The 72,089-nt window shown below is 38.0% G+C and overlaps 2 protein-coding genes and 1 pseudogene across 6 annotated transcripts; 2 read left to right on the forward strand and 1 right to left on the reverse strand.

The window, feature by feature from the left end:
- Window positions 1-2,204: 2,204 nt before the first annotated feature.
- Window positions 2,205-31,513, reverse strand: LOC110161873 (protein phosphatase 1H-like). Of its 2 annotated transcripts, none has more exons than XM_055153466.1 (10): window positions 31,013-31,513; window positions 23,233-23,422; window positions 20,498-20,872; window positions 17,881-17,993; window positions 16,723-16,807; window positions 15,683-15,801; window positions 12,573-12,636; window positions 9,958-10,065; window positions 7,992-8,143; window positions 2,205-7,289 (listed from the first exon to the last, which is right to left on the reverse strand). In XM_055153466.1, the coding sequence occupies exons 1-10, from the start codon at window positions 31,246-31,248 to the stop codon at window positions 7,142-7,144; spliced, it is 1,590 nt and encodes a 529-aa protein (XP_055009441.1). In that variant the 5' UTR covers window positions 31,249-31,513; the 3' UTR covers window positions 2,205-7,141. The 2 variants fall into 2 exon arrangements, with proteins under 2 accessions (XP_055009441.1, XP_055009442.1); XM_055153467.1 differs by lacking the exon at window positions 31,013-31,513 and adding an exon at window positions 23,492-23,756.
- On the forward strand, window positions 19,941-20,058 carry LOC129409079 (5S ribosomal RNA; annotated as a pseudogene).
- A 1,303-nt stretch (window positions 31,514-32,816) lies between the features above and the next one.
- Window positions 32,817-44,662, forward strand: il17rel (interleukin 17 receptor E-like). Of its 4 annotated transcripts, none has more exons than XM_020926669.2 (18): window positions 32,817-33,312; window positions 34,709-34,733; window positions 35,675-35,824; window positions 36,361-36,470; window positions 36,973-37,087; window positions 37,197-37,241; window positions 37,313-37,488; window positions 38,146-38,217; window positions 38,287-38,341; window positions 38,415-38,575; window positions 40,057-40,101; window positions 40,589-40,643; window positions 40,985-41,127; window positions 41,588-41,653; window positions 41,733-41,787; window positions 42,861-42,974; window positions 43,314-43,373; window positions 44,050-44,662. In XM_020926669.2, exons 1-18 carry the CDS (start codon window positions 33,172-33,174, stop codon window positions 44,169-44,171), a joined length of 1,710 nt encoding a protein of 569 aa, XP_020782328.2. In that variant the 5' UTR covers window positions 32,817-33,171; the 3' UTR covers window positions 44,172-44,662. The 4 variants fall into 4 exon arrangements, with proteins under 4 accessions (XP_020782328.2, XP_055009437.1, XP_055009439.1 ...); XM_055153462.1 differs by having other exon boundaries at window positions 33,020-33,312; window positions 37,331-37,488; XM_055153464.1 differs by having other exon boundaries at window positions 33,020-33,312; window positions 37,346-37,488.
- Window positions 44,663-72,089: the final 27,427 nt, after the last annotated feature.

Here is a 72,089-nt window from a genome sequence, read left to right on the forward strand (position 1 = left end):
AGAATTAATGTTAATTTGTTTCTGGTTCCTGTTTATAAGTGGAGTTTTTATGAGGATTTCAGTGAATTCAAATATATAAATATTTTGTTTTTAATTGTTAATTGATATAGCAACAGGGCTGGATGTTCGTCATTCTGAAACCCATGGGTTATAATCATGATCGTGTGTGAAGCTGTGATATTTATTTTCAAAACTGACCACCTGATGGCGTACGTCTACCGCACATTACGTTTGCGCTTTTCCTACTTCAGAGTGGTGCATCTTCATTTTTCCCCCATCTCTGGTGCTACCCACCCCCGTCCTGACGTTCCCCGCGAATTTTATCCACGCTGCTCCGCCACATCCACTCATTCTCCACACCTTCCTGGCTGTCTTTACTCGCGCAGAGAACTGGACTGGAATGTTTACGCATACGTGTCTCCGCACTGGATATTTTTGGTTCGGTCTGGGTCGTCCTGATGGCACCAATTTGGAAAAGGCAGAAGTTTGAACCAGTCGGCGCAGAGCGGGGCAGAGACAACAATAGATTATAAAATAGTCTGCTGCAGTTGAGCTGCAAGGTGAACGCTGCACGAGGGGCGCGTGGAATCCAGGTCCATACGTTACGTTTAGGGGTAAAAAAATATATATCTATATATTATATATATAGATATATATAGTCGATTTGTCGAGTGATCATCTTGATCGATTGTTTAGCATTTTTGTATTTGTAAATCAAAGTATATGCGATGGGCATATGGATATGTAAACCTCATCAGTGTCACCTTAGGGCATAGCATATTTTCTTGTATGTGCATGTTCAAATTCTTGTTTTGGGGCTTCGAGTTAACCTATACTTTTTAACTGTACCCGTATTGGATTCCTCCAAAGTCTGGCTGTCAAACCATTGTGTCTGGGGTCATTTGAGGAAACGATCTTCTGTGGGGATGATCGTGCCATAGGTGGATTCCACGAGGTGTTTTCTTCCTCATTCACATGCTTTGGGTGGGGTTTTGTCTCGTCTTGCAGCGGCCACGTTTTACGCGCACGCCATTCCCGTGCGCTTTTACGCACGGGTGGACCTGCATGATCCAGAAGGACTCGTGTGTACTTTACGGGACCGAAGAGCCAGGCGCGGGCTGAGGTAGTAGTTTGTGCTGTTGATCGGGTTGTCATATTACCCCTCGTGGAGATGACTGCGCAATCTACTGCCTTGCCTGCGCTGCTCACTCACGACGCTCAAGAAAACAGGAGCACGCGCATGTCGGTGGTCAATGTGGTTTGTGGAAGAAAGGACTCTCAACGTATAGGTTAAATGGGAACAAGCCTGTCCTGTGTTTCTGTGCATCAACATAATATTGGATTTTTTATTTTTCTTTCAATAAATTTGCTCTGCCCATTACTTTGTGTATTGTGTTGTCTTTATGTTGCCTAAATAGGTCAAATGTGATTTGGATCTCAGGTATCTGATTATGCAGAGGAAGACTGCATTTTTTTTTTTTTTTTTTTTTCAGGTCAGGTAGCAGTGTTACTGGAGATACTAACTTATGGAGAATATCTGATAAACCATTGTGTTGACACTAAAGGAAATAAAGTAATCACTAAAGTGATAAACTCAAGATTAGTAGCAATGAGCTTAACTTATGTTGTGTTTAAAGTTTCACTTCACAAAGTGTTCCGTGAAAACATCTTTTAACAATTCATATATTGGAGAATTATACTTGTTAAAACACAAATTAAAACTATTTTCAAGTTATGAACTTAATCTGACTTCTTGTGAGAATTTGAAAACATTTTGTTGGGCAACTGCAGATACATGAGTGAAATATGCATCTATAAATGATCTGTCTTCTGCATTTCCTGTGTTTATGTGATTACAAGACAGGAAACCAGTTTTGATATAATGACTATAGCTACAGTCTTGAAGTCCATTTGAAGCACTCTGGTTTATTTTTCTTTGGATTTGTTTAGATCTTGAGTTCCTTTAATGAATCCCTTTGCTGTATCCAGCCAGAGCACACTTGACCCTGTATGTTGCTTAGCTGCTCCACAGGGGGAAAAACAACAGCGGTTTATTGATTATTCACACATCTATTCTTTTGTTTTTTGTGCTTTTACATTGATTTGGTCTGTTTACTGATTTACACAGTAAGCGGAAACTATCGACCCTATGACACCTAGTGCTTTCTATTTTAATGACATACACAAAGACTTCACCATCTCAGCCAATATTTATTTCTTCATGTTTGAAAAAAAAAGCTAAGGGTAAACATGTCTTTGCACACTGAAACATTAAAAATATCAGTTCGGACCTCTGGCCTTACAAAAAGTACAGTTCACATTCACAAACCAAGGAGAGGGCAAGACAAGCTTCTTAGCAGTCCCATATGTTACAATAGAAAACAATACATTACAGTCAGTTTAAAAATGGATAAGTCGGGAGGACTAGGTAAACAGTTACTTGTATTTACATAGTATAGACCTGGTACCTTCTTCTTGTCCTTCCAAGAGATACGAAATGAGAGCTGAACCTGAGTCTATATGAGCAGCAGTCATGTGGCACAAGAGGATGAGAAAAAATATATTCTGTATACTATAATAATATTTCAACATTCATGAACGGGAGAAGAAAGGCTTATGAGAGAATTATAAGTAACATTCAAAAGATGGGGCCAGTTTCACAAGAGTGCTTAATTAATTAGTGTATCACTTTTTACTACATGTGCTTGAGGCAGTCTGAGCTTTTATGGTATAGAGTGGGACAAGCACTGGACAATAGTCAGTTAATTGCATAGATAGCACCATGGCAGACTCAGTGTTTCACTATTTCATCTGCACAGGCATGATGAAATAGTGTCCATAAATGGCCCACATAATCACAAGGAGACTTCACTGATTGTTCCCATTGCCTTCAGTGTGTGAGGAGGAAGTCTGCCACTCTGCCTGGTGTTAATTTAGATCCATGCCCAAGAAGTTAAGCTAAAGATGAAGGCTGCATGATCATGGAAAATAATCTTTTTTTCTGCCAATTATTGTAATTGAGATAAGAATCGAGATTCTTGTTCAGAAATCAGAATTCAGTTCATAGAGTTTATTTCAAAAGACAGGTCTGAAGAAACCTGTGTAGAGACCTTCTGTAGAGGTCTGAACTACAATGTTAGCATTTTCTTTCTTCTCCATAAGAAATGGTATGTTGTTCTGCTTTTGTGGTTCTATATTATAGTGCAATTTCAAATTTTTATACAATCGCTATATATTTTGCTACCCTATTAATGGTTTCTCAAATCTCTCTACTGTCAACTTTGCAGAACTTTGACCTAATTTTAGTTCTTTTTTCCACTTGAATGTGTCATCCCATATGGCTTCCTCCCATTGTACAAAGACATGTGTTTATAGGTGAGAATAATTCAATCGCCACATTTGCGAACCCACTTTGTACCATGTCAGCTGCAGCCACTTTTATGGCTCCAGACTGAGCGATGAGTCTCTAAAACCAGACAAGACAGAGGTCCAGTCCAGCACTACAAATTGGTCAAAGACACTGTTGTGAAAATGGTCCTCAAAGAAAGATCTTTTTCTTAGTGGCCGCAGTGCAAAACATTCACTTTTTATACCAGCCTTTTTACTGCCCTGGTTTACTGCGCCTTAAGACAAAAAGGAAAAAGAGCAACATTTTAACAAAAAGGTATGTTTGACAAGAAAATCTAATAATCAACAAAAATTGTCTTTTTGACAGTACAGCACATTGAAAAGCATGAGAATGGAAACTGAATTAATTAATGGAATGTACATGAGGAAAATGCACCATTTGAATGTAAGAATATCAGTGCTGCTGCTTTGAGGAATGTCAAGTCATTGAACTCAAAGTTAACAGAGACGATTGAAGCCCATGTGACCCAATGGCACATTTGTGATTGACTTTTTAATGGCTTCTCAATCTGGCACAAGCTGTATCCATTGTCTTGTCCTTTAGGCATTTCTATATACTTTATAAACAAGTGCTACTTCAGAATCCACTTACAGACTTCGCTATGCATTGTGCACATTTCCGCACAGCTTAAAATCTAGTGGAGAGTTTAGTGTTTTGCCTTACACATTTCTTTCAAACGCTACATTACTGAATCTTCTACTATAACAATATAGTAATAATAAAAAAACACTAGCCTGGCCAGCCAAATCCATTTGCTTCACTAGAATAACACATTGACTTTACAACTGTTGTTGACAAGCCAGTCACATATTTAAATCAGATACACATGACGTACGACCATAGAGAGAGAGAAATATTACAGATTCAGGCAAAAATATGTATCCTTTCTTTTTAGATAAAGATACTGTGTATGTTTTCTGACAGAGAGTCTGCCACCTGCTTGTCTCTATGGAGATGTTACTGCTTTGCCTGGAATGTGTGGTATTATTCATCCAATACTGTGGAGCATTCTAGGCAGAGCAATTACATTTCCATGGACACAAGCAGGTGACATAGCCTACTACCACAAAAGTTACACCTCATGCTTGACTTGTCAAACAGATACCTACACTTAATAATTTAATGCCAATTTAATGCACTGGGCAATCAGAAAGTTTATCTGCATGCAAAGCATAATTAATAATAGCTAAATATGAACTTGATTCGCAAGAGGAAGATTTTGAGTCAGGATGGCTGACCAGGCTAATAAATAAAAAAATAAATAAATATATGCACTGCCCCTACACATTCACAAAGAAATAACATTACTACAGCAATGACTATTAGGTTTGTATAAAAAACAAAACAAAACAAAAAAACAGATAATAGTGTAAGCCTCAATTCACTGGGCTCACAACAGATGCATGCACCCACTTCAAAAGTACTATACGTCAAACCAACATGTTCCTCTTCACCACAAGTACTTCTGGTTCAGGATACATGCAAAACAGCTATAAGCAAAAACAGCTTAAAACAACATCTGATTGCTCCTTCACAAAGTTACAACTATCATCAGATCGGCCCTGCTACTATCCATGCCTCCTGTTGTGCGTCAAGGACAATGGAATTTATGTTCAGTAACAACAGAGAGTATAAATAAATATGTTCATGATTAACAACACAACTGTGAAATTGTGGGACTTTTTCCAGTACTCGATCAATCTGGTCTTCCACTAATAAAATGTAAAATATCAATGTAAGCTAGTGATATGACATCCACGGTGCTGTTTTGGTTGTTTTATCTGTGTATCTACTGGGCCGTGTACTGCAAAGCTAATTAAACTGCAGAAGATGGGCCTCTAGACTTGCTAACATTGGCAATCTGAGTGGTGTCTTCAAGCATGTTAGCAATTCATTCAGGTCAAACTGAATAAATTGGTGCCAAAGGACCAATTATCCTGACAGGTTGAAGATGTTGGACAGGAATGTTAAAAACTACTTCTGCAACAGGACCAGCCCCAAATATGCATTCAAATATGTGCCCCAGGTGAGAGTGATACATTTTTATTTTTATTTTATTTTTAATGAGGGCTGCATTATAAAACTAAATATTGGAAGCGGATGACCACAGACCGAGATATTCAGATAGATGCACTGATGGAGCCAGCATACCTTTACTGAAGATTAATCTGATCTTTGTATAAGATATGTTTTTGTGGTTATATTTGCTGAATTACTTTATGTAAATGTACTGTCATCAATCATTTAGGCTAATTCAGCAGGAGGCTTAAGAGCCAACAAAAAACTGTCTGAGGGCCTCGTTTGGTCCCCAGGCCATAGTTTGGACACCCCTGATTTATAACATGTACAATTTTCCAGTGTAGTTACTATCTTTGTAATACCAAAATCCAAGATAGTAACTACACAGAATCCAAAACCATTGCACCTTGCCTTAGCACCGAAGACCAATGTATAATATTATTATTAATATTAACTTCCAAGTTACCAAATTAAGCAGTTATCTCTTTGTAATACATGGCCCGAATGTATATATAGCTTGATGTGTATTTTTAATGTGTAAAAGTTAAATTGAAATTAAAATTTACTTTAAAAGTCTCTATTTGTACAGAACATTTAACTTACATAAAGCAAGAAAGTCCTGTGTTTCCTTGCTTTTTAAATGTTGTAAACTTTTGGTGTCTCTACTTTGGCCTTACAGAACTATGCCATACTTAACTGTCTATTGGTTATCCTAAAATGTAAAATGTCTCTTCTTACAAAGCTACGGTATAATGAGTGAATGACAAATATGAAATATATATATAAAAAAAATAATAATAAGTACATGGAAATTCAATAATATCTTTCTGGGAGCAGCTCTCCACTCACTAGCCACTAGCATATACAAATGAATCATTGTATGAGCTTGTTCCTGACCCATGCCCTTTCAAATGCCATGCAGATCAGTGCAGTATTTTTTTGCCTTTAGAGGAACAGATATACGATAAGTAACACATTGTCACTGTTGGAGGTACAAAGCTTTTCCTTCTTTGTAACATTAGGAGGTATAACAGTATATAAACAGGGCTGCTGTACATTAAGGACAATTAGGGAAAAGAGGCTCAGTATTTTACAGCATTTTCTCTTCATCCTTATTTATTTCTCTGCAGATGTTCAGGTAAAGTCAATAGTGTTTATGATACTGCTGCCATTAAATGTTTTACTAAAGCCATAGGCCAAAGAGGAAATGCTAAAAGGTTCTCAAACAGTGGCCCGAGTACACTTCTGATGGGGCATTTACAGTGTAAGTTAGTGTCATGTAAATTCTTCTTTTAGTATAGATAAGTTTTGATTTAGCGATAATGTGCCACTGAATCTGGTGGCACGATATCTAGCTAACTACAGGCTAGTCCTCTCACCTCACAGCAAGAAGGTTCTGGGTTCAACTGCCGAAGCCTTTCTGTGTTGGGGTTTCACACTTCTCTCCCTGTTTGGGTGGGTTTCTTCCAGGCACTCCCCACAACCAAAAACATACACCATAGTTAAAATCTTCAGCTAAGATAGTGATGATAGTGATAGTGAAGGTTTTGTCTCCCAAATGTGTTTTCTGACCTTCTCAACTTCTGCAGAGAAATAGCCAAAAAAAAAAACTTAAGTGGAAGAGGGGAGACTGCAAGAAGTCTCTGACACCAGATTTGACCTGTCAGTGTGGTCGGGGGCAGTTAGGGGCGCACGAGGGTGGTTGAGAGTGGTTCAGTGCTGGCGGTTGCCGTACATGAGGGGGATAATGAAGACCGAGATGTCGTCTCCAGAGCCCAGCCTCTCGTTGGTGATCCTCCATCCTCGATCCCGCAGCACCCCTCGGGCACGCATCACCAGGTCCTGGGCTGCCATGGTGTATCTGACAAGAAGAGACAGAACTATCATGCTGCTCAACTGTCTTAAAACAATGCAGTAAAAGTTTAAGACCGATTTTTCACAATGAATATGGAACAACATGGATCAATATTAGTCAGAATTTAGTGTAAAAAGTCAAATAGTGGATGATGCAGTGTATGTGCTTGGGTAATTCAATATACTGTATTTACTTATTTTCACAACCTTATTCTTTCACATGAGTACATTTTGTTTTTCTCCCCAGAAAGTGTATCATTACAGAAACAAAATCAGACCACTGCTCGCTATCTTCATCTAATTATAAAACATTTTATAGATGTCAAACTTGTAAGACAGAGCCATATGAGTCACTATATGACGCTTTAGAATAAGAGCTGATTGACTGTCATGAATTCACATGCATGAATGTGAATTCATGTGCCAAAAGGTCTGTGAGAACTAGGAACTGCTTCGACAGATGAATCTCTGTAGCTACTTTCTCCTTTTCCACCTTCTCTCCTCAAAATCAGATACTTGCTTTGCAATCCCTGTCATGCAGAAGAATGCTCAAAACTGACAAAGCCTCTTGGGTTAGTGGCAAAAGGCCTTCAAGTTAGAAATAAGCATTTCAAAAAGTGGTCCTGTAGGTTTGTGGTTTGTTTGAACAACACAATGTAAATAAACTAGTGACAAATAGGCCTGATGAAAAGTAACATGTTTATCTCACCTGTGCAGATCATCAGGGTCACAGTTGGCCAGAAATGTGGTGACAGACTCGGCCACCTCCTGGTTCGTCAGGACGTCCCAGAGACCATCAGTCCCCATCACCAGAACATCGTCTGCTCCATGCTCATACTGCATCAGGTTATACACCCTCACCTGGAACCAACCAGGCCAAATCATAAACATGTGCCACTGTCCAGGTTACAACAGTAAGGGACTAATAGTGAAATAATCAGGTACCAGCATCAAACGCTCTCAGTAGTTCTCAATACGTTTCTCTCGATCTCAGTTTCCCAAACTTACCATAGTGTCATTGCTGTCTTATGAGTTTTGTCACTACTACTTTTATAATTCAAATTACTATTCTCTTTGCTCTTTGTTATTAAAAGCTGATCTTACATTATAATTAGTGAGCTACAGTATATAAGTAATTGTGGATCAATAAGGTTGTCTAAGTCAAATTTATTTAATTTCTTTGTTTTAAGCACTTTAATTTTGACATGCCCATAGACATTCATGATGAAATTATATTTTTATTCACTTCTAATCAATGTGGTGATCCATTTTGATGTCTTTGTTCGTAGCAAATACATTTTCTTTTTTAACAGATTTTCATTGCTGCATGTTCAGTACTTTATATTCGTGAAGGCACACTGCATCACATTTTTTTTATACAGAAACATGAAGCTACAGGGAGCTATGGCACACTATATCACCTCCCCAATAAAAATATATTCTACTATCCTGTGTGGGAGGAGGCAAAAGTTCAGTACAGGATTGTTCTCACAGCAACAATGTCTCTTGTTCAGTATTTTAAACAACTCAAATATTCTGCAATCTGTAGCTACATCGAATATGTTTTTGAAAACCCAAGGTATATCCTCACATTCCCTCCACTTGAAGAATGAAGTTAACATGAACCCAGTGTGAACTACGAATGAATTAAAGATCAAGCTCAAAGCTCTTGAGAGAAAATGCAAAGCTATAAGATGAAACTACAGGAGGAGATGAAAGCGTGGCAGACAGACAGACAGACAGGTGCACGCAGGGTCTGAGCCACGCAGGGACCAGCTTCAGACAAAAGGCAGCAAAATACTCCTTTAGCAAAGGTTCAGAGAGGATGAGGTTGTTAAGGTGAAGAGTATAGAAAGAATGAGTAAAAAACATATGCCCCTTTTATAGAGATCAACAAATATGTTTTGGACGATTGTGATATCGACTGTTTAGAATCCAGAGCAACCGATAAGCTCTGCCGATATTTTTGAGCCGATATATAGGGCTGATTTTGATTATTTTAATCAAATTATGAAATTTAAATTTACTACAACCCACAGCCATTATTATAATTTTTTTGTTGCAACAAATCTTTAAGAGAGCTGTGTGGTCACGTTTAGTGCAGTTATCTCAATGTATTAAAGTGTTAGAATAAAGCTTTGTGTGTATGTTCTAGGCAAATCTCTGTGCTGGAGATTTTAGGCTGATAGTTGATATGCTAAAAAGTACAAATATCGGCCCAATATATCAGCCAATAGATATATCCGGTCTTTCTCTACTCTCTTAGCTTGCATTGTAAAATCTGGTAAATATCTGAGAAATTATAATATTTGTGTACTAGATTAACTGTTTTGTCTTGTTTCCAAACTCCAGAAACTACTTATTTACAAATCGTCTAATTATCTATTGAAGGATAGTGTTAGTGAGAGTGACCCTTTTCCAGGCCTTGGTCAAGAGGGAACGGCTTTATTGTGCGTGTCCAAGATTGAAACCCACCCAGTCATATGGAGAACATGCAAATTTGACAAGTTCAAATTAGGGACCTTATTGCAGTCAAGTTGTCTACATATACAAAACTATTCAACAATTTATGACAAAAAAAAAAAAAAAAAACTGTAAAAGTCAAGAGAAAAGAAGTACAGAGAACCACATGTAAAGCATGTCTATTAGCATGTGTGTCATAACAAAAGTCTTACCTCAGGTATACATGAGAGGAAGGGTTTAATGAAGATATTTGAGTCGTGAACTTTAAGATCATGGTCCCCTAGTCCTCGAGTTACTCCAATTGTTGCCAGCACTCGAGCCTGCAAAAGATGAAAAATAAACTACTTTTTGTTTCTAGGAACTTTATAGATCATATCACACATCATAATATCCACAGAATTATCATAATATTCACAGTATGGTATACATTCAAAGCCATACTGTGGATATTATAATAATGCTATCATAATACAATAACATTATCAACATAGTTCTCGGAATGTTACACAATATGGTATTAAACTAGTATATCTCCTTGAAAACAAGCACCAGGTCAAGTTACATGTCAGCTCTGCAGAGAGGCCACATATAGCAAGAAACCATGTTCTTCAAAATATTTTTGAGCAATAAAAAATACCATCACGTTCAATGCCATACTGTGGAACATTCCAGGCAAATCAATGACACCTCTATGGAGACACAGTGAAGTTAGTGTGTAGTGTATAAAATATCAGAATCATTTAGTATACATATATTCCTGAAAGCGTATTATGAGAAAGTGACGTGCCTGTTAACAGTTAGTGAGCATATGGACACCATCTTGATCCCATATAACCACACTGCCTGCTCTGTGTCAGCCCTGTGTCAGATAGCTCTCATACACACTGGCACTGAACCAGGCTCTGCTTAGTGTCTATCAATGGGCTTCACAGTCAACACGCATGTTCAATATCAGATTGCAAATATATGTACGAGCAGTTTGATTTAAAAGAGCACTGAATGTCATGCTCTGCAATCCATCGAAGGAGTCAGTAAAATAGTCTTAGGGCCCATATTACGCAATTTTCTCATCGATGTTATAAAGATGTTTCCTCATCACAAACATACCTGGATTTGTGTTTTGTTTTCTTCACACATGTTTAGCGCAAAGGCTGCATATTTAGTTCTTCTCTTAAACAACAACAACAACAACAACAAAAATCTGTTTCACCTTGATGTTATGTGGTAATACAGGAAGTGCTCCACTGCTTTTAAACTCCATATTCTTTGATTGATGGTGATTTCATCCCTGGTATTGCCTGTCTCTATTGAACTAAAAAGGTAAACGGTAGCTGTTAACCTGAAAACTACCACTACATGACATCACAAGCCTGAACAGGACATTTTGAGCTTTGGAGAAGTAGACAGACTAAAATGCTAGATTACTCAAACATGTGTGAATGAAACAAAACATACACTAAGTCCAGGTAAGTTTTTGAAGTGGTAAAAACATTCTACCATGACGAAAAGCTTCCTAAAGTCAATTTTGTGTAATACTGGACCTTTAATAATGCTCCTGGATAGGTAAACATGTGAACAGTAAAGACAAATGATCCAAATGATAAATTATAGATCGAATGCTTGTCAGACAAATCAAAATTAGATCAATCATAAAACGACCATCAATAAGCAGAAATAGTCTATTGGTTGTAATACACACCGAGGGCTCACACTCATCAGCTAAAGGTCACACGCCTCTGGTCCCAGCAGTATTCCTTCACCTTTTCTTTTTCATTATCAAATTCTTTCACTTCTCCTTTCACTGAGCACAGTCGTTGAATTATTGCACCATTCACAGAGACAACAATGGCGCAGTGTGTGGGCAGAAGCGACTTCTTTGTGTCTTTTTGGAGCATCAAACGCAAAATTACGAAACAAAAGCAATCACCGCAGAGAGGCAGAAGAATTGGTGTCATTTATTTCAAGTGGTTTGAGATTGAGTCTTCCACCTGCATATGGAAGCCAATGGAGGATTCGAGCAAAAGTATGTGATTTCTGTAGTTGTATTTGGACAATGTGCTTTTATAGAGGATAATAGGGCATTATATAGGTTATATTTTATAAGGTGTAGCAAACAATAGTAGGGATGCTCCAATGTGGATTTTTTTCAGCTAAAACCGATGCCAGATTTTTTTTCTGGCTGTGTGTGTTGGCCATATTCGTCATTATCAATATTTTTAAATCTATACCAAACTGAAGTGTAGTTGCAGTTAAGTTCACAAATTACCTCTTCCCTTTTGTAAAATTCATAACAAAATGTATTTTCTATAATACATTTGTTGCATTGTTTTTTAATAAATACGTACCTGATTTCCCTTAGAAAGACAGAAATAAATAATGGCCCAATAAATGTGGAAAAGTAGCTTACAGCAAATTGAAAAATGCTGGATTGTAAAACAAATTTGAGCACGATGGAAACATGTATTACAAAAACAAATTAAGAAAAATGTATCTAGTCCAATTTCTTTTTACAAACTAGGTAAAAAAAATCTCTTGTTAATAACGGAGACTGTGGTTTTGGGCGATGTACCTTTAGCCCAGATTTGACAGTGTTGGAGCCTGTTATGCATTTGTGCTGGAGGAGGGAAGCAGATGGGATTTTTCTTTAGATTCTGACACTGAACACACAAAGGCAGCATGTATCTCAGAGCAAGCCTTCGCCCACTCTCTCTGGAGCTTGGCAGACATGCACCATATATGTACACGTCAAACTGAACCACATAAAGGCAGTGAAGGTTGTCTCTGGATTGTACAAGATGAGGAAAAGATGTAGCTGACTCAAACCTACCTTTTTCCCTTCACCAAATATCAGAGGGAACTTGAGATCTTCATCCTCTATGGTCTTGTATGCCCTGTGTTCAGAAAAAGAGGGGGTGAATATATCTTTTGACGTTTATAGCTGTCACAGAAGAATCTCACAAGTACAAAACTGCTTTTTCTAAGGATTATGGTCACTTTCTTTTCTTGTATCTCCAAAGATAAATGCAAAACTTTGGGAATGTAGAGTAAAACACTAACACACATTTAAAAGTACACTATGTATCATTTCTGATGGAGGGTCTGACACCAGTTTGCCTCCATGGAGATGTTATTGCTTTCCCTAGAATGTTCCACAGCATGGCGTTATTCACCTGGTCAAGTTACAGGTCAAGTCTGGGGAAGCAACTCTACTCACAGTAAGAATACGTGCTCTTAAGCGTATTTTTGAGCAATAACAAAACATGTATAATAGAAAAAATGCCATACCGTGGAATATCTCAGGTAAAGAAATAACATCATGAATAGAAGCCAGTGGTCTAGCTCCAACCAAATAGGTTACACAGAGCACCTTAAACACCATTTCCAAAAGGTTGTCCTCTCTCAAAGTGTGATGAGAAAGGGCATAACTAATGATGAGGCATTTGAGTCAACAGCTGCCAATTTCTCCACTTTGAGATTAATTACGTTTTATTTTACCTTAAGCATAGCAGCGTTGGCAAGATAGCTGCTGGAGTCGTAAACTCATATCATAATCAGAAAAAAAAGAATTTTTTGCTCAATTCTGTATTTTTTTTCAACCCCTCTAATAAGGAAGCCATATATTTTCAGCAATGACTGTCATCATAGGGCAAAACAATAAAGCTAGCAGTAAGTCATTTATCTTATCTGGGCCCACAAATATTATTTACTGTGAGAAGGAAGTTGCATAAGAAAAAATCCAAAATATGAAGAGAAGTTCACAATCGGGAGTCTGAGATCTGAAAACACAGTGCTTTGAAGTGACAGAGAGCCTCGCCGTCTGCTGCAGATGTATGGAGACAGGCTAGATTAGCATTAGCGTTAGGAGTCAGTTCATCCATATCTACACACACTTCAAACACTTCTCTCTGACCACTCTCTCCTCTGTAAAGAGTGAGGCATGAACTTTCTGTGACCTAAAGCATCATGCACTTTCATTTCTTTTGACTTTTCAGACTGGTTGGATGATGGAGAAGCAGTGCGTGAATGTGATGTGTTATTCTTTTAGGGCTCTTGTTTTTCATAATCATAATTTATTCAAACTGTCACCATTCTGTTTAAGACTGATGGATGTATGCTCTTTTTGGCAGTTCGAATAGATGTAGCCTACAGCAAGTGTTTGCTTTAAATCATGAATTAACATTACTGAAACAAGTTATTCAAAAAGAGAATTGTGTGATAAAAATTCCAGTTTTATTTGCCTGGAGATCCGATCCCTCCTACTTTCTGTTCAAATGCAGGAGGCTCTGTGACCAGCCCCTGCAACACATCAGACAACTGTTCAATCTTCAGATGCTTGTAAAAATGGTCAAGCAGAAAGTTATTATAAGGCTATTAAATGTATTTCTTATTGCTGTTCAATCAAGAGTTTTTTTTTGTTTTGTTTGTTTTTTTGTAATCTAAAATGGCTCGTTACTTGGTCCGGTTGAGCAATTTTAAACCTAAATTTGAACCTTAAACCAATTAGCCTAAACTGTTTAAAGGTCCTGTTTTATGCTAAATTGACTCTTGTGAACTTTAAGCTATTTCAGAATGTTGTTACTTTATCAAAAACATAAAAGTAGTTTGTTTCATTCACACACTTTTGAGTAATCCTGCCATCTACATCTCCAAAGCTCAAAATGCTTTGTTCCACCTGATGTGATGATATGATGTATCATGTAGAGGTAGAAGCAAAATCACCCAAATTATTCTTTTGAAGGTGTGTGGAGTTTAAAAACACAGTGGAGCACTTCCTAATTTACCATATGACACCACAAGATAAGCGTTTTCTGTCTGAGAGAAGATTACAACCTAAATATGCATGATTGGTGTATTAAACTATGTGAATGAAACAAAACACAACTCTGGATATGTTTTTGATGAGAAAACAATATTATACATAGATCAGAATGTACCGTAATATAGGCCCTTTGAAACATTATGATTCCCAGAACAACCTTTATGAAGGGATAACAATGACAATTTTACTTATACTTATTTATTTGCTCAAGTATGTGTTGATTTCAAAGAGTAAAGAAACTCCAAAATACAAGTGAGATTGATTATGTCCAGACAGAAAACAAAAGCAACCATTTGTTTGTACTTGGTAGTAAAAGCAGTTCCTGGAAAGTTTGCTCACGGAAATCGTAAGCAACTGTAGTTTGAGGTCATAAATCTGCAGTCCCTGTAATTAATGGGGTCATTTGAGGAGTCTGGATCCTATTCCACAGCATTGGGTTACTCACTCATCTTCCCCAGACTGTCTAGCTGCATTTACTATTCTGTGTCCAATACAATTGTACAGGTATGGACACTGATCGTGCAAGTCTGACAGAGGGGGTAGTGATTTTCCTTGCATTAAGTGTTCTGTTTGAATGAGTATTTATCAACAAATTAAAATTTTCTAATAAAAATCTTTATATATTGCTTAAGTGCCCATAGTATTTTACACTGCCTCCAAATAACTCCAAATAACTACAGTCCCATACAGGCTAGTGAAAACTGCTGCAGTAGCACACGTAGCCTGCGCCCCTCTCCTCTCGGGACACCTGTCTTATGCTGAAATATATATCACAAATCACAAAGAGAAGCCAGTACACCGTGTGCTGTGTCTGTGTGTGTGCGTGTGTGCGTGTGTGAGTCTCATTACTGGCTCCTACTGCAACTCCAGACAAACAGCATGGAGCCTGGCTAACCCACATAACATCCCTGCATCCACCACCATTCACTCTCTATCATCATATCACATCAACTTCTGCCTTCTCCCCAATTATTTTGCTGCTGGGCTTTCCACCGCATATAGAGCTGAATATTTCATGGATAGGATTATGATGTTGTGCTGCAGTTTGACAGGTGTAATTTATAGCATAGAGAGCAGTGCGCAGGTAAAAGAAGGGGTTACTTAAGGTCGTGTCTTACCAGCCGTTCATGGTAAAGTCGCGGTACAGCATCCTCTTGCCCACCTCTTTCCTCTGCACTCTCCGGGGAAATTCCAGATGTGTGAACTCGTTTCCCAACAGGTGAGGCTGCATGAAGCCCTGCACAGAATTAAACTGGTGTGAAGGAGGGAGACTGGATTGTTGACAGGAATGTGACTTTTACAGAGCAATTTAGGAGGATGTGGTGTTTGTTTACAATAATAACAGTTCAAACTGATTTTGATACTAAAGGAAAGGTTTAATGCTCAATGCAAAGTTTAAGGATTCAAGGATTTATTGTCAATGTCAGAAGTAACAACGAAATTACATTTAGAGTGTTAAACAGTAGTGTGGCGATAATATCACATTTTAAAAAATTAAAATATAATTTTCAACAAACATAATTTTAGTTTTTTATACATATTCATACTCATTAACACATATATCAAGACAAATTTTAGTTCCAATCACTATCAGTGTATTTTGAAAACCCTACTTGTTTGTCTGTTTCTGTTTCCAAGTTATAGGCAATATTTTGAGGACTGATTTTCATTATGGCTATGCTAATGGTGCTACATTTTCATAATTCTGAAATCCATAGCATCATAGCTGATTCTTTTAAATCTATTATACATCTTACATTTGTTCATTGATCATTGAGGGATTCCTAAATCGATGGTTACAAGGTGATCTCATATAAAATAGTATAGTGTATACATATGTAAGTGAATATAGTTGAAATAGTGAAATAAGCATTTTATTGTTTTTGTTTTTTTCCCCTAACCTTAACCTTAACCCTAACACCTTATATCAATTTGAGAAATTTAGCTCTTGTACAAGTGCTAAAATACCAGAGCCAGCCTCAGAGCCAGCATCCCTCACATTAATTGATTTCACTTTGCAGCACTGCTCTTTAGAAAGCAGCTGCATATAAAGTGCCTGATTGAGCAGCTTGCTTTGTAAACACACAATAAAAAGCCACAGTTGGGATATTGCTTTGTGAAACTACAACAAAATTTAAAAAAGCATTATCCTTCTCACCAGGAACTGCAGCCGCTGCCGTTCTGTCTCAGGGGTGAACTCTGTTGACATGGGAATGATCTCGTTGTTTCTCACGATGATTGCTCTGGGAAAGGAACAAATTAAAGATGTATAATTTCAAACTCTATTCTGATACTAAGGAATATAATTGATACTCAATACTCAAAATTGATTCCAAAAAGATAATGATAATAAAAAAACACTCTTAATTTAGACAATAAAATGTGATTTTCAACATTAAACCATAGAACATTCTTTAGTATTATCATGTGGCCTATCTGTGCAATCCCTCAGTCATCCAGGTAGGTCCTATAGTGGTCCATAGGTGTATACTAGTCTATGTGGTTTTATACTAGTTCAAAATCGTATAATCTTGCTTGGTATTCCAATAATTTAAGATATGCTCTTTACCTCTGTAAAATGAGTAAGTTACCAAACATCAATGCACAACTAATCCTCAATACTTTACTCGATACTTTTGCCCACATCAATAAAAACAAACAGACAAAATATTTACTCAAAATTTAAAGGTCCTATATTAGACAAAACTGATTCTTATGTGCTTTAAACCATGTTATATTGTTGTTACCTCCTCAAAAACATACACAGAGTTGTGTCTTGTTTTATTCGCACGTGTTTGCTTAACCCTTAATTAATAGTCTGTCTATATCTCCAAAGCTTACAATGCTCCGTTCCACCTTGTGATGTCATTTAGTGGTAATTTTAGCAGCTACCTTTTACCGTTAGTTCAACAGAGATGGGCAATTCCAGGGCTGAAATGACCTAAATGATTCTAGTGAAGGTGTATGGAGTTCAAAAACAAAGTGGAGCACTTCCTGTATTACCACATGACATCACAAGGTGGAACGGAGTGTTTTAAAGAGAAGAACTGTTAAAGAGACGAACTAGGTAGCCTAAATATGCATGTGTGAATGAAGCAAAACACAACTCCAGGTATGTTTGTATATAATTAAGAAAACAGCATTATAACTTAGGGGCCATTTAGGGCAAGATTGTGTTGTCTAACTTGTTGAACTTAAAAGAACCTGCTCTATTACCTCAAATAGTGGCTTATTATGGATGTATAGATGCACTCTGAAATTCCCTGCAGTGTAATTAGACTTTGGTTTCATAGATAAAACAGAAGAAAGAGCTCACCTGCTGTCTCCTGCATTCCCCACATAGAGTTTTCCGAGGAGGTAGACCACGGTGAGAGCAGTGCAGCCTCCTGTGATGTTAAACACGTGTCTCTCTCTTTCAATCTGTGCATCCTGAAAACATAAACACAAAACATTACAGAAAGCCTAAGGTAAGAACAAGCTTTATTCTACGCAATCCAATTGTACAGTTATTAAAATTGGAGTGGAGCTGTCCCTTGTCCACTTAAAACTAGGGGTGGTCGATTATCTCAAATTGATTAACTTCCAAAATTTGAACTCTGCTCCAAATCACAGACTCTGTTTTACTGACAGAGAATTGGTTGCGGACTTTTCAATTATAAAAACCCAAACATATCATTGACAATTAGATATAATTAAAGATTGACCAATATATGTTTTTTTGTTTTCATGGCCAATATTGATACAGATACTATGTAATTTAAATTTATTATAAACTCATCCACACCCTGTTTTAATGAAGACATTGTGCTTGTGTCTGTTATGTAGTCATAATCATAAACTCCCGTGGATCCTTATGTTATAATTTTGCACATCAATCTCAATATTAATCTAAAACAGCTTAATAAAAGAAACAAGTCCACTGACTACCATGTTGGAAAATTGAGGTGCCCTATTGGAGCAGACGTCGCCATAAACGTCATTACAACAACCATTACATCTCCATGGAGCATGTATAGCTGCACTTCACGTCAGCAAGTAGCAGATTGTTTTGTTTTTTTTCATTTGTATCACAGATTAAAAAAATAAAATTAGAGAACGAAGTAAGTACAAAGCAGAAGGTGCATTCTGGTTGTGGTGAAAACAGGGGTTGATGTGCCATATGATCTGCACATCAACCCCAACCAGAAACTGTTTTCAGTTTCTCTAGACATGATTGAATCCAGCCAGCCCTACTTGAAACAAAGAACTGCTGAATGAGAAAGATTATTTGTACATGCTCTTTAATGGTCGTCATCTGTGGCGATTCAAAATTTGACCTCAAATCATTCTCCTTGTTAGTTTGAAAGATAAATTAGTATAACATTGTTTCCTGGTGTTGCCACTGTATTATACATAAAACACGTTAAAACTATGGGGCAAAAACATTTCTAGCGAGCCAAATCAAGATGCCTTTGAAAGATGTTGGTCTCCTATAGGTCCAGATGTGACAAATTAAACCTATATTTTTTCTAAAATGTAATAAACCAAACTAATTTCCTTAAGTCTTCTACTGTATTACAATGATTACTGTCCAATTATTTTTAATTGCTCAATTGTGAATAAAAAGAAAAAGGTTCTTTTTTTTTTTTTCTTTTCAAAACTAAATGAAATTGCCTGTTGATACATCTAGTTAGCTAGTCCAGGTAGTTATCTGTGGCACCCGCATAAGAAATCCAATTATTGTTTTTTTTTTACATGTTGTTTAGCCACAGAACAACTGTTTTAAGCACTGCAGGGCATCTGGTGTACCACACTGCTCACCATTATGCCTGATGACATTGTGTTTCTGATGAGACCCTGAGGGAGACTGAAGGGAGCAGAAAGGCATTCTAAGGAAAATCTTTGTTAGCTATTGCCATCTAGTGGTAATTGTATTACTTACCACTGAGGCTTTGGTGTTTGATGATACATTTTGCACATATATTTCTGCTATGGATAATCAGTGATCTGGTAACTAATGACATATTGTGGCTAGTTGAATATTTTTAAACTTGAAGGCATATTTGGATAATGTAATCATTAACTGGACTCTGCAGATTCTACAACACATAGAGAAAGATCTTCTGATAACATTTCTCAAATGGTCACATCATAATGTATTTAAAAAGCCTCAAAGTACAATAGAAATAATCGTTTGACTAATCGATTATCAACTCATATATTACATGTTGAATGTACACTAAAACATTTCGAAAATGCAATTATTTATTTAGTGTATGGAGTAAAGTGACTTAGTAGTTCACTAAGAGCATGGCATGATGAGCATGATGACTGCTATAATGGTATTGTAAAAGGGGGTGGGAACAAATAAGCATTTGCTTCTCCACACTCCCAACCTTTTGTGGCCATACCAGCTTGTCAAAGCCTGATCCCGTCAGATCTCAGAAGCTAAGCAAGGCCGGGCCAGGTTTGTACTTGGATGGGAGACCACTGGGAAAATCAGGTGTCACAGTGGGGCTCCAGTTACAAAAACTGTTGTTGTGTCCTTAGGCAATACACTCCACCCTCATTGCCTAGTATGAAAGTGATATGTGCGTGAGTGGTGGTGGTGGTTGGAGGGTCCGAAGGCACCGATTGGGATGGCAGCTGCGCTTCCGTCAGTGTGCCCTAGGGCAGCTGTGGCTACAATAGTAGCATACCACCACCGGGTATAGAGAAAAAGAATAATGAATCTATGAAAAATGATCTGTAAAGTGTCTTTGTGACATACTGTATGTCTGTGAAAAGTGCTATATAAATAAAGACTTACTTACTTTCCCTTTTGAAAATATTGATTTGAAAACTATGTTCTTGATTTTAAATTTAAAAAATCCCTTCATGTATATCTTTTGGTTGTTATTTGAACATGATTTCATTTATCAGATATCTCAATAATGCAGTTTTTATGTCCTCACCATCTCTTTGAAGGCATTCTCAATAGCTCCTACGACCAGACTTTCATGCAGGACTCTCTTCTCGGTGAAGAACCTTGGTGGAGGGGGGGTGTTGGAGGGGGACCCTGGTGCTCCCGCTGCCCCCCGAAGTGAAGCGGCCCGGGTCAGGGTGGGCCGGTGGGGTCCCGGGGTGGTGCCCTGGAGGTAGGGGTTGTTCTCGGGCTCCTCCCCCAGAATGGTGGGGGGTGGGGAGGCTACATTTCGGAGGATTTCGATGACCGCCTGGAGCTGACAGGCGATGTGGTGTTGTAGAAGTCTGGACGCTACCACTGCTGCTCCTGAACCTGCGTGACCATCAAACAGGGCCCAGTAGTGGTACACCAGCCCCTCATTGTCCTGCACAAACATATATTCAGAAACATTAAATTAAGTAATACATTTCTGTATTGTTCAAGTGTGTGTAGTTTTAATATTTTTTTCCTACTGTTATAAAAGTAGTGCAGGCCAAACTTCTCTGATCAACAAACAAAGCTTTACAACTAAACTAATCACTATTGCTAAAAATAATATACCATCTAAAACTATTCATATCTTTTGCACTGTTTTAAACCAACTGTAATGAAATTAGTTGAAAATAATTTGACAGGTGAATCAAAAACAGATTAAAGGGAATGACAAATCCTCCTAATATAACAGCGTGACTCACCTCAGAGGAGAGACCTGGGAGAAGCCATGACTCACTCACATAATAGGATCTATATCATGTTTTTGATCTTGGTAGTTCAAGTTCACATCATTTTATCTTTTAAGCATTCGAATGACTTCTACTGCAGTTTACCCAGACCAAAGCTTGTACTGTGTGACATTCTTGAATGAAGACACAAACATTTTAAAAGGATTTCAACTGTGTAATTTTCAGTACATAGTCTGTTGGTCCTTGTAGTGCTGAACTATAACTAACTGCATTACCTTATATACTACAAGTCAAAAGTTTGGACCCACCTTTAATTTTGCTTCTTTATTTCCATGACTATTTGTATTTATATTGTATTTGTCACTGAAAGCTTACTCTGCTTTCAGTGACAAATACAATATAAATACAAATAGTATAAAACTATAGAATGCAGCAAACAAAAAATAAACTCAATATAGCTAAATTAAAATTAGACACACTGGTTTGTATTTTTGTCATTTTTTGCCCCTGACAAGTCATACCGATGAAGTGAAAATTCCAGTTTCCCAATTTTAGCCTGTCCTCCTCAAAATGTCACGACATTTTTAGCAACAAAAATAAACTTCTTTGGTTCTTTTAAAAGACAATACAGTAAAGTGTGTTTACCTTGCTGACATGTTTCGGCTCCTAGCTGCAAGCCATCTTCAGAACTGTCCCTGGTGTTGGTGATGACGTGTCGTATATCAGCTGTTGTTACTTCCTGTAGTTGTGGTCAACCTGATGGACCTGGCAGGTTGCTCAGACTGACCATGCCTCCCGTCGCCTTTTGTTCTCTGGAGGAGGGTGTCCCAGGTGTGTGAAAGGAGGAACGCTCCGTCATCACGGTTAATGCTGTCTGTGCCTCCTGATTTCAATGGCCTCCCTGATCCAGCGTTTGAAATTGTTGTTTTCCGATCCAATGACCCGAGCCCCGTCCCAATCCATAATGTGGTTATTTCTTTTACAGTGATCTGATATGGTGGATTTTAGGTTTTCCTGTTCTGCTTTGTCTTTTTGTGTTCTGGTGAGTCTCCCTGATGTTTCCTTTTCGCATTCCTTTTGGTGTTCCTTTTTTAGAATGTGGAATCCCCGGCTTGTTTCCCATATGTATGATTTATTGCATGATTTGCATTGGATTTTGTATACGGTGTTGCATTTTTGTTCTTGTGGGATTTTATCTTTGGGGTGTACGAGCTGTTGGCGGAGTTTTGTGTATGGTTTTACTACAGTGCTTATGTTGTGTCTTTTCATGACTCTCTGGATGGGTTCAGTTATACCTCTAATGTACGGTAGTGTGACTGTGTTCTTATGGTCCTGCTGCCTCTGTTGGTTTGTTGTTTTTTTTTCCTGGGTTTGTTGGTTTTATTGAACTTGTCATCTGCCTTTGTTTATGGCTCAGCTGGGATATTGGCATTGTTTGAGTGCTTGTATGATGTGTCTCTCCTCTTCCTCCCTGTCGGTCTGTGATGAGTGTGGCCCGTTCGAATAGTGTTCTTACTACTGAAAGTTTGTGTGCAGTGGGATGTTTGGACGTCCAGAGTAGATATTGGTCAGTGTGTGTGGGTTTCCGTCATACTGTAATTTTGATACTGTCGTATCCGATGTGGTGGATTTTAATGTCCAGAAAAGATATGGCTCCGGGAGGCATGGTCAGTCTGAGTGACCTGCCAGGGCCATCAGGCTGACCACGCCTACAGGAAGTAACAACAGCTGATATGCGACACGTCACCACCAACACCAGGGACAGTTCTGAAGACGGCTTGCAGCAGCAGTCAAAACATGTCAGCAAGGTAAATACACTTTACTGTATTGTCTTTAAAAAGAACCCAAGAAGTTAACGTACATAAGAAGACAAAATGAACATCTTTGGCTTAACAAAAATAAACATCTGTAACAGAATAATACACAACGCAAATACTATAATATGAAACTTTCCAGACAAAACAATAATCTCTTCATTGAGACAAGCACATAAACTAAATGAGCCAAATTACACACAAAATCCAACTAACTACATAAATGATTGATTCCTATATTCTGGTACCTCTCCCATTCTGCCATAGTCCACACGGAGTGCAAGGCTCTCTCCGTTAGGGAGGGAGTTGCGCCTCTTGGCTGTGGGGGTCCGACTGGGGGTGGAGGGGGGGCAGTAGCTCATGGGACGTCTCCGGGCAACCACCACCTCACAGCAAGCCTGGTCCTCATTCAGAGCACTTTTACCAGCATTTATCACCCTGCAGGAACAGTAAAGAGTTATGAGAGCATGCTATATAACACAGGAAATCTGAGCTATTTAATCTGACCTCATCTCCAAAGATCAAAATGCTCTGTTCCACCGTATGAGGTCAGGAAGTGGTAGTTTACAAGTTAACAGCTACCTTTTACCTTTTTTACCTTTTGTTCACTAGACATGGGTAATTCAAGGCTGCAAGGCTGAAATGATCCAAATGATTCTAGTGAAGTATATAGAGCTTAAAAATACAATGGAGCACTTCCTGTATTACCACATGACATCACAAGACAGAACTGAGTGTTTTCTTTTTGACAGAAGAACTCATATATCAAATATCACTAGTATTCATACTTTTCACTTCCTGTACAGTCACACAGGGCAGATGTATCTCACAGTGCTCTGAAATCTTTCATACAGCCCCCTGCAACATAATTTAGTTCAATGAAACCATACTCCAAAGTCCATTATGGTTATTTGGGTTCAAGATTGCTACCATCCAGCTGCCTCAGAAAATATCATGGGTATATTATGGGTATGTTTTGTTGGGTACATGGCAATGCATTTTTTCAGGCTTTATTATATTTTGTACATTTGGTTTGTGTGGCCAAAACAATAAATTTTGCATATATCATCAAAAATCAACAGAAATTAAGCAGGTAAACTAATAGAAGACTCATACATTTCAGAACATGACTAGAGGTCTAAATGACACATTTTCTATAAAAAGACAGGATACTTTTGTTCTTTGCAGATAGCATTCTGGTATCTAAATAACTGCAGTCTTTGCAGTGTGATAATTGTGCCAACTTAATTCTCGATTCAATTGTCCACCCTACTGCTGTCTGTGTGAGAGAGAGAAAGAGAGAGAGGGAGAGAGACAAGAGGGGGAAGTGAGAAAGGGGGCAGAAAGAGAGAGAGAGAGAAAGAGACAAGAGACTGGCAGGTTTATTTATAGCCTCAGACTGTGGGCTGTGTCCTGGGCACCTTCTCTGTCTGCTGCAGAAGCTCATTAGACTCAGTTACAGATAAGAAAAAACACACAGGCATAAATAGGGGTTGGCGATATATATATATATATATATATATATATATATATATATATATATATATATATATATATATATATATATATATATATATATATATATATATATTTATTTATTTATTTTTTTTTTAATATATGGAGATTTTTAAAAACTTGATATGAATTCTGACATATCGTATATATCGATATAATGCTTATATTCAATTTTGATTTCGCTGCTTTGCTTGTTTGTCTTCTCTGTCGCCCCCGCCTCCCTGATTTTGTTCGCTCGTGTCTCCTTCACTCGTCACTATCGCCGTGAACGCCGAAAGTTGCTGCCAGTGAAAAGCTTCTAGCGCCACGAATCTTTTACACCATTTACAGACAAAACCATCAGCAGCACATCCTCGTGTTCCACCGAGTCATGTCCTTTAGTCCAAAAGAAGTTGAACCGCAAGAGCACGTGGTGTGCGCTGGTTATGCAAATTAGCCATGCGCTTTTAAAGTTTCGTTTCTGTAAAACGTAAACAAGTCTGCGCAAAGCTGCAAAAAAAAAAAAAAAAAAAAAAAAAAAAAAAAAAAATAAAAAAAAAAAAAAAAAAAAAAAACAAAAAAAAAAACATAAAATAAAATAATTAACACTATAATCTCAAACTGGCTGATGTGGCTCTTGAGTCGTTATGCTATATATCTTGTAAAGTTTAGTAATATAAATTCTATTTATGCAGAAGATTTTAATTAATAATCTGTTGCAGTGTCACTTGTACAAAAGTGTTTGGAAACGTTGGGTTTGATCTGCAGTGGATTGTGGGAAACCTCATAGCTCCTTACTGCTGGAACATGGATCTGTTAAAATAAGGAACATCCTGAGCTTCTTCTGTTAAAAGAGTTCATGGTTATGATTATGGTCTGGATAACAGAGTTAATGCAAAGATGAGCTTGAGTTGAGTTGTTTTATTTATGAATGAAACAAAGGAAATGTGTTTCATTTCTTTTATTTGACAGTTAAATTATTATTTATGTAATTAGGGTTTTTTGTAATCTTAAATGTTCCTATATGAACTGCCGACCTCTTACACTTTAATTTTTTTAAAAAAGGAACTTGTGGAATTTGGCATATTTGTTTTTGCAGTTTTCCGTTTTAGGGGGTTATTTTTTCCTGTACAGATATCGAGATATATATCGTATATCGAGATATAGCAAAATATATCGAGATATATTTTTTGATCCATATCGCCCAGCCCTAGGCATAAAGACAGCAACGCTGTGTGCACCTTCATATAAACTTCCTGACACCTCAGAGATACACCTGTTAAATGCTGATTTGCAAAAACAACTAAGTGTAACAAATAATAATAATACTCATCAGAGCCTTGTGTATTTGTAAAGGCTTTTTCAAAAGTCTGTAAAATTATTTTACTGCAATGAAAAGTGTTTACACCCTTCCTTGATCAAATCCACACCAGAGTTTTCACTGATAATATCTGTCGTAGATAGTAATAAAAAGAAATAAAACATTTAAATGGAGGAGTTGCAAATTAACTCTTTTTATAATAATGTGCAGAGAGGTTTTATGAGCTGTAATTAAACTAAAATTACACAGGAAACATATCATTTTAGTGTTACATGCGAAACATGCAAATATATCAAAAACTCCAGCAAGATGTCCACAAAACTACTAAAACATGTGAATGGGGTATTTGATTTTACTGAAGACATTAAGGAAAACCTGTTAGCTTAGCTTGTCTTTTGCACCTGTCCAGATTCAGAGCAGTAGGAGAGACAAGAAAGCCTGAGAGATCGTGCCACAGTCAGACTATAATATTAGTTCAGTAGATCACAGCATTATGTCACATTCATGTGATAACCTAAGAGGTTCTGTCATTCACACATGTTTTAAAATGTGTGATATGATTTGAGCACAACCAGCGATGCTGGAACTATATATTTTGGGGTTCAATATTTATAGAGGGTACATATTGTTTGTACTAAGGAGAAATATTATTTTTTTCTGTACTATGTTAATATTTGAGCTGTAGAAGGTAGAATAACTATCTTCTATTATCATTCCGCTATTTATTTGTTGCACCTCAGGCCTTTTGAATGATACTGTCTATTTAAAAATGGTTTACTGGGATTATTTTATTATTGTTATGATATCAGTGCCACTAAGTAGTTTAAGTATTATTGTTTATCACAATATATATCTGCAGCAATATCATGCTTTAAAATGTGCTATCGTGACATGCCTAACCCAGTAAAGCTATAGCAGTTTCAGCGGTGTCCAGCTTCAAAACATTTGACATGGCTCAGAAGGGGACAACCCTCAGAGACAAACTCAGAAGAAAACACCTGACAGACTGGTCCCTGGTCTCATTGACACAGCAGAAATGTAGCACGAGTGACAACATGTTTAGAGATGGTTGAAAAGACTGCTTGAGGTAGAAATATGCTGTTCACTCAGCAAACCCCAAGCCCTGCCTGCAAGGGATTTCAGGGACAAGAAAGACAGGACTCTCTCTTTGAAGAGTTGGAGGAAGTTCATGCTTTGTTCATAAGCACACTTTCAGTCATAAATCTATATTTTTAAAGGGCTCATATTACGGTATTTTCTCATCTCATCATATTGTTTCCTCATCAAAAAACATACATGAAGTTGTGTTTTGTTACATTCATCCATGTTTAAGACACAAACCCTGCATATTTAAAATGATTTTCACCTTGTAATGTTATGTGGTAATACCAAAAGTGCCCCTCTGTATTGTTAAACTCCATACACCTTCACTAGAATCATTTGGACTATTTCACTCCGGGAACTGCCAATCTCTGCTGAACAAAAGGCATTGTGAGCTTTAGAGATGTAAACAGATTAATAATGCAAGATTACACAAACATGGGTCAATGAAACAAACCACAACTCTGGGGATATTATTAAAGAGATAATAACATTCTAACATGGCTTAAAGCTCACAAAAATCAATCTTGTATAATACAAGACCTTTAGGTTTTTAAATGAGACCCCTGCTCAGTTCTTGAAAATACTGGGAGTGGCTTGAAAATTTCATAGTCAAAAAGTCAAGCATTCTGGCAAGCTCCTGGTTGGCTAAAACGGAATAAATAAATAATAATAATAAAATGGAGATATTTTTAACAGTGTGCAGTTCAAATGATTGTTATGACGCATTAGAGGGGCAAGATTAATTGCAATCAAAGTGTAATTTGAATGGTAACATTTAGCAAAGGCTGTAATTATTTGGCTAATTAAATTTTCTCTGAAGCCAACAACTGTCTCCATGGGGTCTTATTATGCATTGCCAACCCCGTAGTTTACACGGTTTCAAAATACATAACTTGTAAAAGTTTAGTTATCCATATTTATATTACCTAATCTCTATGCTCATTGATACCATACATTGTAAACTTTAAAATTTAACTTGATAATAATAATAATAATACAAGTTAACCAAGCTGCTTTACATGAGGAGACAAACAAAGACAAACAGAAGAAACAAAAACGTTGATCAAAGACTAACTTAACAATTAAACATTCTCCAAAAAAAAAAAAAAGTAGTGAGCATATCGCAAACAAACACCAGCCTTTTGGGGCAGCTGATCCCATTGTATTATTTAGAAACCTGACTCCTGGTCCCACCCTTCTCTGGGCATCTTATCCTCCCTCTGCAGCACTGATCCAGCCCAGTGCTCTGCCAGTGCCCCATTACCGCTGCCCAAAATGCCCTCTGTCATAAAGCACTCTGACACAGCAGCCCACAGTGATATAGGAAAAGCTTTGTCCTGCTGAACAACTAGCTATTTAATGCGTGAATAAAAATCTCCATTTGCCTCCTTAAAGGCCTTATTCTCAACATTTGGATTTTATGGGCTGCACTGGATAAAAGGTGCAGCTGCTGCTCCTGTGTGTATCCTTATTTCACCATTTACACAAAGAATGATGACAATTTGAGTTGCTGGCAATCAAATTTGTACTTCATTTACACAATTAGCTTTCTTCCCATTAGGAACAAAACCCAATTTTCTCATCCATTGTCACACGTCTAATGCCCCCTTTGTCTGTCTGTCCTCCACAGCACATACGGGCCCAGAGGACGTGATCATTACTTGGCATGGTACAATAGTGAAACTGAGAGCAAAGGCAGTGAAGGCAGCAGATAAAAACAGCAGGTTCAAAAATGTAGTGTCTTAACAGAAATGTGACTTCTCAGTGACTTAAACCAGGAATTAGTATGGTAAATTATCATGCATTTTTGACTATTTTGAAAGACTCGTATATGAAACAGTGTCCATCAAGCAACATATGTAGTGATTACTTCCATTAAAAGAGCCCATATCATTGTTGTAAATTGTGTGTATGTGTTTTCAGCTGGGTGCCCTTCCTCTCACAAGCAACCACACTGTTACTACGACTGCAGTGAGCAATGAGGTAATGTTTGTGTTTCCTCAAAAAACCTTAAAACTCTGCCCCCGCTGATACATGGTACATTTATTTTATGATGATTGATCTGATCAGAGATTTACATGTAAAATACTGCTTTATCAAAAAAGACATCAGGGCTTTCAGTTACAAAACTCATTATCCACACCAGTCCCAAACAGACTGCTATAACCGAGCCAAAACAATACTTCAGGTTCGGGTACATCTGCCACGAGAACACATTTTAAAGTATGATATATTGAGATATACTGTGATAAACGATAATATTGAAACTACCATAAAGCAGTACTGTCCCAGTAAACCATTTTTAAATAGACAGAATCCTTGAAGGCAGCAACAAATAAATAACAAAATGATAACTACTATTAGCCACAGAAATTACTTTTTCTAGCTTTTCATTTTTAGCTTTCATGTACTGAATGAACTGAAGTTGACATAGTGATTATCGTGACAGGCCTACCAGACAGTACAGTAAAAATATTACACAGGGAGGATGTGCAAACCCCGCACCACCTCTTTCGGGACTCGGGAGATAAAACCGGGACCTTTTTGCTGTGAGGTTAAACAATAGCTGCTCTGTGACCATAATGCCATGTGAGATCTAAGATAAACTGTGAAAATTAGAATAAAATAAATAAAATCATTAAATAAACTCAACTGAAGAAGACCGAAGATCAAACATTGTGCTTTTAAAGACTGAGTAACATGACTTATTCCTTCACTGTTCTACAATTCAATTTAAAGACAGATAATGGCCAAAATACTGAATCTACAAAATGCTGAGCCTGAGCCCTAATCTTTTCTTTCACCCCTTCCTCCTCCTCAAAATGGGATGGGCCATATGATCAGTTGAAATGGCTCTTTGGAGTCATGAGAATGTGTAAGGCCACATAGTGCACTCTCTGGCAAGTAAGGGCTCCGTTTATCCTACTCTGCTTTAATATCATTGCTACCTATGAGTTGCTTGGTGTTAAAGTATAAGTGTTACAAGTCCAAATCAAAATAGAGTAAGTGATCCAAATGTAAATCCCTAAATGAAGCAATCACATCGCCAGAAGTCCAAAACCTTTAAATGCTCATTTCTGCACAGACCTGCAGGATCTTTAACAGGATGTAGTTTGTGTAACATAAACAGCCTGTCTATGATAATTCAACATTATAATTATGTGTGGCATCAACAGCAAACAGAACTTATGGATGCACAAGAAATCTGCTTCTGTCTGGGTAAATACAAGGGGAGCACAGTGACAATAAATTGAGTTCTCAATGGGAAATAAACTATACAGTCATTGGCATTTAAAGTGACTGTGGGGCAGTGTTAAATATCATGTGTGCATCTGGCTGATGAGTTTACTATAAACACTTTATATCTACTTGAAAGTATATCAAAATTACCATCAAACTAGTAATTAGATTTCTTAGGTTTACCTCAAGAATACTGATAGAGCCTTAAAATATAGTACAGAGGAAGCAGACATTCTCTTTACAAAGTGTGATGAAGGAGACACAATTGTCACAGCACATCACATATTCAGTGCTGAGGTGGACAGGGTGTTGCAGATGACACAGTGGAGCTGGAGTAGTAGGCTAATACCCCACAGTGGCCCGCCTCTGCACGTGCAGCAGGCTCAGCCTTTGAGACTGAGCTGGCAATAAATGCATGTCATCCATCTGAAAACATACCATCAGCATCAAGTTATTTGTCCAAAGTACTGAACAGGTTTGAAAAACAGCAATGTATGCAATGGTGACTGGGTGCAGGCTTAGCAATAAAGCGTGTTTTTGCAATCCATGGGTGTTAGGGCTGGGTGATTTTGCCTGGAAAAAAATAATAATAATAACAATAATAAAAATAAAACTTTCCAATCCAAGAAAATAGGGAAAATAAAAATACATTTTCTTCAAAACAATTGGATGTGAACTTCAAATTTGATTCATCGATTTCATTGTTGTTGTTGTTTTTTTTTTTTTTTTTCCTAGACCTAGTGGTTTTCAGGGGCCTTGCATTACCCTAATCAGCAGGATACTCACTCAGCATTACCCTGTTATTACACCTGTCCCACAGTATAATACATTACCCTGTTATTACACCTGTCCCACAGTGGGATACTCACTCGGCATATCCTGTAGCCCATGGTAATCTCCGGGTCTCCTTCAAAATGAGGATGGGACGAGCGACATGATCCGCCGAACACTCAATCTCATCCGGGGACAGCCCCAGGAATTCAGGTCTCATATAAGGGAATTTGAGGGGTAGCTCGGAGCCGCCGTTGCTCCCTCCTCCGGACCCTCCACTTGACATGATTCCGCCCATGAAGCCGGCCACAGCGGACTTGACCCGGGTGAGCATGTTGTTGGCGCGGCGTGGCGGAGGCTCCGTGGGCCGATTAGCGGCGCCGCGGCTGCCCTTCCCCGGATTGCCCCCCAGCTCGGCTCGGCCGCACAGGACGACGACAGGCTCGACAAAGGGGCGGCGGAGGAGCACACTTCAGCGGGCTAGCTCTTCATTCATTGAGCATGGTCCATCCCGGGGTGGATGTGAGGGGAAGGGCGGGTGCATGCAGAGGATGCTTTAGCCAAGGCGCTGCACATCTTCATTGACGGTCATTGATAACAGCCCGAGCTTTGTCAACGCGGAAATACACGCGATTAACGGGTCACGTGACACACTGGCGGATGAGCGCTGCAAAATGCTGTGGCTTTTCTTTGTACGGCCAGTGTCAAGAGCAGAAAATACTGATCAATATTGTAGTCTGTGTACTAAGCCAATGGGCATATCAACAACACAGAAAAGTCTATATAATCTAGCCTCATTTATCGTCCAACCAAGCATATGTAATAACCTAATAACCTAATTTCTCTCCCGCCTTTGTCAATTAAGCAGTAGGCCTGAAACATTACCACATCACCAGGTAGGTTCACAGTAGCACTATGAAATTGTTATTTTTGTAGTATTCGTTAAAATGAATGCATATAATATTACAAATAAATATCTAGGCCTATAGCTATATGATGCTGTAGATAGTATTATCCTGCAGCCAGGTTTATTGCTACACCTGTAGTACTAACCAGTCCCAGTAGATAGAGCTATTTTACAAATAATGTTTTTATCTGGTCTTGGATGTGAAACAAATAAAACACCTGTACCCAGGGTTTGAAGGAAACTTCCAACCACAAGCTAGGTCAAAACAAGATGTGTTATTGTAATTGTTGTAACTGTAATTGTGTGATGATTAATCTTTTTTCAGTGTCTTTTCAGTGTTCTTATTTTATGATGTCACTACACATTTCAGTTTTGCTTTCAGATTAGATAAGGGACTGTTGAGTCACCTTTTCATCAGTTTCAGTTTTCCTATGGCATTTGGTCTTATATTTTATAGACAAATTTCCATTTGCAACTCTGTTATTTTTAAAATTTCTTCATCTTTCCATGTGACCTCTCATTGCCTGAAAGATAAGGGGAGGAACTGTCCTCCTGTTTCCCAGAAGCTGAACACATTGGAGACATTTATCATTTTCTTGATTTTTTTCTTAATAGAAGCAGTCCATTTAGTTTTTACTTTACTTTCTTTTCTTTTCTTTTTTTAATGGCATTTTGACAAAAGGTTATACTGGTTCTCCCTGGGGCAACACAATAGGTTCACAGCCCGTGGATGGTTTGCTCTTTAGTTGTTCACAATTTGTTTGATTCTCATCTGTACCATTGTGAGGTAGAAGATTAACTTTCGTGTGATCCTTTTCACCCTTATTATTATTATTATTTTATATTATTTTATCTTTGCAGGAAATACAAAAGTTTCCTAGAAAAATGGGTGGTACAACAGAACAACTGCAAATCAAGAAAACGTAAGTTGAGTCAGTTTTCTTGCATTATTTAGCTTAAATATGACTTCAAAAACAAAATGGGTATTAGTTGTAAATCACTATTGCAAATTTCTGGGTGTCCTTTTTTGGGAAATAACGGGATCTGTACATTTTTATTGTCTTACTGCCAGTAATTTGACCTCCATAAGCAGGATGACAACATGACTAGCACCTGGTATGACTAACATGTTTGCTTAAATTATACAATTATAATAGTCCCGCCCCCTTTTTCTGACATTTACGTCCTCCCATTACAGTACAGCTCTTAGTCTGGCTCTGACCCAGCACAGTTGCAACACTCTCCATCATTTACTGAAGGCATGCTCATAGAAAACAAAAAATAATCTAGCTCTCTATCTTTCCTGCACGACTCAGAAAACGAAGACAAGGAGGAAAGGCCGCTGGGGACATGGAGGAAGTTGTCACCTGTTTTTTGAAATGTTTACCTCTAGTTTCCTTGATGATATGTTGCTGCATAAGTTTGACAGGAGCTGCAGAAGACCAAAAGGGACTGGAGAGGATAGAGGCTTGTAGCACCAAATGTTCACAGGTAAAACTAATTACTGCTATCTTTGCTCGGACTTAGTTAGCTATGGAAATTGTTTTATATTTTGTCATTTATTTTTTATTGAAAATTGGGAATAATTGAACAAGGAGAACCAGCAAGGAATGTAACAGAATGTAAGGTGTAAAGTAATGAGTTTTAACCTATCCTCTAGCAAAGGTTTGGTTAAAGCTATTTATGTGTAATTGCCTTTTTTGAGCTCTACTGTGTACAAGCCAAATATTTCATAAAGTAAAACTGTATGTAACCTTTAATAGTCTATCACCTACTTATTACGTATGCAGCGACATATGCATAAACTGTTCATCATAGATTTCTCAAGTGTAGTACTTGTAACATACCTGTAAGTATAGGTGTGTGGCTTTGATTCATTAGACAGAAATTCAGCAACACTATCAGATGAACTTACTGGAGTACCAGCATATCGTTATAGCTGTTGAGTTTTCAGTAAAGCCCCTCAAGCACAATGCAATTCATCACAGAGATATGCAGTGGTTCCTATCGCTCATTTACACTATTACTGTCTTTCACTCACTGTTGCAAGTTATTGTGTAACTTTTCTGGTGAAGGGCCCATCAATGCTTTTTTCCGTGGAAATGTTATTGCTTTGGCTAGAATGTTTCACAGTATGGTATTAAACCTTTCTATCTTCAGGGAGACCAAACCAGACCAAGTTACAGGTCTGTGGAGAGGCAAACCCCACTCATGGTCAGAATGCCTGTTTTTCTAGGTATTTTTGAGCTGTAAAACCACCTGTAATTGAATAAATGTAAGGTAGAGCTGTTTGATGTCACAGTGTGGAACATTCCAGACAGAGCAAGACAGCATAGAAACAAGCAGGTGACAGACCACCAACCAAAAACATACACAGTGCCCCAAAAACGTACACAGTGCCCCAAAAATGTACACAGTGCCCCTTTAACCTAATATGCATAAGGGACAATTCTTAACCTGAACAATGTAACACATTTTAATTATGGATATTTGTATCTGAAGTTTTGCACTAGTACAGAGCATGCTCTACATGAATGAGGATGTAAAAATTCTCATCTGGGAATTCCCTGTTATATTTTTAATTGCTTTGCAAAGACTCATTGTAAACACATTGTAATTTTGGTTTATCTGGCAAGTAAATCAGCATATCTCAGTTTGTCATCTGTGGCAGCTACAAAACCTGGCAATTCTTTCAAAGGAAAAATTATTTCACTCAAATACTGCTGTCAATATGCAAAAAATCTATTCACAATATAAATGCAGTTTAACTGACTATAGTATTTGTTATTCTTTTTAAAGCTAAAGGACAAACCATTCCTTTTAAACACTCTCACTGAGCATTAAAATCTTGAGTCAGCCTGATTAACTGTTCTTTCTCTCTCTGTAGGGTCTTGATTGTAAGAAGACCAACTGTGAGTATATATGTTTTATAATTATCATAAATGACCATGTTTTATCTTGCACCCTTTTAAATATCTTGTCTGTTGCCAAAAATATCTCTTAGATAAAGGTTTTCCGAAACAGAGCCACACCTAAATGTGTGCATATAATTCTAGGGAAAAATGACAAGAACACTGAAACTGAAAACCTCTTATGCCATCAGATTCTGAGAGAAACAGAGTGAAGCCAGATATATGGGACAAAAGACGCCTGTAATATTTGTTACAAGTGCTAAGTTGTGTCTGACAACTCTTTATGAAGCTGCAGAACTCCTGACATAGGCTTGCCTGGGATCCAACATACACACTTCTCTAATACTTAATGAATATGTAAATGTGGTCATTGGTATCTCTCCATTTTCAGATTAACAGGTGGATTAGCTTGGAAGGAAAAAAATAGAAACACATTTCTCAAGGGACTGGAAAACACTGCGGAAGCTGAAAACTAGGGGAAATGGCAGATTATTTTCATATGGATCACTGAAAATAAACAAATGTGATAACACAATCACGTTTGGCGTCGAAGCGCGACGGAGGGCATGGGCAGCAGACTGACATCCATCTGTATAGAGAGAGAGATATCATTCTGGATTTGCCAGACAAGACACAAGCTACTGTATAGTACAAAAGATCATAATTATTGTTAATAACATACATTTCAAAAAGCTTATCATTATAAATGATCAATTTGCCAGAGTGGCATTGAATGATGTAGATACATATGGAGATGTTGAGTTAGTATGCCTAAACCTTAACTTAACTTAATATATAGTAGTCTTCTAAGTATACATTGAACAGTAAGTATAAGCTACCAGTGGAAGAAAATCTTAGGCATAGTCCGGTCCACTTCTTCAAATGTATTTACAAATGTATCATTCACATTTTCCTAACATGTTATTAATTTGCTTTCTTAGTCCTATTCCCTTCGCTGTGTCAGAGCCCCCCCGAGGATTTCAAAACATCACCAGTTTTTCAGAACATCAGTCTGTCTACAGTGCTGAGGTGTGAGGAGAGACACAAGTGCTCAATGCATCTGAGAATTCAAACCAGGATGCGAATAAAAGGTGGGGACATGTCATCTAGAATAGATCATGTGTTTTATTGTTAAAATAGACAGGGTTGTTTCATGGCAGTGAAATGTTTAGGCATTGGTAATATATGGCACAATATTCAGCTCCAGTATCACCTGAACTTATTTTAAAGGCATATGTCCAAATTAATTTATATTCTATATTGATCCAACTAAGCTGTGTCAAATGACCTTAGTACTCAAGCAAAAATAAATATTTCATCAACATGACTCATCTGTACACATGTCAATAATAAAGTTATTTTTATACTGGTTCCTGCTGCTGTCTCTAATGATAAACCAGTTAGTGTGTATGTGTTTTGGCAGATTAACAGCATCTAAAAATATAGATTTTACAGACAGAGAATCCAAAGTCCTTCCAGTGTGACAGTGACTCTATAATACTGACTTCCTGGTACTAAAATATTCGGCTGTACTGTGGTCTTTTGATCAATTTGTGGATTTCAAATAATGTTTTGGGGCTTCAAGTTATACAATACATTTGCTCACCATGATTATTATGTTTTTCAGACTTTATTCACGGTGTATCCATTTGCACCTCGAGCGCAGGACTGATCCCAAACTGCAAAGTCATCAGATTCAGCCAAGACAGGCTGACGGAAACACTGCCAAAACCACTGGTACATCATAATTATAAATATCTTATCGTATGTCTTCTATTTAAAGGGGCATAGGTCAGTGGTTCTCAAAGTGGTAGTTATACTTTTAAAATGCCATTTTAAAACTATGACTTTTTATTTAATCCTTTTTTTAAATTAGATCGCTATTAACTACATAAATAAATACAATAAACCAAAACTTGGTTGCAACTTTTAATTTTCGAAGTTTCAGTGTACAATAGTGTGTAGTCTCAGGTCAGTTGCGTAGTTATTTTGAAAGTCTCAGCCTGAGACCCTGACATAGGTTACACTGCAGATCCTCAGCGAGTGTAACCATATTTAATTCATCCAGGCTTGAGACTGGTCCAGAGATTAGTTTGTAAAATTATTTCCTTTCCATACATAGCTCTAATTTGACTCTAATGGGCTATTCAAAATGAATCTTAACCACATTATTATGCTATGAAAACACATATTTTAGTTTGTATCATCAAATGAACATGTTTACTTAACGTTTGTGTAGGTGGACATAGAAAATGACTGTACTATGATATCACTGCGTCAAGAAGTCCAAATAACAGTAGAAACTGTCCCTTCTTACTGTGGCATCAAATGGACTCAAGTATATACAGCTCCAGGTAACTACTGCTTGTTATTCCTATTAAATATTTTATGGAGTGCAATTGTCTGCAAAAGCCTGTATAATGCCTTTCAACCTTTAGAAATATTTAGTGCTTTATTTTACAGGTTGCAGTAATGAAGATCTTCAACGCCATATTCCTGACTGCATCAGTAAGTGTAGCTTTGTATTTGTTATTAAAAGCCAACCCCTATACTGTTGCATTTGACTAACATTAACATAGCCCACCCTACATTTGCGGGTGTGTGGATCTCAGCAGGTAAACTCTTGTACAAAGTGAATCCAGAGGAGAAGTCCATCACTGTGAATGTGTCTGAGATGCGCCAAGACCACAATTACAACCTGCGCCTGTGCTATGCTAAACGCTACATCTGTATGAGCACTGAGCCTGTGACTGTGGTGAGCCCATCAGACCTCTTTTATACAGACTATATACAATATTTACTATATTTTTTATTCTACTTTTACACATACAAATCACATAACCGTGACTTATGAGTCTTTTGCTATTTTTGCTGCTTATGTTGAATATTATTTTGTACTTTGTTATTATAGTGTAATGTGTGAGCTACTGTCTTTCTGTAATTACACTTGTGGATAAGTAAAGTTTGTCTAAGTCTATTAGTCCAACACCTACACGGTTCACTGACATCACATTTAGGACGTGTTCTAAATTCATCCTGCCATGTGGCATATGTATACAATGTGATACAGAAGCCAGAGTAAATAATAGTTGGAACAAGATCCACACACTGAAATGGTGAAACCAGAGTCAGGACCACAGTTATGTCATGGCATCTTAAAGAACCTTTGTAAAAGTGTTCTTCAACATAGCTGTTAAAATGTACACAACCTGTAAGTAGCCAAACGAATATGTTAATATTCATTTGGCTACTCACATTCTTGTACTTTCTATTTAGAGCCAAGACTGAGTTTTAGCTGATGTTACAATCTCAGATACATCACAGATATATCAACAATGCTGTCATTTTAATACCTTAGATTTATATACTTTAATACATATTTTTGATTTGACATTTTCTTTTTGCCTTGTAGATAAAGAAGGAGGATACTATTAAAAGTGCCACTCTTTCCTATTCCAGACTGGTGCCTTGTCTTTGCATTGAGGTGAATATTTACACAGATAGTAGTGATTATCTATGTGAATAATATTAATTTAATATACTAATGCCACAGGGTTGGTCCGCTGTCCTTGATGCACGCAGAGTTCAGGTTTGCCCATTCAAACAGAGTAAGTCTCACTATTACTCATTGTTTAATGTAGGAATACAAAACTCATTATTCAATATCATTACCCTTCTCAGATGTGGAGGAACTGTGGGCTGGGATAACCTTTGACCCCATTGAAGCGTCACTGTTATGGCAACCCTTGTGTCCGGTCACTGCGCAGGTCACACTTTGCCAACAGGAACATGGTGAATGCATCGATCTCCCAAACACCACGCATAATGTCACCAGGCAAAAGGTACAGGTCCAAGCAGAATTTATATAAAGTTGCACTGTGTAACGTTTGTAGTGGAGGGTATGCCACCTGCTTGTCTGGCGCTACCTAGTGCGTCAGCTCAATTTTATTTCTCTCCGGCGACTAGGTCAGGAATCAGAATATACTACTAGATGGTTTGCAAGAACCTCGGAAGTTGTAGATCACGCACTGGCCGGTTAGCGAAGAGCTGTGAAGCCATGACGTCAAACTCAAGCATCTGTCTGGGTCCCTTTTGTGGTACAGCACAACAGTAAACAAAGTGGTCAAGATGGATGTAGACGAAGCCATACATTCTGTGTTGGCAACGATTCCCGAGATCGAGGATTTAAAGCCAAAACAAGAGAATGTTTGGTGAATTTTATCAAGGGGACGTTATTGCCCTTCTTCCTATGGGATTTGGGAAAAGCTTAATATATCAGTTAGGCCCGTTAGCGGCGCATAACATATGTCACAACCAAATAGCAGCAATTGGTTAAATAAGTACCCGCGTACCTTCGAGTGAATGAATCCTAATGCTGTGTGTGCAAGATCAGATGGTTTCCATGAAGTGAAACCAGCTGATGACTCAGCCTAGCTAATCACTGCAATACAGGAAAGAAAATTCAATGTGGCTTCGTCAGTGTGACAGAGCAGATTTAGTTGACTCTGTTTACAAATGGAAATGACTGATAATCTACCTGGATTTCCCTCTGTATTTATATACAGAAAGTGACAGATAGACTGCACCTAGAAATCTGCTTTTTCTCAAACATAGGATCACAAAAGTATTTACCTTAGCTGTCTATATTCACCAGGTTTCACATGACAAGTACACTGGCTTAAAGCTTTGTAAAACTCTGAATGACAAAAAAAAAAATACTTAGTTTAGCTGGTTAGAGAAAGAGTTTGTTTCTCTTTCACAAGAGTTACTTAAGATAGTAGACAAAAGAGCACAGTCCAACAATAAACAACAATGAAATGCCCACAAAGATTGACAGTTACACATGGAGCCATTCCTTAGTACTCCTTTAATGTCTGTGTGTAACAAGCTTTACCACTTTACTACTCTCAAATATAGACGCTGATACAGTTACAAACAAAGGAAAGAGCTACCTGAGCTGTAAGGAAACTGGATCCATCACTTAACAAAAGAATTCTTTCCAGTTAAAAATAGCTTCCGATGAAACCTTTGTATTTGATGATGTCCTAAAAATAAAAGCCCCCTAATGATGTCACTGGAGCCAGATATTTAAGTTACAGTGAAACGTGTTACTTATATACTTAGGTATGTCTTCTTTCCTACAGTCATAATAGGTGAATTTTGTTTTTTTCTGTAAATATATTTTCTGCCACCATGTATTCTATATATTAAGATTAAGATTATTGGGCAAAATAATTGTTGAATGTTGAATGTTTATGACAATTGACAGAAGAATATAAACTAGTTAACTGATATATTATTATCAAATATCTCTTCATTTCAGGTTAAATTCACTGGTGTCGAGTCACATCCGCAGCTGTGCATGAAGGTAATAATGTGTTATTTTGAATATATATTTTCTGATGAACTCAAGAATAGGAATAATTATAACAAACAATAGGAAGTTGCCCTTTAAAATGTTGACACTTTGTATTGTTAAACAGTCTTGTTAATTCAACTTCTCAGAGGATGGAAATGAAGCCATGAGGCTAGGTGATACTAAAAATAAAAGGAAAATTACCTGAAAGCAGAAATGCATGCGCAAAAAACAGAAGTGATTTATTTACACGTAAAAGGTCTTTTTTTTTCCTTCTGTTGAACTACACAATACACCCATGGAAAAAGTCACTGAGTTCTGAACTCTGAACCCACTGAATCCTTTTTCCCTCATCACAAACATACCTCAAGTTGTTTTTTGTTTCATTTCCAAATGTTTAACATATGTACTCATTCATAGAGAAATGCTAGCAGTATGTTATTTTTGACATGCCTTCTTTAACATTTGAGATGTTTTTTGTTTTTTTTGTCTTTTCTAGTTTTCTGTAAATTCTGAAGACTGGATCCGATGTCCTTTTGGTGATAGATTCACAGGTAACACTTAAAACATCTTGTTTTTGCTATCTTTCTACTCCAGAAGTCCTCCCTGGCACAAAGTCCCAGTCAGAGAGGGTTTTGTTGCAAATGACTGCAGTCCTGTGACATACCATGTAATATTATCGTTTCGATGTTCAGTTTCACCTCTACAATATGTAATAAGATTTATATTCTATCATATACAGCTGTCTATAAATGCAAGTCTGTTTTGTTGAACTTTGTCTGGAAACACTTTGACACACTTTGCTGGGCTAAAGATCAGCAAGTTAATTGCAGATATAATGACTCATATATGATAACAGTCATGACATAAAGTTTTTGTTTAATTTTGCTTACAGCTTGGGAATTGTCAAGACAACCTGAGGGAGCTGTTTTGCTGACCTCACCTGCTCCTGGGATCTTCTTAGTGGAGCTGTGTGAAGTGGAGGCTGCAGTGCCACCAAAAACCTGCCAGTCCACAGAAAACTACACCATCAACGTGGTGGGTGTGACAATACATGCCAGAAGACACATAGACAATAGAGACATTCATTTAGTAATTATGTTCAAGGCCGGGCCATTAAGTGAAATTTAAAAGTTGGCTTTCTTCCAAATTGTGAAATTGTTTGTATTTTATTGGTTTTATAATTAGCTGTTTACAAAGCAACCGTGTCATAGAAAAAATTGTACCTATGGAAGTTCTGTCTCCTTCCTCTGGTGCAAAAGTTATTGAGGTCTGGAGACGATTTGATGCAAATGCCTGAGAAATGTGTAATATTATTTGTAATATGTATGTTTAATGTATTTATTCTTACATGTTTATTAAGTTATTAAGTTATGCTTTCCAATAAAACATCTGTAAGATAGATAAGTTAAATGCAATTCTGTGGAACATCCCAGGCAAAACAATAATGTAATAATGTAATTTAATAAATCAAGCAAATCATTTGAATATTTTTCAGGAGAAGCTGAAATCAGTTGCAGTACCATTACCAAGTGAGCTTCCTCACAGAACATTTTGTCTTCAGGTATGTGGTAGATATATTTTAAAGATGAGCTAGAAGTTATTGTACAAAGACAACTATATTTATTTTTCTGCTGAAACAGGTTAGACGCCAGGATGTACTCTACTCAGCCACCCTGGTTCACTGTTTTGATCCAAGTACGTATAGTCTTTGAGGTTTTATCTGATATCATCTCTCCACTTCTTCTATTACTTTCTGGAGTGCATGTTTAGATCCTTGTTCCACATGTTTGCCTTGGGTAATTTAATGCAAGCACTTTGTAACCCAGAACAAAGGGAACCTCCAGGAACTGTCCACTTTGGCTTAATGGTAGATGAAGTCATAACTGTAAAAAGCTGACTTCTGGGAAAAGTTAACAGTTGTGCACAATATCTAGTGTATTGTCTGCACAGCCTACAATAAACATTTAACTTTTACTGACTTTCTTATCTCAATTTAGTCTCAATCACCATGCTTAAAAAGGACTTTGTTTTCACTTCTAAGTTGGATTTAGGAGGAAGAGCAAGTTTATTTGTATAGCACAATTGTACACAAAGTAATTCAAGGGGGTTTACAGAATAAGGAAGACATTAAAATCACAATAAAATACAAATTAAATCAAACTTTAGTCCTAATAGAACATACTCTACCATTAAAGGTCCCATATTAGGCCAACTGACTTATGTGAGCTTTAAGCCATGTTATACTATTGTTACCTTATCAAAAACACACCTGGAGTTGTGTTTTGCTTCATTCACACATGCTTGAGTAATCTTGCATTATTAGTCTGCCTACACCTTCAAAGCTCAAATTGCTCTGTTCCACCTTGGGATGTCATGGTAGTTTTTGAGTTAACAGCTACCCTTTATCTTTATCAGTTTCAGGAACTAAATTGTATTGTAGGAAGGTGTATTGAGTTTATCACTTCTTGTATTACCTTATAACATCACAAGGTTGAAACAAAGTGTTTCCTGTATGGTAGAAGAGCAGATTTTAACATGTGTGAATGAGACAAAACACAACTCCAGGTATGTTTTTGATGAGGGAACATTCTTCATAAATAGATCAGAAAAGTTGGGCCCTTTAACCGTCATCCTCTGCTGTCCTGCTGCAACTAAATTTCAAAATAGTAAACTAATGAATGCTATGCGAGCTCTGGTAGCATTGATTAGATTATGTTATGTCATTCATGTATAAAGTTTTGTTATTGATTTTTAATTTTGCTCCACAGTTTTAGAAACAGGTTCAAATACGTCTGTGAATCCCACATGCATCATTGTAATAGCTGGAGTCCTGCTTGCTCTTGTCATTCTTACCACTTTGATGCTGCACATTTGGTTAACTGGTAAGTTCAAAATAATAATTAAACTCCCCTTCTTCCATCACTGTGGAGATAACGCTTTTTTAGGAGAGCTCTTGTGTAGATTGTTCCCATAGAGGGGATTAACTATCAAAACAAGAACTTTTTGATGATGATGATGATGATGATGATGATGATGATGATTATTATTATTATTATTATTATTATTATTATTATTATTATTATTATTATTATAAAGACTACACACTTTCCACTTTCACAGGATCAAATATTTAATGGTAACATTTTGGAGAAAACTTGACATTTTTTTCTATTGCTGTCAGATTATAATGAATCCATTCAAAAATATTTATTCTCTTATAGTTCACCAGAGAAGGATCCAGAAGAGGAAAGATGATTCATGTCACTATGAAAAGCAAAAAGGTCTGTATTTTGTACCTTATTATAATATTGTATCATTGTACTCACAAACAATTCAGCCACAATGCAACATACTCTTGGGGCCAGTATCCAAATCACTGATATTTACTTACACATTAACAATAAAACTGCAGAAACTAGCAAATGTGCATGAAAAAATCTTTAAAAAAAAACAATTTTAAATTAGAAGAATAACAATAACAAAAATATCCGAGATCATATTCCACATCTAAATCTTAAAGGTCCTAAGTTGTGCAAAAAGTACTCTTGTGAGCTTTTACCCATGTAATTTGCTGTTATCTCATCTAAAACTTACCTGGAGTTGTTTTTTGTTTCACACATCATTCACACATCACTTTATCATCTCCAAAGCTCAAATTACTCTGTTCCTCCTTATCATGTCATGAAGCGGTAGTTTTCATCTTAACAGCTACCTTTCACCTTTTGTTCAGTAGAGATTGGTAATTCCTTCACATGACATTACAAGGTGGAACAGAGTGTTTCCTGTTTGAGAGAAGAACTCAGCCCAAATATGCAGGGCTTGTGTGTTAAAAATCTATGAATGAAACAAAACACAAGCTGAGGTTTGTTTTTGATGAGGAAACATAACATAAATCAGAAAATACTGTGATGTGGGTCCTTTAATAAAACTCATCTTCCTATGTTTTGTCCAATGCAGGCTGTGCTCCTGTATTTATGGTGTCTTCATTGCCCAGTAAATCTGCTCTACTTGGGACAGTCTTTGTCCCCGATTCACCTCAGAATAGGAGCAATGAGAAGACCAACCTCCTGTCTCACTGATGTGTTACAGGGACCAGGAACTCAAAAACAATAATGAGGAAAAGGCAATAGCATCTGTTAGTAATCATGTTAAGTCGAGCCTGTATTTACTTTATGCACATTGTATTTGGTGAAGCATTAACGCACCCACTGTTTGGGTTAAAACTTTCTTGTGAAAAACTATGTTACAAATGTGTTATGTTCTCGATTTAATGACACTCTGAATGTTTTTCCCTTGTCATTTTATGTAGCAATATTGTTCTCTTGATGTTGGAGTTTGGTGTTAACTGTTGCAATTTCTTTTTATACTGTATTAACTCAGGTTGCAGCTATGTACTAATCATTGTTGTCTAATGTTATATTACTATATTATGTTATATTATTATATGGAGATGTATTTTCAATGAAACATGTATCTCTATTGTCTTGGTTTATTATAAATACATAGAGATATGGTTTGAAAAACATTAAAATCATTCATATTCTTGTAAATAAATGGTGAATGAATATTGTACTGGTCTCAACCACGATCACCAACAATTTTAACTTTTCAGTTTTAGTCTCATGCCACCTGCTAAATATTACTTTGTCTGTCATTTTTAGTTTCATCAACAATAAACAAAAGGTCAAAGTGAATATGATAGCTGCAAATTGCTCAGCTGAGGCTCGTGGGCATATGTGTTACAGGAACGAGAAATTCATGTTGACTATCACTTACCAACTGACTGATGATTGGTGTGATGGTGGATTATTTTAGATTTAGACTTACAGAAACTTTATTGATCCACAAGAGAAATTATTTGGACATAGAGGATCACACATCACACAGTAATAACAAAGACAATATAAATGATATATAAACTCTAAATAATACATTCTAAAAATAGCATGAGACTGGTGTCAAATAAGACATAATCATATAAATGTATGTGTACAATGAAAATAAAATAGAGAAATATAGTAATACAAATATATTTCAGGATGTCTTCATCTCACAGTCAAACACATAATCAGCTTTACAGATCAGTTTGTTAATCCATCCAATGTCCCTTTTACTGGTGCTGCTCCCCCAGCAGACCCCAGTCAAGTACAAAGTACTGTCCACCACAGACTGGTAGAAGATCTCCAGTAACTTGTAAAAGTAGAGTCTGTACTCATGCTCTACTTTTACAGTTACATTACTACTTACATTTTACAATTTTTACAATTATTGTTTCCTTCACAAGAATGTTGAACACCCAAAGATTAAGACCTCATCAATCCAGAGATCAGTCTTCTTGAAATCTGCGAATAGGAAATGTCTAAAGATACAGTATTTATTTATTTATTTTATTAAGTCAGTGAATTGGTCTAAACCAGTCAAACCTCCTTGTCATCAGGTCTCAAAAACAGGGCTGGGTCTGGTTAGTACTTGGACTGTGCCATTATGGCACCAGTGGTAAAAACTGCTGTCCTTAAGCAAAGCACTACTCCCAAATTGCCTAGAAGTCTCCAACAGGCTCCAACATCTCCACTCAAAGACTGAGCGATACAGGAATATATTCATACCATACTCAACTGAAACTGAACCACAACTCACCCTTATATAATAGATAACCCTCTGTCATGTCAATCACTACTTGATCTTTGCACTGTTTCTCCTTCCATCTCTTGTATATAGTCGAAATATATTTTATATTACTGTATTTCTTTATTTACTGTACTATACTTATTTGTACTTGTACACATAAATTTGTATAATTATGCCATATTTGACACCAGTCTCTTGCTATTTTTGTTACTTATTTAGAATTTATTATAATTATTTATATTATTTTAGCTTTATTATTATATTTATATATATTATATTATTCACAATAATATTTTTGTGCAATGGTAAGAAGTTCACACAAAATGTAATTAAATAAATAAATACTGGCTATACTTAGTAAGACGGTATCTAATCCACACATACAAAGTTGCCTTATCTTATTTGACTGCAGCTGTAAATTTGTCCAGGCATTTGATAGTCAATGCATGTTTGGTAAACTGACCTCTGAAATTGAGGAAATGCTTTGGAAAATAATTAAAATCTCTCCAAAATTTCCTGCTCCAGTTTTGCAAATGGACACAGAACTTTTACATATTCAAACTTTATTGAACACACAGCCAACATTAGTAGACCAGCATCCAAAAAAACTTACAAGGAAATTGGGTTACTTTAAAACTGTTGCCAGGAGACACGCTGTTGTTATGTTATATTTTGCAGAAACGAGCACATGCAAATATGAGCTTATGAATGACACTTAAAGCTCTCATATGTGGTGTCTTTGCATTTCTGTCATCAAATATGAAAAGTAGGAAGGAAGCAGGAATGTGAGAATGTTTACATTTACAGACAGGCAGGAACTTCTGAACACCTAAAAAGCATGGTTGCACACGTGCAGAACAGAACGCTTCCTTGTGCACAGAATAAAAGCTTTATTAGAAATCATGCAAACACTTCCAGGCACAGTTAGTAAAGGAACACCGCTGATATCAGGGAGTTGCTGATTCATATGCCTAACAATAAAGACTGTCTAATGTCAAAAGTTCAGCCCTTACTAATATACTGACAATGAAAATACATCAAGTAATGGAATTTGATACAGTCTTAACATTTGCCAAACACCATTCATATTATCTGAGATCGCTGTCTGCATTTAACAAAATAAAGAAAGTTTAAAAAAAAGTTCACTTTAAACCAAAACTAACCAAAAATGTACCCAAATGATAATATTACTAATTTAATGAAATCCTTGCAATAAAATGTTGTAATGTTCTTTCCTCATCAAAAACACAGAGCTGTGTTTCATTTGTTTCTTTGTTTCATTCACACATGTTCAACACACAAATCCTGAATTCTTCTCTCAAACAGAAAACTCTTCACCTTGTGATGTCATGTGGTAATACAAGAAGTGCTCCACTGTTTAAACTTCATACATCTGTACAAGAATCATTTGGATAACTTAAGCCCTGCTTGCCATTCTCTAATGAACAAAAGGTAAAAAGTAGCTGTTAACTCAACCAGGGTCACTCAAACATCTGTGAATGAAACAAAACACAACTCCAGGTTTGTTTTTGATGAGGTAAAAACATTCTGACTCAAAGCACACAAAGGTAAATTTTGTGTAATGCAGGACTGTTGAGAACCTAAATGTTTGTATGTATGAGAAGAATTATGTTAAGAAACTGCCACTGCTGAAATGACGTGTCATGTTCAGTTATATACAGACAACAACTGTAATATTGCATTGATGCACATTGCACAGCATGTTACCCTTAATTGCCCTTAACCTTTTATTTTAAGCATTTATTGAAACCAGTTTGGCCCCATTGTTTATCTTTGAAGCATACTTCTGAGTTAAGCTGAGGCAAATAAAATCATTTGACCATTAAATTACTACCAGCTCCAGTTTAGTGAGACAAGTCGTAGCTTGTTGTGAACTGGTACTATCTTCACTCCTCACGTCAATAATTATGCCATAATAACAAGGCAGTACAAGGCCTTAGTGTGTAACATCAATTCTATCTTTTTGTTTTTTTCTATGGACATTTATTGCATTATTATTTGGATAAAAGCACATAATCTGCATCACCTTGTGTGTTTATTTTATCTTTTTACCAAGGCAAAAGAAGAAATTCAATTGGATGACTGAGGGATTGTACCAAGGTTATTTACAGTTACCTCTGCCCCGTGCTTCACCATTATCATTGTTATTTGTTTTAAATTTATTGCAGAAACTATAGAGTTATCATTAAAGCATGATTGCAGTTCATAAACTAAAATGTTGTTACCACCTTAAAAACATAACTTACATTGTGTTTTGTTTCATTCACACATGTTTGCAACCCTTTATTATTAGGCTGTCTATTTCCAGAGCTCAAAATGCTCTATTCCACCTTGTGATGTCATGATGTAGTTTTCAAGCCAACAGCTACCTTTTACCTTGTGCAATGATTTTAAGAATCACTGTGACATGACATCACAAGGTAGTACAAAGTGTTTTCTGTTTGAGAGAACGAACTCAAACAGGATTTTTGTGTTGACCATGTGTGAATGAAACAAAACCCAACATATAGAATTTGTGATGAGGAAACAACATCACATATAAAAATATGATGTTGTTTCCTCATCATAAGAATATATATCAAAAAATAGTGTCCTATGGGCTGGTTAACTAAATATTACACCAATGTATGCATTTTCAGAATTGCATTTGCATTCAAAGGGTTAAAGTCTTCAACTGTGTCCCTTTTCTGTTTAAATCCTAGATGTGTAAATGGGACGACATCTAGTGGTAACTCTGAACCTTTGTCCTTTTGACTTGACTTGAATTTTTTGCTTTTGCTATAGGTCCTACCTGTAAGAGTGAGGGATTACACAGACATCTACTGGTAATATTTAGTAAAGCAGAAGTAAAACGTCTTAATGTTCATATTTGCAGATTAAGTCTCTAATCAAGTAAGTTTAAACAACACTGATAATTTAATTATTGATGATTTAAAGAGTCAAAACATAAACCAATTAGGCTGAATATTCAAACTAGACTATCAAAACTTTACAGCTAGAAAAAAATACATTTATACATGCCAATGTGTTTATGTTATTTGAAATCTATGTGGCTTTTCTGGTAGAGGGTCCATCATCCCCAATCTGTCTGTCTACATGAATATGGTATTGCTTTGGCTGGAATATTGCATAATATGCCATTAAAAATATCTCTCAAAAATACCTTGAAAAACATGCTTTTTTTTTTTTTTTTTTTTTTTTTCTGGTTCACGTCTGTACCAGTTTGATCGGCACCACAGCCAACCAATGGCTGCCACAAGATGTCGCTGTTGACCAAGACTTGATACTGCCCCAAAGACTTCAACTATACTAGCGTGTTCAGATGATTGTGTAGTTTAGGGAACTGGATCTGAAGCTGGAGCTTTAAATACAATTTATTAACTAAAGTGCTCAGATGTGGCCTATAGATAATATGGACATACACATGAGCAGAGCATTAATCCTTGTGGAACCTTACACAGTTAAGAGGCTTACACGCACTATAGGATCTTTTCCATGTTGCTAAATGCACATCCAGTTATTGATTTCATTGGTTTGTTTATGATATAATCTGTGCTTGCCTCTTGAGTGAACTCGTCTCTCCCAGAATGTTTGGTCGGCTAAGGCCTTAATCTGTTGCTTCACTATGATACGGGATAAACTGTCAGATACTTGGTACAGTACAGTATGTCAATCCTCTGACTCATTGTGGTATTATGTTGTGCAAGATAATACATGACATTTGGGAAAGCATGATAATCTTTAACAACATAATATCACAGCTTGACGTCCTGGATTAACCATGCTAACATTCATTACTTTGTAAATTGATTAATTGTATTTCATGTTAAGAACAGTAGTCCGCCCTACTACACTCACTTCTCACTGGAGTCTGAATACCTAACCTGCATATAGAGGACAGTTTTCCTCATTATCAGCATATGGACGGCTCTCATGTGAAAGCCTCCAGAATTCACTCACTGAGCTGCATAGGCTACACTAGCACTGACTAATGAAGTGCTAATGAATGGCTGCAGGAGCTGCCTTTAAGGTTCAAACCAACTGGATTTCAGCAATGAAACTGGTTACCCAAATGAGAGACATATGCGAGGTTTGTTCTGCTCTCTGACTGGACAAACTTCTTGAGAACCAAAGCACCAAATTATATATAAACAACTTGCACAGCATGTCCAATGTTTTTTTTTTAACTAAGAATAAATCAGTATTACAATTATTATCAGTAAATAAATATTTGATTAGACCATGTCGGTCCGATATCTAGAGACACAGATAGGTCATGTTTATAAAAATTTTAATCTAACATACTGTCCCTTTAAAGTAAACATTATTTCTGGTTGGGAGAGGTTGGCATTCCCATGACACTTGATTGCAAATGTGAAACAAAGATATAGAGATAACATTAACTTTCAGTTTCACAGAAGCACTTAAGATTCACTTAAGGATCAAGTCAGAATACCTTGGGAACTTTCAATTTGAAATCCTGAAGTGTTAATATCTGGATTTTCAAATATCAAAGACAAATTTCTTAACTTACCCAAAAACACAAACTAAAGTTAATTGGCAAATAAAAGTGTTTTGCCTAACACTGACTACCCACTAATAATGTATGTATTAGTATTATAATGGATTAAACATATATAAAGTTCCTGATCAAATGGACTCATCTCATAGTAACAACGTAAAATAACTGTGTTTATGACTGATGACTTTTTGACTCATGCTGTGTGCATGTGCCTCCACTGTAAGCCTACCTGGTGCCACTTAAACAGACTGTTGTTGTTCCCCGCAGCCTGTGTTTTGGTCATGCTGGAAATATCCCCCCATGATGTCATGTCGTCTGGGCTTTACTGGTTATCCCTGGATATTCACAACAAACATGGCTCCTAGCAGCTGCCTACCAATGAGTGTACTTTCAAGAATCACAAAGCCTTCACAACATCAACAACAAATCTGACATCATGGGACTTTTCAGGCCTGGAGTGCTTCTTCTACTTTTGTTTTTATCTTGTCTTTATCACTATTCAATTTACATGACCATATATGGGACTCTTAAGCCTGTGTGGTGAAAGAATGGCAAACACAGAGGACCAGAGACAACAGACAGGGATGAGCTAATCCTTGTTATGGAGAATTCCAGACATTCCGATGGGGTGTTGTTCCCACTCGGATAATCGGGGAGCGCCGGTGCTAAAAACTCACTCTGTAGATTGGCTTCAGGCTCACAAAGATGCCCCTTGAATGTACTGTGGAAATTTAAAATCAAATAGTTGCTTTTAGGTACAAGTCAGAGCACATTGGTGTATACAGAGCCCCAGGTACAGGCACATACTATGTATCTATACTGAGTGAGTGGAGCTGGGAAAGTGGGCCAAGGGTGAAAGGTTCATCAGTGGAGAAGAGGAAGTAGGGGGGAGGGGATTTCCAATAGGCTTTTAAGAGGAGCACTATTAATGACAGAAATTCCCCTTCTCAAATTTCGAACATGTAAAAAAATAATAAAAAATTTTGAATAAATTTAATAGAAGTCTATGAACTTACAGCTATTTTACATTCCTTGCAGTCCTGAGGGTAAAAGTGTATGTATGTAATAATAACAGTTTCGATTTATCATGTACTTTAAGAGTTTCAAACTTTTCTCTATCTTATTAATCTGTTATTTACTTTATTAATTTTTGTGTCCCAAAGTTGAATGACAAAAATATTTTTTTTTTTTACAATTTGCACCAACTTCTGGTTTGAACATGATTACTCATTCACACACAAAATCTGGTGGGTATGGGAGTGTTGTTGCCCAAGGACATGGCTGTATGTACTGGTCGAAGATGAGATTTAACCTCCCAATGAGGACAATAAATAATATGTTAATAATATGTTAAGAGAAATATGATACTGGTGAAGAAGACCAGGGGGAGAGGTTGTGGATCCTGATGCTTAAACTGCTGCGGTGAAGATTGACAGGAGAAAGTTGTGGGCTACTTGGACATCATTTATACTGGCTTGGTTGTTTTACTTGTGATATTTCAGCACTTATATACTTTGCATTTTAACATTAACATACATACATTTGTTTATGTCAGACCTCCATTTAATTGGCGAAACTGGCTTGCTTTGTTGAAGGGCACTTAGTGTAATTGGAGTGAGGTGTGTTTTCAAATGTGATGGTGCTGCACATGTTTGGGCTGTAATGATATGAGGAAATCTGAGGGGGATAAACAGATGAGAGGAAAAAGCGCTGAAGATTTCAGATGTGACAGGTGACAAGGTAAAGGACGTCCTCAAGATGATGGGAGGGAGAGAGGAGGGAGGGAGACGGGAAGATGACCTTATAAGTACATGGACACTTTTACTGTGCTGTCCTGCCTGCTCCAACAGACTAATAATTTAACTTTTAAAGCAAAAATGTATGAGTGGAAAAAATGTATGTATAACTACTGCATACAAGTGTAAATACTGCGCCCTGATCAAATACTGATGTTACTGTGATGTATGTTGCCGGCTGATTTACACAGTCTTAGGCGCGATCTTCCTTCAGGGAGAGGAAGGACGTGAGCGCCATCTGCAGTCTAAGTCTAAGTGTGGGAAAGCAAGAAGGCCCCCTTGGCTCTGTTTAGTGTATTATGTACGCACCTTTAAAGATTTATTTTGCCTCTTTTATCCAGCGATGGTGTTTATTGTCTTCTGTCTCAACAACTGTGGCTCCATCCCAATCTACAGTACGGTTACTTTCCTTAGCCGTGGTCTGAGACAAGACTTCGTTTGTTCTCATCCTGATTATTAATTTATTTATGTATTTATGTCTGGTGTGTCTCCATGCATAGATGAGTTTATTGCCATATGGTGGCACATCTGATGCACACAACAACTACACATGAGATTTGCCCACCAGAAAAGTTACATAGGGCTCCTTTATTCATGTATTTATTTCATTCTGAAAAGGCCAGCTGAGATAAAGAAGAAACAAAAAAGCAAAGCAAATTTACGGCAAAGTTCAGCTCTATCAGAACTCTTTTAGACCAATGGTTCTCAAACTGCAGTATGCAAGTCTGTTCTGTCCGTGGACTCCTCTTCAGTTGTAGTGTCAACTTGATTATAAGTCAAGTTTATCCTCCTATTTTGGGTTAGCTGTAATGTAGTGCTATTTTAGACCTGGTTTAGCTCTTGTTTAGACCTGGTTTAGTTCTGGTAGTACTCAAAAAGCTAGATATTTTCTGAGTACTTAGTGTGAACAGTTTGATAACCACTAGTTCAGACTTCAGTGTTTCAGTGTTCAGTGAAATTTCCCATTGAACTCCATTAAAACATCCTAATATCTTAGGTATCCCCAGTCCCACAGAAGAAAAAAAGTTTGAAGGTAGTAGCATTCAGATAAAAGAGAAGGCACACTACTGTCTAGGCCTTGTTGACTCAAATTGGAAACACTTTGGAACACAGAGCTCCCTTTGTTTCTTTGTGAGTCACTGTAGTAAAGTCCACAGCTGTAAACAGTGGAAATCAGTGCATCAGGCCTGGAGGTGCCCTGTTCACGTGTATCCGGACAGGAACGGCAAGCTTGAGTCATCAGTAAACACAGCAGTCGGATTAGAGCAATGGGAGGATGAGGGGGGGAGTTGCACAGAGGAGGGACAGTGGTGGGCAGTGATATCATATGAGCTTTTTGTCTTTTCCAGCCCCTATGACACACAATTACACTGCAAAATTTACATTTCTAGTTTTACAATGTTTGTCTGGATCTAAGTAGTTATGATGAGGTCGCTTACTTGGTAAAGATGTTATGAAATGGTTAAGATGCATAATATGTATCCTTTAAATATGTGAAACTTTAATTTGCCTGTATAACTCAACTCAATTTTACACTATAGCTGAATTTTTCAAATGAATAGAATTTTTATTTTGATGTCACATCTTGAATTGGTATTTAGATTCAAGAAAAATTATGCATGACATCTTAACCCCACTTAAGCTACTTTCTAAATTTTCTCTTTGCCCCCCCCTCCTAGAGTCTTAATAATGACTGCTAACCTTTAGGATTAACTCTGAGCTTTAATTAGCAGATCCTCTTCTCCATTCATTTCAACACAGGTCAGATCATAAGGGATTGCACCATAAATGCCGGGTCAGTGCTAGGACAGCAGTATAAGGGGTGTGAATGACCTTTGACCTTTGGTGACCCTGGCACACGCCAACTCACTCCGGACTCACTCATCTTTTCGGTGGCTCCTGTTGTCACGTTAGCGCCCTGTGAGTAAATCGCTATAGCAACAGAGTCAGTCCATCTGCTGGAAGGCAACCTGTGACCTCTGACCAGTGGGGTCAGAGCACATGCCAGCTGTGGGGACTCCACACTCGGTGGGTGGGTGTGGGATTCACACAGGTGCATTGAAGAGCATACACAAAACATGATAATGCTCCAGGACCATGGCATCCAAGGTTTATTCATAGACTGCATATATAAATGGACATAACTAACGCACTAGCTGCTGAATTCCAAACAGGAAGTGAGCATGGAGGCTCTTCTGGCTTCTACTGACCCTGACTCCCATTGACATTGGAATATTATTGCTTCTCTCTCTGTAACTGCTGCTGTGAGTCTTGTCATTTGGGCCTTAAAATGTTCGTAATAACCCAGTCTACATGATCTAGTTTTTTTTCTAGCTTGTTCATAGAAAAAAATCCTAACAGCCTGGGTCCAGATTCCCTCCTATAACCGCTAACAATGCAAGCTTCTTTTGAGTGGTGCTGAAAGCTGTAGGTGACATGACACTCACTTTGTTCACGTCTTTATACAGTCTATGGGTCTATTAGATTCCAATGACCTTCTTATCTGAGTATTTAAAAATGCTTGTTAGCTTCCCAGTGATATGCCCTTAGACAAAATCCAGATCTTTTTTATTGAGATTTAGTCGTTCAGGTCAATAACAAATGATGAAAAAGAAAATTATGACTTTAATATGCATAACTGAGCACATTTGATTGAGAGGCAAAAAATATTTTTGGAATAAAATGCTTATTTTGATTGGAGTTCAGCCTTTAAATGAATAAATGTGACTGTGAAATGTGTCTTTTTGTGTTAAATGAACTGATTAATATGAAGGGAATAATCTTTTCTTTTTTGCCTTTTTCTCCCAGCCTTATGCTTTATATCCACATGTCACAAACCACTGAGATTAACAGTAAAAATGGAAACAAAAATCTTCTTTTATCTGGTACCTTTGAACAAATAAGGGATATAACATGGACTAAGAACCTGAAATTGATAAGAGGCATTTTCTGTAATAAGGATTATAAACAGGGTTTATGACTACATAGTATGTAAAAATATACATTTATCATCAATACAAAAATATGAATCATGCATTCATCTTGATAACTCCTGGCATCTGTACAATAACATCTCACAATACAGCTTATGACCTGAGAGCTTCATAAAACAATATGTATTTTTGAACCTGTTAGCTATTGTTCTTTACAATACAACAACTTATGATAAAACATATGTTTCATGCTTAGCAGGTGGTTACTTTTTCTTAAAAAAAAAAACAAAAAAAACAATCAAAATGTAATATTTTCTACCTAGGGCTTGGGAGGATTTCAGAGTGTGAGTGATAGTAATTGAATCGATTTGTTCTGATTGAGACATAGTTCCTGCTGTGTTTCTGACAGGCCTCCCGACTTTGATCCCAATGCGACATCTTTGTCTGGATGCGGGCTCTGCTGACGTGTATTGTTCCAACCCTCCCAGATAATTCTGCCGGTGCTTCTAACAACACAGGAAATACAATGGTAGAAGCTGCGTATCTTCTTTTTTCTGCTACGTTGGATTTTGCTGGACCTCCTGCTGTGCACTAAGCAGCAGTGATGGGGGTGGGGGGTAAGAGGCCTGTGCGTGGAACAGTGCCAGGTCCTTCCTTCAATAATCTCCCTTCTTCATTATCACGTGAGTTTGAGTGAGTGTGAGTGTGCGGGCGTGTATTTGTAAGGTTGTGGGGACTCAAGTCTGTATACAGTCTCGGTCCATGCCTCTTTTATGGTGACAAAACCAGGACCTCATAATAAATAATTTATAATTTGATCAACAGTGTGGTTTAAAGTTAAAGGTGCACTGCGTAACATTTCTAGTGGAGGGTCCTCCAACTGATGTCTCCATGGAAATATTATTGCTCTGTCTGGAATGTTCCTGCGTATAGATTAAATCTATCTGTCATGAGGGAGACAAACACGTTACAGCACTACATGACAATTCAGATCTGTGGAGAGTCGCCCCCATTCAAAGGCTGGAATGATTGTATTTTTGAATAATAGAAACACCCATAATGAATAAATGCTATGGATATGTTTAATGTCATACAGTGAAACATTCCAGGCAAAGCAATAACATCTCAATGGAAACAAGTAGGTAGTAGATCCTCCCCCAGAAAAGTTGCGAAATGCATCTTTAATGTATGAGTTCAAATAGGTTAAGGTCAGGGTTTAAGTTAAGGCTATGTAAACACTAATTATGGTTAAGGTAAGAATCCATGTCCAGGAAAGTAGCCTCCTAGGACCTGGCGTCCACACATGTGTACACATACTGTATGTCCAACACATTTTGGGTTGTTCAGGCACTGAAATACTTTTTGCAAATCATTATTCAGTTGTGACTTTATTGTAGTTCCATCAGAATGATTAAAACATAAAGTGAATGTTTTATATATCATATGTGGACATATAAATATATAAAATATAATTAAAATATAATTCTTTGTTTTTGCACTCATCAGGTCCCAATCAGCCTAAATAACAAAGAGAAATCAGTAAAGCATGCCATGCAAGAGTTCAGGTCCTAGGAGGTTTTAATGTAAGTCAATGTAATGTCCCCAAAAAGTATAGAAACCCAACATATGTGCATGTGCGTGTTATGAGGCTGATTTCAGAGCTGGCATGACTTCAGAGGGCTCTGCCCACCCCCCTACTCCACAATGGCGTGGGTAGTAGTGGTTGGATGCACCAGTATGCTTGATTATTATATGCAAGGGACCCAAGCCCTTCAAAGAAAGATTTTCAGACAAATCATTATTGGCTGTCAGTATTTTAAATGAACTGCACACAATGGGGGAAGAGATGATTATGAAAGAACAAAATGGAAAAGAGAAATTGTAATTAAAATTAAACTGTGTAATTTATTTCTTCTTATGTAAAATTACTCTGATGTTGTAACATTTTTGAGTTGTAGGGGCCAGTTAGTTTATTTGAAAATATCTGAAGATCTATTACTTGGTCTATTTACAATTTGTTGCCTAACCTTATGTAGCAGAGCAGCATATTTGTACATGTACTTCAAGGTAGTAAAGTTGCCAACAACGCCACCTGGTAATGCCAGGACAGTGTTTTTCCCCACCCACTATAGACACACAGGTTCGTTGACTGAATATGGCGTGAGACTTGAATATATTTTACATTGAATTTATTATCCATTTTTGCAAAGGGTTAATAACAAATATCCTCCACCAGTCCTGTGCGTTCATTGGGTCGCATGGCCTCGTTGCTTGGAGTTACCTTAGGACCATTATCACAGTCAATATTGCGCCTCGCAGTAGCTCTTCCCCCAAGACGAAGACTTCAGAGAGCGAGTCCTTTCACCAAGGGCCACGACCACAGAACAGACCAGGTACACGGAGAATATTAAAAGAGAAAGAAAAGGGGAGGCTTCCCGCCAGCAGGAGCCTAAATATAACATGTTACATTTAACGTACAATACACACGACAAAGAGGAACACAAAATAAACCATAGCGACATACCGCGTAGAATTCACCGCGGCACGCCGCCCAAACACGCAGAGGACCGCCCAGCGCCGAGAGACACAAAGCTAAAAAAAACACAACCCGCGTTAACCTCACACACGGCGTTACTGAGCCAGCAAGACGATTTCCCCACTTACCCCCACGATGCCCGCACACTCTCCGCAATTACTGCGCTGAACACCTTGCAACAGTAAACTTAGTGCGCCTAAACGTGGTCCACTCGGGGCCTCGCGTCTTGCGGCCATGACAGCTTGGCTCCGCCAGCGTGCAACGTCAGCGGTCGGCGTTCAGGAGGGAGGGGCGAGCGTAGCGCATAGTGCCCCTTTTATAGGCGGGTTTGTGACCCATAAACCCGATACTATCACATTTGCCCCCCCAAATTGCATCGGCGACCCGACGATGGAAATTTTAAGAACCAGTCATTCCCAGACAGGCGTGGTAATCATATCAAAACCCTCTCTGTTTTACCCTAGATGCATCACCTTCCGTCCCCGAATATTCGGCATGACGCAACTCGTAAAACGGTAACGCTATTTAAAACAAAATTGCCGTACTGTTGCAGCGGCGCACTCGACCGCGATCATTCCAAAAGTCCACAATTAAAAGGAAATGCCCTAAAGGCTTAAGAGTTACTTGGGGCCCACGTACTTTTAAACCAGCTACTCTCCCACGAGCCTACACCAGTCATTTTCAACAAGTACGCCGCCATGACACCTAGACCCCTGGGGCCTGCGATGAGAGCAGCCCCACTATGCCCCCCCACCACACCTGAAAATCCCACCCCGGACGTCGAGCTTTCGCAGAAGCCTCCCCTTTATCTCTTTGAAACAGTATCAGTCGCAATTCCACCATCTACATACAAATACAGACAAGAGGTAAAAAGAAAACATTGCATACATTTTCAGTGTGCCCTGTAGCCGTCACAGAAATAACATTTTGCCTAAGTCCACCTGTACCAAGCACAGAACAAAATATGCATTCCAACATAAAACTACACACAAAATAAAAATGCAAACCACACTAGAAACTTCACATGAATGCATTAAACACAGGGGGGGTCATAGCCTACGATATCCTGTACGCACAGCCTTAGCAGCACCATTATATATACACACAATGTAATCTTAATTCCTCTATGTCACCACACACAGAGAAGTACACTAGTCTGCCATAATTCAGTCATCCTGCCGACAACGCCAAATGTAGCAGAGCAGCATATTTGTACATGTACTTCAAGGTAGTAAAGTTGCCAACAACGCCACCTGGTAATGCCAGGACAGTGTTTTTCCCCACCCACTATAGACACACAGGTTTCGTTGACTGAATATGGCGTGAGACTTGAATATACTTTACATTGAATTTATTATCCATTTTTGCAAAGGGTTAATAACAAATATCCTCCACCAGTCCTGTGCGTTCATTGGGTCGCATGGCCTCGTTGCTTGGAGTTACCTTAGGACCATTATCACAGTCAATATTGCGCCTCGCAGTAGCTCTTCCCCCAAGACGAAGACTTCAGAGAGCGAGTCCTTTCACCAAGGGCCACGACCACAGAACAGACCAGGTACACGGAGAATATTAAAAGAGAAAGAAAAGGGGAGGCTTCCCGCCAGCAGGAGCCTAAATATAACATGTTACATTTAACGTACAATACACACGACAAAGAGGAACACAAAATAAACCATAGCGACATACCGCGTAGAATTCACCGCGGCACGCCGCCCAAACACGCAGAGGACCGCCCAGCGCCGAGACACAAAAGCTAAAAAACACAACCTGCGTTAACCTCACACACGGCGTTACTGAGCCAGCAAGACGATTTCCCCACTTACCCCCACGATGCCCGCACACTCTCCGCAATTACTGCGCTGAACACCTTGCAACAGTAAACTTAGTGCGCCTAAACGTGGTCCACTCGGGGCCTCGCGTCTTGCGGCCATGACAGCTTGGCTCCGCCAGCGTGCAACGTCAGCGGTCGGCGTTCAGGAGGGAGGGGCGAGCGTAGCGCATAGTGCCCCTTTTATAGGCGGGTTTGTGACCCATAAACCCGATACTGTCACACTTATATACTTTGATAACAGTGGTTTAGGGAGTAAATTGGTCATTCTATCTAAAAGTTTGATAGGTTCAATCTCTTGGGCCCCCCTTTTACAGTAAATTGTGTCATTGAGCAAAACAGTTCATCTGTAGGCTGGAAATGTGTTGGTGTGACTATAAGTTTCTTAGGGGTTTGAGGCTTTTGGCGCAAAATGACAGTCACAACTCTACTAGCAGCTGTGGACAGAGACGTTTACCATTACCAAGAGGGAATGTGGAGAGCTAAACCACCTACTTGACTCTATGAAGATGCTATTGGAAGGTTTCACATTATGGCACTGATGTATCTCCAAGGGATGCCACTGAAAAGTTACACATCAGATCTTTAGAGAAATGACCCTACTTTTGAAGTTCTTGGTTTTATTGGACCATACAGGAACCTCAACTTTTGGATGTGAACCTGTACCACTAGTGGTGGTAGTTTCTCTTTTGTATCGTGCCTCAAGCAAGCACAAAGAATCTTCCTCAGTTCATTTTCCCATGTATTTCTGTTTGGGTATTACATTGAAAAAGGCTTTTTTGCTGTTTTTACCTGTCTTCTGAATCAGTACTGGGTGGGGTTGTCTAGGTTGCAGTCACAAAGGAGCATAGATCCAAGACTTGATTCCTCTATATAAAACATAAAATGCTCCTCCTGGTGATCACATATGGCGTCTAGTCATCACACCGATATAGTGCTACTACAGTACTATGAAACCAGAGCTGTGCCAAAGTAGAACCCAAGCCTCCATATGGGATTTTCTATGCATATCACAGAGATTTGGCTCAGAGAGAAATGCCTTTATGTGCAGTTCTTAAAAGATTTCCATGACATATTTGCTGCGTCTGACAGTATTCAAATTAAATGCAACATTAAACCTGTGAATCACCACACTGCTAACCTTTGAAGAATGAGCCCCCAGGTGAAGAGTGTGTGAATAATAAAGTCATAATCCATCATCTTGGATCAATAAAATACTCAGCCTTGGCAATACTTTGATTTATACATGTTACATTTTTGTCTGTGACAGCAGGTAAAAAATACTTTCTATATGTAAACCAAAGTTTTTGCCCCATGATGTGTGGATATTTCTGATTTAGTTTCACCAAGATCTTTTTCCCTCTAAAAATAAGATATACTTGTAAAACCAATACAAATAAGATCAACTTGCAACTGTACTTGTTGCTTGAAGGGGACATGTATAACATCAACTTTAATGAGCTTTTAACCATGTTCTATTGTTCTATATTTGAAGCTTAAGTGCTCAGAAAATGCCTGTTTTCACCTACCCCCCATATCCGTCAATTGCTTGGTACTTATTTGTGATTAAACAAAATCCTGACTTCGGGCCAAACATGTAGAATGACAAGTAACCATTTTCAACAATGAAAAGATGTAAACAAACATCTATCTGTACAATGGTATTATGAAAGGGCGTGGCAGCAGCACAACATCAGTTTTGAACATGAAGTCAATAGACCTGTTTCTATTAGTATGCAGTTTACTCTGAAGAACATTTTGAATAATGATTTAAATACATTTTAAATGACCTGATAAGCTGTAAACATGTGTCCTTTATGGCTTACTAAACTTTTCTCATATACCATCCTCAAGCATGCACATGTGACTGCACTTGGCCCCAGTTCAACATTCCAGTCGTGGAAATATAGAGCGATATACAAGCGTAGGACGGAGCTGGCACACTCCTGTTACACTGCAGCACAGCGGTCACACTGAACCCATTGGCCTTGGCTTATTAGATGATAAAAGGTGAAGTGCTGCATTGTTTAGCTTGAGGGATGCACATTGTACACCTCCATAGCAATGCATTTCATCACTGCAGCATATACATATGGTTGGCCTATATTCAAGCCTGGGTCCTCTCACATATAGTTCTCCTTTGGGAGTTTGATTGTGCTGTAATCATAATGGTGAAGCATACAACCTCCCTCCACCCTTATTATTATAGACACCTCAGGGGCCCCTTGTGGCCCCAAGACCTTTCTGCGGCTCCCGTCCTGGGGGAGCAGACAAGCTCCCTGTGTATGATGTATTCATGTACACATGCTGTGATATTTGTGCTTCTGTTTACAGTAGCTGCTGGTCTATGCAAACACAACATCTGCCTTTAGTTTGAACAAGGCTGAACTCTAAAAGGAAACCTCTTCACATGTCGAGGCGACCCAGGGTGAATGACCCGTAATTATACTACAAAACCCAAGGGGCGCAGGGGGCCTGCCCATTAATGCCAGTGCACTGATGGACTCTGGGTAATTGCTACTGTGGAGAGGGGGGTCACACTGAAGCACCTTCAGCCAATGCTGAGGAGGCATTTTACAGGAGTTAAGAGTCGCCCGTACAGCAAGGCTGAATCCATTTTACTCTTCTGATATAAATATGACTATCATTGTACTTATGGCACCCATCATCATTGCACCCAAAGGTGAGTTTAAAAACAACACAAATATTGTGCTTATTCCATGATTAACTTCATATTCAAATTATTCAACTACCTTTTATTTAAGATTTCTTAAAGATTTTCAAACCAAAACATGCACACCACACTGGTATTCATTCTTGTAAAGTAAGCCACAGGTGAAGTCCTGGGTGGACAGATGTTAAAACCTAGAGCATCATTTTGTCTGTGGGACAAGAAGATGAGACTTCTAGTCTGACATATTTACCAAATGTGAACATACAATTTGGTACAATAGACCACATTGTATAAACAATAAAATAACATAATTTAAACATCAAATATTAAATGTGATTTTGTCATGTATATGCAAGCCAGTTTAATTTATATTATTTAATTAAGCAAAACTAAAGAAATATTTTCTCATTCAGGTATGTGCTCTGCATATACTTGTTACTCCAGGTCCCCTGTGACATATGCAGAAGGTCTATCATTCACACTTTGTCCCATCATATTTTCTCTATATGAGAATTCGGGGTTCCTGCTTGTAGCTGTAGAAGAACATGTCAATAATGAATGAAGGCTACCTTGCAATGGCACATTAATGCACTGCAGCTGCTCATCCTGTTTTAACTCAGACCCACAATGCATTTGTCTGTCAATCACTGTGGAGTCTATATGTGCTGCTATAACAATGTGTAGGGACAAAGGAACACAGACACTTGTTCACATGGAAAGTGTCTTTGTTATTGTAATAATACTTACATTTTTTATTGCAGCTATACAGCAGCTGAATGGGAGTATTGTTGGGTCTTAGGCTGTATTGTTTATTTCACTGTATGTAGAGTCCAGATTTACACAAAAGGAAAAAAGTGCATGTATTTAAAACATATTAACTTTATAGGATCATTATGATAGCTAAATATGAAATAGATTTAAACATTTTCATATTATTCACTCAATGCACTACCATACACTAGCCTGTTTTCATGTGACATTGCAGTTTATTGTCTTCATTTTACATTTTCACATGTACTTTGTTCCTAATACCCATATAGGGACACTCTTGCTTCTCTTGTGGGTGTAATTAGGGGGTGAGCTTGCTTTTGAGGGTAGCGCACAACCCCCATATAAAAAACACACGTACGTTACAAGGTTGTCTTTTCATGGTTGAATAATGGAAACAAACCCCAAAGGGAAGGATGTTAGAAAAAGGCGGGATTTGTGAAGTGTGTGCGTGCATATAAGTGTGAATGGTGCGATGGAGGAGGGGAGGGGTCAGGAGTCAGACCAGATGGCAGGGCAGAGATACCCCTCCCCCCATGCTTTGTACCCCCCCATGCAGCGATTGGAGCAGGGGCAATTAACCACGGGTGCCCTCACTCCCCCCAGACCATGGCAATATTCATTTTCTATAATTGCTATATATATTTGCAGTACAATCTACATTTTTGAATTATATAGTCCTTCTGATACATATTTCAATTATGTATTTTTACTTTTTTCAGCCCAGTATACTAATAGAATAGAAATAGAAATTAAACAACATATAATTTATTTACCAGCTTCTATTTTCCATATTTAAATTGAACATAAGCATTAATGAAAAACTGTATAAATACTAGAATGTATTTTTGCAACAAGCATCATTTAAAATATAGCATTTTTAATGTTTTTATAGGAAATTTGAGATTATTATTATTACTATTATTATCATTATTATTATTATTTTTTAATACATCATAGAGGGACAATTAACAGCCCCCAATCAGACGTCCCCCCTCACCCCTGCCCCCATGCAGACACTCCCTCCCCTCCTCCCACTTTTACAACTCCATTAGTGCCCAGACACCCGCCAATCAAACTGGGTGTGCTTTACTGTAAAATTGGAAGGGAATGCACATGGTCACAAGAAGGGAGATTGCGTGATGTATTTGCATGATTTAGACTGAAACAGTAGACACACTAGATGGCAGTATTGTCTACTGTACCACCAAAAATAGCAAATTAGAGTAACAGCCAATTAAAAAGAGTGTCAGGGGCAGATGGACTGATGGACACAGAGACGCAAGATACAAACTTAACAGCAAAAATAATTATTCTCACCTCTTATAAAGTTGAAAATATAAACTGCAGCATCTCATTTACATTATGCATAGAAATTTTCCTCCACAAGTAATGGCACTCAGTCCACAAAACAGTGCTGTTAATCTAGTCTGAAGGGTTCTTTAAAAGTAAAAAGGTGAGAGTAGTTCCTCACGTGTCTGTTTACATCCACACAGCGCACGCATCGAGGGGAAACTGCAGTTTAGTGATAGTGACTCTACTTCCTGTGTACTTTATTGCCAAACTTTTTTACATTGAAAATCATGTATATGAAGTACTGCACCACATTTCACGAATAATAATAACACAGTTTTGACTTACATCTAAACAAGAAGTGCAGTGCTCTGATCTTCTGAACATTTAAGAGACTCAAAGCAAATAATTTTACTGTAGACAGGAAACAGCTGACGCAAGGTGCGCTCACAACTTTATAGCCTGTGGTATGCAGCCATATCCCACAGCAGTCAGTGCTATCGGAAATAAAACATCTCATAAGATTCTCCTCGTGTCTGTGGTGTGCACTTTTTGTCCCACATTTAAAAATAATTTAAGACTGGAAAATCCTGTAGTGTGTGCAGGCCTTAAGAGAAGTAATAGTTTTTGCTCTGAATGTTATAAGAATTTTCAAGTGAAGATGTCTTCCGCATTTAAGAGACACATGCTAAAAATTGCACCTGTGGTTGGACCATCACAATTTTGGAAGGAGGTTCTGTGGTCTGATTCCAGACTCTTCTGGATTCAAACCGACTGTAGAAAGGACTGGCTGGTGAAATCCGTTAATGCTTCATGTAACTTTTTGGGTGCACATAAGTAGCCTTGATAATTCTGGTGAAGTTTATAATTCTATTTCCTGGGTGGACATAGACAACAGATGGAGTATATATAAAAAACAAACAAACATGACGACTTGTCATATACCCATCCCTGCTTCTCTCTGTTGTGTACTTGCCACTGTTCCTTGCTGCCTCTCCTCCATGTCTCCACACTTACGACAGTGGCTCACTGTGTAAAGCTCTTTTCAAACATAAACAGACCATTACAAACGCTGAGCTGTCCAATAGACTCGCTGGGCCTTCGCAAACACGTATAGACTATCCATTTAAGGCCTGGAGCGTGCAGCCAGAGAGTCCTGAAGGAGCCAGAACCAGACAAGTGGAGCTGTGTAGAAGTACTTACAGAGACAGGGAGTACTGTAGTAGTAGTAGTGATGTAGCACTGACAGGCAGACTTTGCCATATGACAAGAATAATAAAACACTCTATCATGGTACAAATTAATATGAGGATAAATAAGGGCATGCTGATGTATTCAAGTAAATAGTGAATTCCCCATAGCTGTGAATGTACAGACAGGCAGGTTTGAGGTTGCTTATAGTCGATAAAAACAGCAAGGAGTTCAGAAAAGGACAAGTGTATAGTTTAACCTCATATTCCTCGTAAATGCCTCATGAAAAGAAGCTGTCAGACAGAATACAGAGAATAAAATTGTATTAATGCTATTCACATAGCGACTGCAGGTCAAAACATTCTGACAACATTTTAGATCTAATGTGAGAGTGGGAGGCAGTATTTTTCATAATTTCAACACTTCTGGTCAATATGCTTTTACGATGATTAAGTTTAGTGAATAATTTAACAAATATTGTAAGCATGCATTCAGTGCTGCTTTTTATAACGTGGCCTCTCTCATTGTGGGAAAGACAAAGATTTTCTGCTGCACCCAGTGAAAGAATAAACAGTAATCCTTTAATATTAGTCTGTCTACATCTCTGAACCTCAAACTGCTCTGTTCCACCTTGTGATGTTTTTTTCAAGTTAATAGCCACCTTTTAACTTTACTTCAGTAGAGATTGACTCTTCCAGAGCTGAAATTCTAGTGAAGGTACATGGAGTTTAGAAACATAGTGGAGCACATCCTGTATTATCACATGACCTCACAAGGTGGAACAGAATATTTTCAATTTGAGAGAAGTGTAAATATGCAGGATTTATGTGTTAAACGTGTGTGAATGAAGCAAAACTCAAATCCAGGTATGTTTGTGATGAGGAAACAACATTATAACACAGATCAGAAAATTGCATAATATGGACCCTTTAGAGGAAAGAAAGCGAAAACCATTATAAAAATGTAACAAAATGTGACCAAGCACCAAGGCACCTCAAGAAGCGTCCACCCAGCTTGTCTGACCATCATGAATGCTTTCTTGATTGTGGTCGTGTGCACAGAGGAGCACAGAGGAGCACAGAGGAGCACTGTTAGTTCTGGCGACACAGGGAGCAGGAGACAGAGCCATAGACAGACACACGTTTAAGTGGCGAGGGGCAGTGAACACAAGCCAACACACAGAGAGCTTTCTGTGGAGGCCAGAACAGCTCGCTCAGCCCTGTTCACTGGCAGGGACAGTTTATATGTTCTCTTAAAGTGCATATGACAGGTCAGACCACTCATTTCACAAAAACATAGTCATTATATATTTTTTTATTATAGGTTTTACTTTTTTTTTTAAATTTTTTTTTATTTTTTACTTTTTCAATTTTGGTTTATAATTCAACATCCTGGTTAGACTTGGGCAGCAGATATGACATACATAGACACAATTTATATAATCCGTATTGTTTGTGGTGATTATCTATTGTTTGTTTGTGTGGGTGTTTTTGATGTCTCAAGGTGCACTTTGACCTTTTTGCTAACCTAATGTGATTAAGGGCCAGAACATGTCCAAATCAATACATGTGATTAGACTAATCAGAATTATGTAGACACCTCTATGTTGACAATTCTTCAAACTGTCGGGAAAAAAATAAAATAAAATCAAACATGGCAAATGAAGTGTTGACAATTTGTACCTTCCTGTTTCTAAGACTTTTTAATTTAATTTAAATTAATTTATTTTATTTTATAATGTATTTATTTATTTATTAAAATGTATTTTCTTTAATTGTTAAGTTGCATTATATCTTGAAGGCACATAAACAATTCCTTTGCAGAGCTCAACTCTTCTATTCATTTTCCCCGCAAACAGATGTGAAACTATGATCAGTATTTACCACAGTTAGTATTTCACCAACACCAAATAACAGAAAACCTGCCATGTGCACTTTAAACATGTGTTAGAGACAGTACAAGGGCAGCTCTGGGGATCCCCTGTATCCAATAGAAACTACACCCCCCACGTGCACGCTCGCAGGCCGACGTGCACGCTCACAGTGGCAGTCCTGTCAGTGCTGCAGACTGTCTGTCTCCTGGTCGATCCGACGGTGACTGTAACTAGGTGTAATGGGCAGCGTGTGGTCATGGTGACTCTATGGGCCCATTCAGGAGGCAGGCGCTGCTCCATACACAGAGGCACACATGCACGTAGCACTGTTTACTGTGGTGCTTTTGGAACCAGAGGCTAATTGAAACATATATTTCTTTTTCCATCCCAAAGAGCAAAGGGCATCCACATGTTTCCAGCCATATCGCCAAGATTAAATGTGTAAAGGAAACATGGATAAGAGAAGCATGCTCCAGAGGAAGACTTGTGCACAATATTTACATGTTATATTTTAGTGGGCCACATGTTAAAGTGCACAGAGTACAACTTCTGGAATGACATACAACAATTAAGACTTTCTAAATTTTGGGGGCTAAAAAAAAGTATTAGAATTGAGTGACAACCAAGGTTCCAGGTTCCAAAACAAGGTTCCAGGTTCAACTCCTTTTTTGCATGTTCTTTCTTTGTCTGGGTGGATTTCCTCAAGGCACTCCAGTTTCCCATGAACCCAAACATCTCCAGATTTGGAGATGGTTCCCCTGGGTATGGCACCCACTGCTATTGACAGGTTTCCCCAATGGCATTCAAAGATGGGTCAAATGCAGAGTCCAAATTTCCCTACAGAGACAACTGTGTTCCCCAACTAGGGACATGGGACGCCTTGGGGTATGTGCGCACTTACCAGGAATAGTGTTTAAATAAAAACATGTTCTTGGTACTTAATTTAACATCTTCAAGAATGTCATGGGGAGGATTTTGACACCGATATCATTAAAGCAAACAAAAAATCTTCTCCAAATCTGTATATTTCCAAATGCAAATCCTTACATTTCAAATACTGTATTTTACTAGTGAAAAGGTGCTGTGTTTCTTGGGAAGGACTGCATTGGCTCCATTTTGGCCCAGAGCCACAGACATTACCATACAACTCCCAGTGCGCTGCCCCTCTCACTCAGTTACTATACTGCACATACGCCATATAAAGGAGCAGGTTTAATGCACAGCCTGAATAGACATGATGTTTTCTTTAGCTCAGAGAGTAAACATTTACATGGTACTCAGTTATTCCCAGAGCAGTACATGGGAAAAATGCTCTGAAGCCCACTGTATGGAGCTGGCTCAGACCTCATTTACATTACATAACTTACACCTGAAATACTACATGAATATTAAGCATGTGCTAAGAGAGACACTTCTTCATACGAGGCTTCCCTTTTTTTCCATAAACACTATGGTATGTTGTGTTTATGTCCAAATATATTAACATGCATGTGTGTGTGTGTGTGTGTGTGTGTGTATGTATATATACAGTGCGCAGTATCTTTACTGTTCCCAGTACTGCACTTTTCTGGACTGAGATGTCCATTGTTTTTCCCGGTATCTGTTGTAGCCACTCTTCCAGTTTGGGGGTTACAGCCCCGAGTGCTCCGATCACCACAGGCACCACTGATGCCTTTACTTTCCAGGCTCTCTCCAGCTCTTCCTTGAGCCCCTGGTATTTCTCTAGTTTCTCGTGTTCCTTTTTCCTGATATTACCATCGCTTGGTATTGTGATGTCCACCACCAAGGCTCTGCTCTGTTTCTTATCCACCACCACTATGTCTGGTTGGTTCGCCATCACCATTCTGTCACTCTGTACCTGAAGTCCCACAGGATCTTGGCTCGGTCGTTCTCCTCAACCTTTGGAGGTGTTTCCCACCTTGATCCTGGGGTCTCCAGCCCGTACTCTGCACAGATGTTTCTGTACACTATGCCCGCCACTTGGTTATGTCGCTCCATGTATGCTTTCCCTGCCAGCATCTTACACCCTGCAGTTATGTGCTGGACTGTCTCAGGAGCCTCTGTGCACAGTCTACACCGTGAGTCTTGTCTGGTGTGGTAGATCTGAGTCTCTATTGCTCGAGTGCCCAGGGCCTGCTCCTGGTTCCCACACTCACTAGTCCTTGGCCTCCTTCCTTCTGGCTTGCGTACAGTCTCAGGGGTGGTGGATTTGGGATGGAACCCTCCATGCATGGTCAGGAGCATTCGTGTCTTAACATCTGTGGCCTTTGGCCAGCTTACAATTCCTGCAGGGTATCTAATCACTGGCAGGGCGTATCTGTTGATTGCCTGCGCCTTGTTCTTGCCATTGAGCTGGCTTTTTAGGACTTGCCTCACTCTTTGCAGGTATTTAGCCGCTTTCCTTGTTGCCTCTTCAAGGTTGCCATTTGCTTGTGGGATACCAAGGTACTTGTAACTGTCCTCAACATCTGCTATTGTTCCCTCTGGGAGTGACACCCCCTCTGTGTGGACTACCTTCCTTCTCTTTGTCACCATCCTGCTACATTTCTCAAGCCCGAATGACATCCCAATGTCTGTACTGTAGATCCTTGTGGTGTGGCTCAGTGAGTTGATGTCTTGCTCGCTCTTAGCATACAGCTTGATGTCAGTCATGTAGAGGAGGTGACTGATGGTGGCCCCGTTTCTGAGTCTGTATCCATAGCCAGTGCGGTCAATGATTTGGCTGAGGGGGTTCAGGCCTATGCAGAACAGTAGTGGGGACAGTGAGTCTCCTTGGTATATGCCACATTTGATGGACACTTGTGCAAGTGGCTTCCCATTGGCTTCAAGGGTGGTTTTCCACAACCGCATCGAGATTGCAATGAACGCCCTTAGAGTCCTGTTGATATTGTTTATATATATATATGTGTGTATATATATATATATATATATATATATATATATATATATATATATATATATATATATATATATATATATATATATATATATATATATATGTGTGTGTGTGTGTGTGTATGTATATGTATGTATATATATATATATATATATATATATACATATATACACACACACACACACACACACACACATATATATATATATATATATATATATATATATATATATATATATATATATATATATATATATATATATATATATATATATATATATACATACATACATATACATATATCATACATCTCCTCAGCCTCACCTCTACCACCTGCAGTGTCCAAGTCCCAGGGTGAAGACATCTCCTAAATGTCATCTAATGGGCCACGCCCTTCATCTCAGTGTCGTCTGCCACGGTCTGAGCACCAAAGAGATCTCGTTTTTTAAAACTACTAAGACAGTACTTTCTCTTTGTGTCTGCTTGAGTGTCTCCAGGTTGAAATGTACTGTGTCAAATCACAGCCAATCTTATATATCAAAAAGTGATTTCAGACTGTGAGCTGCATGAATAGATTGCATTAAATGATCATATAATGACAATGGCCCTGTCATTAACTCACAGTGGGTCATTGAGTGGTTTGATTAGTGCTACAATTGTATGTAAATGGGTCTTGGTGCATTGTGTTTTGATGAACAATGTGCACAACGGTCTAATAAAGCTGCTGGAGTTTGAACTGTGGCGGTATAGGGGATATTAAGGACTCCATATTACTGTTTTCTCATCTATGTTATAATGTTGTTACCTCATCACAAACATACCTGGAGTTGTGTTTTGTTCCATTCACACATGTTTAACACACAAACCCTGCATATATGTAGTAACACAAGAAGTGCTCCACTGTGTACTCCATACACCTTCATTAGAATCTTTAGGACAATTCCAGCCCTAAGATTGTCAATTTCTACACAACAAAATGTAAAAGGTAGCTCTTAACTTGAAAACAGCTGCAAGACATCACAAGGTGGAACAGAGCATTTTGATCTTGGAGATGTAGACAGACTAGTAATGGGCTACTCAATATGTGTGAATGAAACAAAACAGGTATGTTTTTGATGAGGTAATAACATTATAACATGGCTTAAAGTTCACAAGAGCCAATTTTGCATAATATAGGACCTTTAATGAAACTGAAGCATGATTGATCTTTACTTTGCTGCCCCAGATTACAGTGATTTTAGTTTAGTTTAGTGATTTAACAGTATTTTGCAGACTAAATTAAGTAGATGTAAATAGTGAATTGAAGTCCATAGTATAAGAGATGTATTCTCGACCTGTTTCAGCTATAACTTGCACTTGTACATGGTACACCACTGGAGTGTCACCTTATGTCCTACAGGCAGCTGGGCCCCTGCACCAGCGTCAAATCAATCAAAATGACACAATATCTGCAGGTTAAGTGTGAAAAATGCACTGAGGTACCACTGATCGAATAAACCAAGACTACATTACACAAAATGGACTCATGCAAGCTTTTAGTCATGTTATATTTTTACCTCTTCAAAACATACCAAGAGTTGTGTTTTGCTTCATTTACATGTTTGAGTAATCCTGCATTATTAGTATTAGTCATCTCCAAAGCTCAAATGCTCTGTTCCACATTGTAATGCCATAGACTGGTAGTTTTTAAGTTGAGAGCGACCTTTTACCTTTAGTTCAGTAGAGATGGGTAATTCCAGGGCTGAAATCATCCAACTGATTCTAATGAAGGTGTGTGAAGTTTAAAACCACAAGGGTGCACTTCCTGTATTACCAAATGACAAAAGAACTCAACTTTTTTATTAAACGTGTGTGAATGAAACAACAAACTTCACATATATTTTTTGATGAGGAAACAACATAACATATCAGAAAATAGTATAATATGGGCTCTTTAAGACTAGAAACAACATGTGAATTGCATTTGAATGAGGCAATGAACCACTGCACAAAAGTGAAATACACAATGGTGACCACAGGAAGGGCATCTGGATTCATG

The sequence above is a fragment of the Boleophthalmus pectinirostris genome, unplaced genomic scaffold (assembly GCF_026225935.1).
Source record: "Boleophthalmus pectinirostris isolate CB_2022bp ecotype Guang Dong unplaced genomic scaffold, ASM2622593v1 HiC_scaffold_18, whole genome shotgun sequence".
In the NCBI taxonomy this organism is placed as follows: Eukaryota; Metazoa; Chordata; class Actinopteri; order Gobiiformes; family Gobiidae; genus Boleophthalmus; species Boleophthalmus pectinirostris.

What these genes read in the sequence shown, in the direction of transcription:
- LOC110161873 (XM_055153466.1), bottom strand. Translation starts at nt 31,248, where the DNA reads ATGCTCACCCGGGTCAAGTCCGCTGTGGCCGGCTTCATGGGCGGAATC. An exon ending in AGAATGCCTTCAAAGAGATG is followed by an intron (nt 17,994 to 20,497) that starts GTGAGGACATAA and finishes TTATGTTTTCAG; the next exon opens with GATGCACAGATTGAAAGAGA. An exon ending in GACTTTACCATGAACGGCTG is followed by an intron (nt 12,637 to 15,682) that starts GTAAGACACGAC and finishes TTCTGAACACAG; the next exon opens with GGCATACAAGACCATAGAGG.
- il17rel (XM_020926669.2), top strand. Translation starts at nt 33,172, where the DNA reads ATGGAGGAAGTTGTCACCTGTTTTTTGAAATGTTTACCTCTAGTTTCC. An exon ending in TGATTGTAAGAAGACCAACT is followed by an intron (nt 34,734 to 35,674) that starts GTGAGTATATAT and finishes TTGCTTTCTTAG; the next exon opens with TCCTATTCCCTTCGCTGTGT. An exon ending in AAACACTGCCAAAACCACTG is followed by an intron (nt 36,471 to 36,972) that starts GTACATCATAAT and finishes ACGTTTGTGTAG; the next exon opens with GTGGACATAGAAAATGACTG.